Here is a 70474-nt window from a genome sequence, read left to right on the forward strand (position 1 = left end):
GAAGATGTGAGAACCTTAGTTAGGATCCCCAGAATGCATGGAAAGGCCAAACACAGTTAGTGTCTGAATTTGCAATCCCGGAACCCCTCTGGGAATAATGGGAGGGGGTACAGACAGGAAAGTCCCTGGAAGCTCATAGGATGGTCATCCTGGAAAACACAGTGCTGGAGAGATGGCTCAGTGGTTAAGCGCACTGACTGCTCTTCCAGAGGACCCAGGTTCTATTCCCAGCACCCACTTGGCAGCTCACAACTGTCTGTAACTCCAGTTCCAGGGGACCCAACCCCCATGGCAAAACACCAATGCACATAAGGTAAAAAATCTAAAAAAAATATCACTTGACAGGACACCCACTTCCCACATCTCTGACAGCTGCCTGCCCCCTGGCCCTGGCCCTGGCCCTGGCAGACTCAGCCTCTTCCCCCTCCTCCACACCACCACAAAGGCCACACTCTGCCAGCTCCACTTCAGCATCTCTGGTGACACTCTTTTCCTATCACCCTTTATCAGGCACTTTCCTGCGCTCCTTCCCCACGTGGGTCCCCAGTCTTCTGGAGTTTTCACGGTGGCTCCCTGGAAAGAACTTGTCAAGATGGAAGCCTACGTGAGCATCTAGCTGAGGGAGAACCAAGGACGAGGAGCAGTGGGGTTCCTGTCTCGATGGGTGAGCAGATAGAGAAATCTGTTAGAGATGCATTGCTTTCTCTGTGTGCGTGTGTATGGATACATACGGGCATCTGTCTCAGTTAGGGTTTCAATTGCCATGATAAAACACCACAACCAAAAGCGACTTGAAGAGGCAAGGGTTTATTTCATCTTCGAATTCTCAGGTCACAGTTCATCCTCGAGGGAAGTCAGGACAGGAACCTGAAGGTAGGAACCGAAGAAGAAACCATGAAGGAACACTGCTCAACAGCTTGCTGCCCATGACTTTTTCAGCCCGATTTCTTATACAACCCAGGACCACTTGCCCGAGTGTGGCACTGCCCACATCAATCATCAACCAAGAAAATGCCCTCCAGATTTGCCTACAGGCCAATCCTATGGTGGTATTTTCTTAATTAAGATTCCTTCTTCTCAGATGACCTTAGCTTGTATTGAGTTGACATAAAAACTAGCCAGCACAGAATCTGAGTTCCTCCACTAATCATCTCTGTATGAATGAGTTGATGAATGCTCAATTAGTGACTTGATATCCCCCCATATTCCTTATCAATTTTTATCTATACCAGCACATCTTAGGTTGTAAAGTCCTAAGGGTTGGGAATGAGATCTGTGAGAGATGAACAGTCTGAAGAGGATGTTCCCCAACCTCCCCAGTGGTGAAGACATTCAAGTGTAAGTCCAGTAAGCACTTGGGATCATGGAAGGGGTTTCTACACTGTGTGTGACATGGAACTATATGACCACAGTAGTTCCTTGAGTCCCAGTGAATCTCAATCTAGACTTGCGGTTCCTGGCCAGCCAGGTCTGTGATTGGAGGTAGGTGGGTGTAGGCCACCCGGAGATGAGCACATCAGTGTCCCTAACTTGAATAAAGAACCTGCCAAACGAGGTCCATCTTGCTGCGTCTGCTAGTGTGGCCTATTTTCTAGCTACAAATAGCAAGCATTACCTGTTTTAAACATCTGGCATTACCTGCCTGCTTAGTCACCTTTTCTCTGGCTTCAAACAACTAGCTGTGGGGCCCCACCTCCTGTCCACCTCCCATCCATCTGTGATCCATTCCCTCCCCCCTTCCTTCCTGGAGGGATCTAGACACACCAGATCCACAAGTCCTGATGTCTTTAAAAGGATCTGCCTGGGGAATAAGGTTCATCTGAGTACTGTGACAGACACCTTGATTGTAGTGGGAAGTCCCACGGCCAGTCTGCGGCAGCTGGCATCATGAAGGCCTGTGTCTCCCTGCTGGTGGCCATGCTCTGTGGCCTGGGCTGGGCTGGTAAGTCATTCTCTGGCGGGCACGGGTGTAGAGGAACTCAGATTCTGTGCTGGCTAGTAGGCTGGGTTGCTTAAAGGCCCGAGGGCTGGGGCACTTGACAGAGGTTAAATGCTGTTCTAACCCACTGGACCACTTTGACCTGTCCTTGGTCGAGGTTACAGGATCTGTATCTCTGAGGTTGGCTGGTGATGTGAGGAAATGCAGAGCTGAGGCCTTGGGGGATCAGAGCTACCATCACTAGAATAACCAGACGCCACACTTGGCTAAGCTTTTATTTTAAGAGGGAAGGAGGTTGCTGAGTTGGGATTGCCTGGTTACCCTTCGACACTCCCTCCTCTGTTGCCTGGCCATAGGTGGGCGTTAGGAGGTGGGTGGGCTCGGGAGGTGCCTCAGAGGTGAACCCTGTCCCGTTTGGGACTACACACATGGTTAGAGGAATGGGTTTTGTCCCAGGTTAGGGGAGCTGACTAGTCGAGAGAAGGGATGTGGCCTGCACTCTCGGGGAGTGCCGGGAAAGGAGGCAGGTGCTGGAAAAGGAAAGGGACGCTTTCCTGTTAATAACTGTGCAAAAAGCTGCTGCTGCTGCTTCTGTGTTAATTAGTGATTAGTGGGTGGTAGGAGGAGGGCAAGGGAGAGGGCTGAGTGGAGGGGTGTGGGCAGCATCCTCCTCTGCCCCAGGAGAGTCAGAGTTCCTGCAGTTCCGCCCTCCCAGGGTGCTCCTGCCTTGGACTGTTGAAAGGCTCAAATGAGGTAGAGCAGGAGGACCAAGCCAGGGCTCGGCCCATTGGAACTTGTCAGGGTTTTAACACGACTGTTTCTAGGAGGAGCTGACTGCTGGTGTCATTCCCCATCAGGGTGTGTACAGGGAGAAGACCCTAAGTGTGATTTCTAAACAGGAAAGCCGTTGAGGAAAAAGCTGTTCCCATGGCTCTCCACACTGCATGCACCTCTTTGAGGACTCTGCTCTGTCTGGGTCCTGGGGCTGGAAAGGAAGAGGAGGAGAGGGAAGGGTAGGTAGGCATGGGACCTTACCTCAGGTCTGCTCATTGAAGGAACGGAGAAGGGCGTGTGGGACTAACCAGTGTGGCAGGGTGGTCAGAGGGCTTGGGATATGCCAGCCCCAGGAGAGGACTGCACAGGAGGCATCTGGTCCTCGGAGGAGGTCCCTGAGGGCCTGGCTGTAGTGGTTTCAGAGGTGGAGGCAAGCCTGGGCTACTGGGGTGAAAGCGTTGGTTAGCCTCTGCTGTGAGGTGGATGGGAAGTGAGGTAGAGTGCAGATACACCAGAAGGTAGCAGAGAATCTCTGCTGCTGTGTTGTTTTTAACATCTCAATCTTTTGATTTTACCAGTAAAGACTCAGGAGTCAGTTGAGTTTCAAGAGTCTTGTTTGAGATGGCGTAGGAGAAAAAGGAAGGCTTCTGGGACATCAGTGGAGGAGGAAGGTCAGCTGGGTGCTTTCTCTGCCTCTCCGAGCTAGCAGGCTTTCACCCCAGCATCTGGCTCCCGGGTCTTTACTGGTAAAATCGAATGATTGAGATGTTGTTAAAAACAACACTCCTGTTAGTTCTATCCTAGCGTCCAGCATCTTTAGACTTGGACACCCAAGGATGAGCCACACCAGGAGTCGTGGTCAGGTGCAGGCCGTGATCTATCAGCCAGGTGCCTCCCAAGGCCTTGGCTGTTTCCAGTGAACAGAGGCAGGAAGCTGGTCTTGGAGATGAAGGTTTTGGTTCACTGGGTTTCCATGGAAATAACATCTGGGCTTCCCTGAGAGACAAATGTGTGAGGGTGCTTCAGCTGTCCAAGGGCCCGAGGGCTGACATACAGGGATCCTGTGTCCATCCAGGCTTGGTCCCAGCCTTTCCTGACGGCCAGCAGAGAAAGAGTGTGAAGGTTGTGGTGTGCTGAGGTCTGAAAGGATGCAGAGAAATGTGGCTTTTCACGGGGGAAGGAACCAGAGTTCTGAAGGCGGAGGGGTAGGAAAATCTGAGCCTGAGAGGAGAGGCAGAAGTGAAGAAAAGCAGAGGAGAGGGAGAGATGGGGCGGAGGCGCGAGGGGCAGAGGCTGCTGGGGTAGGGATGAGGGCCCTGGCCTGGTGAGCGAGGCCTATACAAAGGCTCTGTGTCAAAGGGAGACACTGGGTGGGGGCCCGGAGTCAGAATGAGGAGTCATCTAGTGTCGCCAGGACAGCACAGGGAGGTTCCTGTAATGAAAACTCCCACCCGCGCCTGCCACCCCCATGTCCCAAGGTTACCTTGAGGCAAAACAAACTCATGGAGGAATGTGAGACCTGCTGGCATCAGGTTCTTACTGGGGACAAAGCTCCGAGGCAGAGATGACAAATCCACGCAGCATGGGCCAGTGGGAGTCCTCTCCTGAACTCCATGGCCAGCTATTCACTCATCCTTCTCAATCCCTGCCAGTCCTCAAACAGAGCGAATTCCATCCTTGGACTCTGCCTCGGTGGCCCATTAAGAGCAAGGGCCCACTTGCTTACATTCTCTCCCTCTGGACTCTGGGTGTTCTGCCAGGCTGGTGAGGCAAGCAGCTGACCCAGCCTTCCTCCTGCACTGAACACTTTTTCTTAAGACCTTAGCGTTTAGGTGCCAAGCGAGGCGACTTAAGATTCATGAAGGGTTCCCTGTGTGCTTGGATGGGAAAGTGGCCTTGGGCTTGGCCTCCTTTAGGACAATCTACCGGACCAAGGCCCTGTCTTCCTGGATATGTTGGAGGCCCAGCACACGATATGCAATGGCCTCAGGACCTGGTTTAACCCTGACCTGACACCCTCTCTGATGCAAAGGATAGACTTATGATGACGAATGATGTCAGCTGGTAAACCACCCCGAAGCACGTGTGCTAACAACCCAGCTCACAGCATGGCCCAGCTGAACTGGGGGAGGGAGTCAGACAATGTAGTTTACGGACAGGTTCCCTAACTGGGGATGATTGCTGAAGCTAGTCTGGATATTTGCCATCTCCAATATGGACATGGAATGTGGCCATTGTTTATTTACATAACAAAGACCGAAATGGTTCTATTCTGTGTCACACACCACAGGAAGCGCTTTGCCAAGGTTAACTCATTTACTTCTTCTTCTTCTTTTTTTTTTCCCCCCCGGAGCTGAGGACTGAACCCAGGACCTTGTGCTTGCTAGGCAAGTGCTCTAACGCTGAGCTAAATCCCCAACCCCAACTCATTTACTTCTTATGCATATTCTATGAGATAGACTCTAATTTTTTCCTATTTCTTTTTTTTGTTGTTGTTGTTTGTTTTTTGTTTTTTGAGACAGGGTTTCTCTGTGTAGTCCTGGCTGTCTTGGAACTCGCTTTGTAGACCAGGCTGGCCTCGAACTCACTGAGGTCCTCCTGTCTCTGCCTCCCAAGTGCTAGGATTAAAGGTGTGTTCCACCCCTGCCCAGCTAATTTTTTTCCTACTTCTACAGATAAGGGACCAGAGGCACAGAAAGTAAAATAACTTGCCCAAGATCACTCAGCTGAATACCATTATAACCAAGATTCCAGCTCAGGCAGCTGGGTACCAGAGTCCAGCTTCTCCTGCTGTGTACCCCTCATTAGGCATGATGTAATCCCAACCCCAAGTCTAACCTGAAACAAAACTCAGATCTGGTGCTGGTACATGCTCAGCTCTAAATTGAGTTTAATCTTACTCCATTCCTTACCCAAATAGCAATACAAAATTGTTACATTATCGATCAGCTTAGCACAAACTCCTCACTGTCGCTCTATATTCAAGGCCAATACCAGCCCTGGTCTAAGTTAGGTTTGTATTTCCTCATTGGCCCAATCCAGATGCTCATGGCAGTTCTGACTCTTGTGGTTGTTTTTTTGTTTGGTTGGTTTGGTTTGATTTGTTTTTGTTTTGGTGGTGTTTTTTTTTTTTATTTTTTTGTGGTGTTTTTGTTTTTGAGACAAGATTTCTCTGTGTAACAGCCCTAGCTGTCCTAGAAGTCACTCTGTAGACCAAGCTGGGCTCGAACTCAAAGATCTGCCTGCCTTTACCTCCTGAGGGCCAGCCTGTTCTACAGAGTGAGTTTTAGGACAGCCGGGGCTACACAGAGAAGCCCTGCCTAAAAAAAAAAAAAAAAAGTTCTGGTCATATGCCCCTTGTGACCAAAAGCTTGCTTCTGTAAACGGTTTGTCTGGAGCGAGGGATGTGGTCTGTGGTTGCATAACAGAATCCTGTCCCAAAGCCCAGTTCTCACCCACATCGGCCTCATTCCCCACCCAAGCACAGAATGCATTCCAGAGGCTGGAAGGAGCAGAGCTGTGACATGGGGAAATCGGGTGCAGAAGAGAGGGTGAAGGAGGGAGAACGAAGAACAGAGGGGGAGGGGCAGAGAGGGGTGGCGTAGGGAGTGGGGGACGCACCACTGCAGCAGCGGGCTCTTCCTCTACAGGACAGGCCCACGACCTCTTTCTTCAGCCTGTTGGCAGTTTAAAATCTGAGACATTTTCACCCCCCAATGAAGGTTTCTTTTGGCAGTCTGGAGGCTTTGGCTACATCTCTTGTGGCTGGGAAGCGGCTGTGGACTCCAGCCAGGCTATCCCTGTTGAGTTTGTGACAATCTTTTTATTTCTCACACGGCGGCGCGTCTTTGCTTGTTTCCATCACTGGGCCCTCCAACAGGCACCTGAGTCTGAGCTCCTGGTTGGTGCTCTGAGCCCAGGTCCTCCTGGTTGGTGCTCTGAGCCTAGATCCTCCTGGTTGGTGCTCTGAGCCCAGGTCCTCCTGGTTGGTGCTCTGAGTCCAGGTCCTCCTGGTTGGTGCTCTGAGCCCAGGTCCTCCTGGTTGGTGCTCCGAGCCTAGGTCCTGCCAGGCAGGCTAAGAGTGGGGAAGGCCTATACTGAGTTGGGAGGCATGCTTGTCCTGTAGGCAGCAATGACCTGCCTTGTCCTTCCCTGGGACCTCTTGTATGGACAATCTCGGTAAAGCCTGGGATCCCTGAAGCGCTGAACTGGCGGTCTTGACCCTCATAGGAAACCTGGAGTCGTGTGCATCTCGCTGCAATGAGAAATTTAACCGGGATGCTGTCTGCCAGTGTGATCGCAGATGTCCCCAGCATGACGACTGCTGTGATGACTATGGACGTCTGTGCAATGGTGAGGCACCTTGTGGGATGAAGGCTTGGAAGACACGGCAGGCCAGGCTGTGGACAAGTCCGGACCAGTGTCCAGAAGTCCAGAGCAAGGCCAGTGAGGGAGGAGAGGGTTCCAGGTCTCAGTAGGAGAGTGTGGAGGGCAGAGACAAGGGTCGTCGCTAGTCTCAGGTCTTCTAGGAAGTTCCTAAATTAAAGTAGGGCAGATGCTATTGACCTGAGGATCCAAGGGAACAATCAGGATTAACAATATCTTGAGCAGGGCTGGAGAGATGGCTCAGAGGTTAAGAGCACTGGCTGCTCTTCCAGAGGTCCTGAGTTCAAGTCCCAGCAACCACATGGTGGCTCACAACCACCTGCATTGAGATCTGGTGCCCTCTTCTGGCCTGCAGGCATACATGCAGGCAGAACATTGTACACATAATACATAAATAAATCTTAAAAGAGAAAGCAATATCTTGAAAGTTTAAGTAACAAAATGATACTTTAGTACATATGATATTGTTTATTCTTAGTCACACTGGAAAGAACACACGTAAATGGTAGGCAGTACTCAGCAGCACTCACAACCTGAGTGACATGGGGAGGACTGTACGGCCACTGTGACTGTCATAGCACAGACCATGCCTCTCCAGGGAGGGAACTGAGCAGTCCCTGCTTTACACTGGCCTTCCCATGCAGGACTGGTGGCGCACACCTTTAATCCCAGCACTCTAGGAGGCAGAGACAGGCGGATCTCTGTGAGTTCCAGGCCAGCCTGGTCTACAGAGTAAGTTCCAGGACTGCCAGGGATGCATAGTGAGAACCTGTCTCAAAATAACAACAAAACAAAACAAACAACAAGGCATGCCTTTCCCCAAACGGCCATTTGTTTTTCCACAGGCACAGACATAAATGCATTTCCCCCTCTGTACCAGGGATCGGGCCACAGGTCTATATGAGGCAGGTACTCCTCCACTGAGCTGTATTCTCAGCTCATTTTCTGCTTTTTTATTTTGAGACAGGATATAACTAAGTTCCCAAGGTCAGCTCTGAGCTCACTACGTAACACAAGTTGTCCTTGAACTTGTGATCCTCCTACTTTAGCCTAGCCAAGTAGCTAGGACAGCAGGCCCTTATTTATGCCCAGGCCCAGCAAAGGGAATATTTGACGAATCATTTTGTAAATATTTATTATTATTTGTGTGTGTGTGTGTGTGTGTGTGTGTGTGTGTGTGTAGCTAAGGAGACCAGAAGGTGTTGGCTCCCGTCACTGATATGGACGTCTCAAAGCCACTTGACGCTGGGAACCCACCTTCCCCGGAAGGTGCAACTGCTCTTAACTGTCGGGCCATCTCTCCAGCCCTTGAAAAATCATTTTCTAACGGGCTCCTCCTTTAGTTTGTTGTTTCGCATCCAAGAAGAGTAAGGAAAGGCTGATAAGGGGCCAGCACCGTAAATAAATGTGCACTTATTAATTTGAGAAATTAGTAAGGTGAGAACGACTCTAGAAATCGGGAGGGGTTCCACGGATCAGGGATACGACCATGTTGCCTTGTTGCCTTATTGGTGACCTTTTATGAGACATAGATTGGAACTGAGGTCATTTTTATTGAGACTGGTAAGTCTGAGCACATGGCAGGCCCAACCAGTGAGAAGTTCACATACCTTATGCGTGGTTCTTTGGCCCGACAGGAAAGGTAATCTGTGTTCATGGTCCAATCAAGGGAGTGGTCACATGTCTCATGATCCACAATGGGCCCCACCTTTCCTTCCTTCCAGGAGCTAATAATGCCTGTCTCAAGGCTAGCACGTTTCCCATGCTTCCCTTCTGCCCATCGCCTCTGCAGCCCACCTGTCCTCTTGGCTGCCGCCGCCGATGGCTTCTTTTCCCAGCCCAGTTGCTGCTGCCTTTTGATCTGGGTTCAGCTCAGCCCCTCTCCTAAAAGTAGAAAAGGAAATGCTCAGGAGAGGCATCTTGTTGGGTTTAATGTCACAGCCCCAGGATGGGTAGGTGTCTCCCCGTAGCTCATGAAGCCCGATGTTATAACTGGAGGAGAAGGGGTATTGGCTCCAGTCACAGCAAACCTCCCACGCAGCTAAAACTTGGTGTTTACTCTAGACACGGCATCCATCGTCCCTTTGAGATCCTTACAATCATTCCTTCCTCTGCTTGGGACTCCTTTACACCTGCGAGACTTTTATGTGACTCTGGGCCCACGGCTATAAAAAGCAGGTATACATATCGAACATTTACTGTTACAGCCATATATGACGGTGCAGGCCTGTAACCCCTAGCACCTGGGGAGTAGAAACAGAAGGCCTAGGAGTTCAAGGCCATCCTCAGCTACCTAGTGAGTTCAGAGCCAGCCTGGGCTACCTGAGGGCCTGTCTCACACAACATTAAAACAAAGGACACTGCAGTTCGTAACAGACCACAGTTCTTCACCAGAGCAGACCTGTGCTGGCGGTGATTGTTGGCCTTGGGTGGTGTGACCACATGTGCAGTGCATACTGTATGTTCAGAACCAAAGATGCAGAGAGGTCACGTGACACACGATTGCTGCCATAACACCTCAGATTCATTACATGTTTGATTTTTGGGGTTTAATTTTTGGCCATTGCCTGCTCAGAAACATTTTACTGTTGGCAAATTCTTCATGACCCCACATTCAGCTATATGACCCTGTATGAGGCTGTGACCCACCGTTAAGCTGGGTTAGGCCAGCAGGGGAAATGTCTACCTCTGGCTTGGGGAGAGATTGTGGTAGAGTCAGCTAGAGTTCATAGACACCTGTGAATTCACAAAGTGCGGTGCAAACTCTTTGAAATGGACGCGCCTGGGACAGTGGCTTCCGGAGCTGGAGTGAGTAGCTGTGGTGATCAAGTAGTTTCCTCCACACGCTGGAGCTGGCATGGGCCTAGAGTGGCTAGCTGCTTCATGAACCTTTAACCTGAGCATCTAAGACAGCGAGAGAGTGAATAGCTGCCAGTTAGGGAGTCAAACCGCCCATCCCCCGCTGCTTTACAGGAAAACATCGGACTGCCGGCTTGCAGTAAGAACTAGAACATATCCCTACCATTACCAGTGATTTTGAGCAGATTTTTACAGTGCTTCAACAATACTTAACACCTGCCCAGCCCACCCCCAGGGAGAGGTGGGTCTCCCCTCAACTCTCTTAATAGGAACAGGATGTTCTGAACGGAGAGCCTTGTCATTTGGAGAATGCTGAAATGCTCTATTCATATGTGGTAACTCAAATTGGTTTTCAGTCCAGAAGGGACTCCCCCGCCTCTTCCTCCTCTTTTTACATACTTTTCTTTTTAGTTCTTTTGAGCACAGTGAGCACCAAATGACAAAATGGTAAGAAATTTGTCACGGGGAGGCGGGGGGTGGGGGGGCGCAGGGGGAGAATATTTTTGTTTTTCCTAAGTTTTCAGTAATCAGACCCTGGAAATACCTTCCATTTTCAGCCCTCAGCATTCAGCGTCAGAGGTTTGTCCACATACCCTTTCCATATACATGCTTGCCTCGAGTTGGGAACCCGGAACCAGGGCCGAAGCTGGAGGGAACTCCTGGGATGGCTGGTAACTTTATTTTCCTACATTACAGCTGAAGAAGGCCCCCCAGAGCCCAAGGCATTCCTGGATCCAGAGGATGAGATCCCAGCCAGCTGTAAGCCTGAACCCCAGATAGGACAGCAGGGGTGTCAAGGGGAGAGGGTGCCACATCAGAGGCAAGGACCCAGCCCTAAGCTGGAAGAACGAGGCTGGATCTGCCCAGGGGAGATGCTGCTGTGATCCATGCCGCCAAGGGGGAGGGGTGGCCAGGAAAGCGTCTGAGGCCTGGGGAGGGAAGTGGAAGAGGTTTTATTTTTAGAGTGGGGAGATTATAAAAACAAGAGGCAGAGAGCAGAGCCCTGCATCAGAAAGCAAAGGACTTCCTGACTGCAGGGTGTACAGAGGCTTAAGCTCACCCCCCCCCCTCCCCCCCCTCCTCCCCCCCCCCCCCCCCCCCCCCGCCTCCCCCAGGAGACCTTTAGCAGGGAGCCCAGCTGTGGGTGTAGGTAGAAGGTTTGGACCTTAGGCTCCTAACACACCCTCTAGAGGTTGCCAAGAACACACATCCACACACCCCCTCTTCTGTCCTCTTAGACCTGTACTCTGCACCGAACTCCTGCCAGGGCCGCTGCCGGGAAGCCTATGACAGGCACCACCCTTGCCACTGCAATGACCGATGTCAAGAGTTCGGGAACTGCTGTGAAGATTTCGACAGCCTGTGTGGTGACCACGGTCAGTCGGCTCCGTCAGCACAGCCCCAGACGCACAGGAACTCTCTGGAGTTCTCCCAGTGTGGTCCTCGGACCCGCAACGCCAGGGGCATCTGAGAACCCTTAGGAGAAGCGAGCAGTCCTAGGCCTGGGCCCCAGTTCTGCTCAGAAACTCTGGACTGGGCTCTAAACCTTCCAGGGGATTCTGATGCCTGCCTCAGTTCGAGACCTTTCTTAGTGCAAAAGGGCGATATGGACTTTCTGTGCGTACCATGGCAACGGCACACGCTGGCCTTAAGGGTCTTTTACTGTCCTGCCCTCTAACTGCAAAGTATTGGGTGGTGTTCTCCCTCACTGGAACAAATTTCCAGAAGGGGCCAAGAGGTGGATGTCATTGATCTTCAGACACTTGGTAACCTGCCTCCCTCTGCCTCTCAGACCTTCCCCTCTCCCAATTCCTCTTAGAGGGCTTCTCCCATAGCAGCGACGCCATAACCAACGAGGAACTCCAGAGTATCTCTGAGGTGATCTACAGGGTAGATACCAATAAAGCCCAGAAGGAAGACATTGTCCTCAACAGTCAAAACCGTGTCTCCCCGTCAGAGACAGGAAACCGAGTGGATCGTTGCCCCGAGCCGTGAGTGCCCCTCACTAGTTCCAACCCTTCACCCTATCTCTCCTCCACACTCGCTTCCTTTGATGCCTCAGATCTTGCCCCTCAAGTCAAGCAAGCTCAAAGGGAGAAGGGGGAAAAAAATTAATGTCCAGAAACAAAAGAAATCATCTTGAGGGTGGGTGGGTGTACAGCCAGAAGGTTTCTGTGGCTGGCCAGGCTAAGGATAAAGCTGATCTTCCAAGGGGTGACGTGGAAGAAGAAAGACTTCACAGCTGCCTTTCAAAAGCACCTCAAGTTGCCTTTGTTCCTGAACCCTGAGCCCATCTCGTGTGCTGCCCCTGTTCTGCTCCCCTAGAAGATTCTGGGAGAGTTTCTACGGCATGTTCAGGCCTCTTAATGGGTCTCCATCCATTTGCCGCAGGCTCTTTACTTACGTCAACGAGGAGCTCTTCTCTAAGCCCACCTATGCAGCTTTTATCAACCTGCTCAACAATTACCAGCGGGCCACGGGCCACGGGGAACACTTCAGTGCCCAACAGCTGGAGGAGCAGGCTGTCTTCCTCAGGGAGGTCATGAAGACAGCTGTCATGAAGGAGCTCTATGGCTTTCTCCATCACCAAAGTGAGTGAGCCTTCCCAGCTGCACAAAGCTGTGGGGTGAGGTGTGTCTCCAGGAGAGGTCTCTGGTGGTGGCAGCGGCAGCAGCGGTGGTGTCGGAGCAGGTAATGGAGCTGGGGGCACTGTATGGAAGCCAGTAACAGCCAGAAAGGGTCAAAGACAAGGCTAGAAGGAAGCTTCAGAGATTGGGGACCCCAGCAGGAGCTGAGGGACCTTCTGCCTGGCTTGCTTGCTTAGATCACCCATCTTTTGACTGAATGTCAGTCATCTTGTGAGTTTCCTACCTTCTGAAGGGAATGAGCCCTCTACCCCATCTCTACCCCCACTCTGGGCACTTTTTAGTCATCTCATGGATCCTAGAGTCACGTCAGAAGCTGTACATTTGAGCAAGTGGAGTTCTCCACACCTCCTTCTCCTGGGCAGCAACAGAGACTCAGCAGAGCCCAAGGAGTACCATTCTGTTAGGAAGTGGTCTGGGTGGACCACCTTCAGACACAGATCCATGCAAATCAGACCAAAAAAGGTTTTGGCTTTGGGACTTCTTGGCTCTGGGTTCTGTTTGTTAGTGTCTTCCAGATTCCTTCCCTGAACGCTGGCAAGCTGGACTCTGTCTCAGAGGCAGATCTGTATAGGTCTCCCTCGATATCCCTGGGGACCGAATCCAGGCAAACCTGCTACTTTCTGTCTGCAACCTTAGACAACAAAAGAGTTACTAACGCTGTTGTTAGAGGTGAACCGCCTGTGGGATTCTCTAAGACACACACGATCCTGTGATGCCCTCTGGTGTCTGCTCCATGGTAAACACACGGCAGACAGGTGGTTCTCAGCCTTCCTAATGCTGCGACCCTTTAGTACAGTTCCTCATGTTGTGGTGACCCCCAACAGTAGAATCATTTTTGTTGCTACTTCATAGCTGTAATTTTGCTACTGTTTTGAATCGTATGTAAATGTTTTTGGAGACAGAGACTTGCCATCGGGGTGGCGACCCACAGTTTGAGAACCAGGGGACGTTATTATAAGCCCTTGGTTTTCAGCAAGAGAACAGACATCTAGCCAGGCTGGAAGACCTAAGTGAGCAAGGAGCCGGAAGTTGCCTTCCAATACCCAGAACAGGCTTCCCAGCACTCATTCCCTCTCCCTCACCCACATCCCACTAGCCTGCTACATTTACAAAAGCCCCAACGGCTCACGCTGCATCTCTCCAGAGTTTGAGAGATCGGAACACAGCCCAAAATAGCTCAGACAGACAGACTTGGTTTGGCACTTGGTTTTGTTACCACTGGTGTGAGTCTGGTGTTAGAGTTGAAGGGCGTCTCCCAAATGTCACGTATTAAAACCGTAATCTCTAGTGCCGTGCGTTAATGCTAGCCAGAGGTGGAAACTTTGGGACGTGACTCTAACTGCGGATTCACGGGGTATCAAGAGTACTCTGTCAGAGAATCTGGCTCTCTTTAGTATGCTTGCTTTGCCTGGCCCTTCTCACATGCCAGCCCTTGATACTCGATTTCCTAGACTCCAGAATGTCAGCTAACTAAACTTGTATTCAGTATAAATTACATGGTTGCAGGGATGTGGTTTTAGCAACACTCGGCAGGCTATGCACATGAGCAGTGCCGTCATGACCTCTCCTGGTCTTTATCTGTGACTTAAGGGCTTTGAAGATTGATGCTTCCAAAGCATCAAAGAAGGACACCCAGCAAGTACTAATAAGGGTAACTATTTGGTCTGTGAAACGGCTCTGTTCATGTCCACTCTGTCTTGTTTTCCAACAGTGTTTTAAGTCCTTGAAAGGAGAGAATATTCCTGGTATCTGTTTTGGATCCTCCACACAATTCTGGAAGTCCTGATTTAAAACTTCAGCTCTGACCTTTTCTTGGGGCTCAGTGGCCTTTTCAACAGCCCCGCTGGGCTATCTGTTATTTACATAACACAGTGTAAAGAGAACTCACTGTTCCTCCTATTCCCAGACCTGCTCCTCTCTAGGTCGGCTCATCCTCTAATCACCAGGACAATCCATCCAGTTCTCATGCAAAAAGCCCAGGAGTTTGGGATGTGTCTGTGTCGGTGTGTTTATGTGTGTATGTGTATCTGTGTGCGTGTGTGTGTGTGTGTGTGTGTGTGTGTGTGTGTGTGTGTGTGTAGATTAGATCTAGACTGGTTTCTGCATGCTGGGCAGTCAGTTTACCACTGAGCTTGCAACCCCAGCCCAGCAGATAGATTTGATTTTTCTGTTTCCCCGACTCTCATTTTCCGGTCCGTAATGTCCATCTCTTCCACTTTCAAAACATATTCCAGATGTGCTTGCCTCTTCCCTTTCTTCTCTGCTGCTACCGGTGAGAGTTACCACCAGCTTACTATAGACAAACCATTAGCTTTAAAACTGGTCCCTCTGCTTTTGCCTGTGTGACCCCCATTAAACCTTTGTTACATACACAGCCAGGGTGGCCCTTTAAACCAAGTTCATGCCACATAATTGCCCCTCACCCCCCAAGACCCCTTCATCTCCATTGTCTTAGTTAGGTTTCCATTGCTGTGACAGAACACCATAACCAAAAACAGCTTGGGAAGGAAAGGGTTTATTTCATCTTGCACTTCAAGTAACAGCTCATCACTGAGCGAAGTCAGAGCAAGAACCTGGAGGCAAGATTTGGCTAAAAAAGCATGGAGGACCACTGCTTACTCACATATTGTGTATACTCTTTTATACACCCCAGGACTACCTGCCCAGGAGTGGCGCTGTCCACAGTGGACTGGGCCTTTCCACATCAATCATCAATTAAGAAAATGCAGCCAGGTGGCGGTGGCCCGCACCTTTAATCCCTGCACTTGGGAGGCAGAGGCAGGTAGATCTCTGTGAGTTCGAGGCCAGCCTGGTCTACAGAGTGAGTTCCAGGAGAGCCAGAGCTACACAGAGAAACCCTGTCTCGAAAAATAAACAAACATACAAATAGAAAACGCCTCACAGGCTTGCCTACATGCCAATCTGACAGAGGCATTTTCTCAGCTGTGGTCCCCTTCTCAGCTGACTCTACAGCTTGTGTGAATTGGCAAAAAAACGAACAGGTCATTATCCACCACAAAGAGACCATTGAGTTGTAACAGGTCCATCTTTAGAGCCACACTGCGTGGGCCCAAGCACAGAGGCTAACAGTGTGTGTCCTCTCGCCTGAGTTTTGTAAATTTTGTCTGACTCGGTTTCCTCGTCTCTGAGTTCAGGTTGCTTAGTGTCATTAATTATGTGAAGATTCAGCATCGCTGTGCAGAAGCATTTGAAACCGTACTGAGAATGCAGCAAATGCTCCCCAGAGCCTCCCTATTCCTCTATTATTACTAATCGGAGTGGGTCTGACCTCCTAGAAGGCTTTGAGTGCTGCCTCCTTCTCAGACTTTCTCCCTCCTGCTCACTGTGCTCTGGAAATGTCTCCTTAGATCCTTGTGTAGAAGTCCTTATCTTTCGGGTGTCTGGTCAGTACCCCTTCCCAAGTTTTTGCCTTGGTTCCTTGAACTCATGACCCTCCCGCCTCTACTTCCTAAGTACTAGGATTACAGGAGTGTGTGAGCACCCATCTGGTGCCACCTTCTTCTCCAGGTCCCGTGTCTCAGTGTGAATTATGCTGATGTAACAAAATATCAGCCTGGGGAAACTTACAACACATAGGAATATATTGGTTTATAGTTCTAGAAACGGTGGAGCAGCATCTCCCAAGAGCCTTAGTGCCGTGACATCCGTGCAGGAATGCAGAGAGTGACAGAGAAAGGCAAAAGAGCTGAGTTTATTTTTGTTGTTGCTTATTTTTAGAAAGGGTCTCTTGTGATCCATGCTAGCCCTGAACTCGTATACTGAGGGTGACCTTCAGCTTCCAAGGGACTACAGGCTTTACTATCACACCCAGCTCTAAATTCATCTTTTTAAACTTTAAAACTTAAAGGAAATCATCCACTCAGTGAGGACCCCCACAGAATGACATTAATTTAGTCACTGGACAGAACCTCATAGCCCAATCACCGTTTTTTTGTTTTTGATTTTGTTTTTCCAAGACAGGATTTCTCTGTGTAGCTTTGGGGCCTATCCTGGAACTTGCTTTGTAGACCAGGCTGGCCTTGAACTCACAGAGATCCGCCTGGCTCTGCCTCCCGAGTGCTAGGATTAAAGGCATATGTCACCACCACCCAGCCCCAATAACTGTTTTTTTGTTTGTTTGTCTGTTTGTTTTTTTAGACAGGGTCTCTCTCTATAACTCTGGCTGTACAGGAACTCACTATATCAACCAGGCTGGCCTCAAACTCACAGAGATCCGCCTGCCTCTGCCTCCCGAGTGCTGGGATTAAAGGTGTGCACCACAGCACCCTGCTTCCTAATTATCTCTGGAGGTCCTACATCTTAATTTTGTTATAGGAGTTATCAAGTTCCTAACAAGCTTTAGAAAGGCCAGATGTGATGGCACACCCCTTTAATCCCAGTACTTGGGAGGCAGAAGTAGGGAGAGCTCTATGAATTCAAGGCCAGTCTGGTTTATATATCACATTCTGGAACAGCCAGGGCTACCTAATGAGACCCTGTCTAAAACCAACAATACCCTAAACCCCAAAACACACGGTACTCCTGGCTCCCACCTCCTCCTCTAGTTGTTATGGGACAGTCTTCATATTTATCTGAGATATCATTTATTATTTCTGTTTATTATTCATGCCTTTCCCTGCAATGCAAACTGTAGAGACAGACTGTCTTTGGTGTGTGTGTGTGTGTGTGTGTGTGTGTGTGTGTGTGTGTACTCCTTGGGCCCTTGACTGTGTAGAATGAGCATCTGGTCACATTTGTTGAACCCCCATCTCTCCTGATGCACCGGAGCATGTACTCTCCCTTGCTTCCCAGGACTTCCTTGCCAAAAAGTCTTTTGTTTTTCTCTCCACAGACCGCTACAGCTCCGAACAAGAGTTCGTGGACGATCTGAGGAACATGTGGTTTGGGCTCTACTCAAGAGGCAGTGAAGAAGGAGATTCCAGCGGCTTTGAACACGTCTTCTCGGGTAGGCTCACTCTGCTTGGCGGAGAAGAGAGGGAGGGACAAAAATGAAGGAGAATGGTTCTGCTTAGGGCCTGGTCAGCCTTGAGCATTGGTGAACAGGCAGACAAGCACCGGGCAGCGAGGGACTCCCGGGTCAGGTACGAAGGGCATCTGAGAAGTCATGCTGAGGGATGACAGTCTCTCTAGAGTGTCTAAGAGGGAAAGGAAACCAGTCCTGGTGCTCCCAGGGTTCCATCTAGTGTGAGCAAGTGTTTGCTGGCATGTCTGCCTCTGAGCAGCCCTCTGCTTCCACGGCTGGGTTAGGGGCTTCCTACAGAGGCTATTGTGTCCCGTCATCCTCAAGGTTCCCACCGAGCCTAGCTTGATCCTGCAGAAACTGTCAGAGAAGTATGCCAGAGCAGAGGATTGTCTCGGAGGAGGAGGAGTCTCCTGAGGTCTTGAGCCAAAAAGAGAGAACAGACATATGAGGGTGTCAGGCAAGGGGCCAAGGAAGCAGCTGAATCGTCTGGAAGTCGGAGTCTGGAGATGGGAGACAGGCTTGGCATGGAATGGTAGAAAGGGGACTGGGGGGGGGGAGGAGGATGGGAAGGCAGCCCAGACCACCCACTTTGGACTCTTTATTACAGGCGAAGTGAAAAAGGGCAAGGTCACTGGCTTCCACAACTGGATCCGCTTCTACCTGCAGGAGAAGGAGGGTCTGCTTGACTATTACAGCCACAACTACGATGGACCTGTGAGTGTCTGGGCTGGAGGGGCCTCGCGGGTGCCCAGACTTCCTCCTCTTCCTCTGGCTTCCAAGCAATTGGACTTGCTTCTCACTCTGGCCCTCTACAGCCACCCAAGAGTGAATATGGATACCATATCCTCATCTGCTAGAGAGCAGATTTCCACCCCAAGTCCCAACAGTGAAGCCTCTAAAACTGCCAGGGACAGGAGACAGAGAGTACCACATCCAGGTGGGAGGCCAAGGCCCGATTCTTAGACCAGAGAACAAAGCATGCGTTCACTCCCTGCCTGAACATCCTTAGAGGGTGGCAGGAATGTCCACCCTGGCTAACTGAGCTAAACTCCATGTTTCATAAGAAACTTTTGCTGCCCTAGTCCAGGAAATGACTTGGGGCAATGAACTGGCTTCTTGCATGTGGAGGGCCATAGGGAACAGCTGTGTCCCTGCACTCTGGGTGGATCACGTGGATGTTGCTCTGACCTCATTGCCACTGGTAGCTTCAGACAGGGGGTCTGACTGGGACTCGGACACTTTGCATGCTAGGCTGTTCCGTCTATCTCTTTAAAGAAGCCAGTGTTTCCAGAAGGCTCCTCAAGGACCCCCATAAATACTAGCTGACTGTGGGCACCGAGTTCTATCACGTGACCTTTGCCGTTCTTTCTTCTGCAGTGGGATTCCTACCCTGATGTCCTAGCCATGCAGTTCAACTGGGATGGCTACTACAAGGAAGTGGGCTCAGCTTTCATTGGCAGCAGCCCTGAGTTTGAGTTCGCTCTCTACTCTCTGTGCTTCATCACCAGACCAGGCAAAAAGTGAGTATGGGGGTGACCAAGGGACTTGAGCAGTAGGGGGGCCTCCAACTATCATCATCTAGGATGGCGTCTTGAGTCCGCCACTCCAGCTGGGAAGGTCGGAGGAATTACTGTTCTGACCTTCGGCAGTGAAGTGGTTCCATCAGACTGGTAGCTGCCGGTCTTCATCCGAGCAGCAGAACCATCTACCTCTCTTCCTTCCTCTTCAAGTGAAGCATCCAGGATCGTAAGCTACCAAGATGTCAGCATTGCAGTTGACCTGGATCCCTGAGCCCCCATTGACTGTTTGGGAGAACCAGAGTCCCAAAGAGAACAGTTGATAATAACTGGCCTCTGTCACTTGAGAATTTGTTTGGGTCCTAATACTTTATTTATTTATTTTTGTGGGAGGGGCTTTGTCTCACTATGTAGCTGGGGTTACAGATCCTCTTGCCTCACAATCTCTTGAGTGCTGCGTTTATGGACACGTTCCAAAGTGCCTGGTCCTATGACTTCCAAAGCAGAAAGCAAACCCCTAATTTCTGAAGCACTCGACTTGAGGCGTTCAGAATACTTCTCTGGGAAGGATGAGGAGCATTGTCCCATAGGCAGAAAGACACCGAGGTCCAGATTTGGAAAGCTTGCTGAACACAGGGAGTTGGGGTAGAGGGTCCGGGATGCAGGCGACTGTCTGGGAGGCTAGAACCCTTCTGCTGGGGATGACTAGGTCTTTCACATCTGGAACAGAGGTGGGTGAAGTGGTGGGCTCTGCTGATTTGATGCACCGTCTTTCCCTACAGGTGCCACTTAAGCCTGGGTGGCTATCCTTTGGCCATCCAGACCTATACCTGGGATAAGACCACCTATGGAAACAGCAAGAAGTACATCGCCACAGCCTACATAGTGTCTTCCACCCAATAGAGCTCACGGCCAGATGGGTTATGAGGGCAGAGGGCCAAGCCGGATCCAGGTGCTATTTGCTCTGTACTGGGGAGAGGAGGGAGGAGTCTGGGAGGAACCCCACAGCCCAGTTTTATGAAAGAGATCTCAAATCTAGAAATGCCCATGTGGGAGAGAAAAAAAAGATACAATTAGAAAAATGTAGAGAATCAGTCAAACTTTTGTCTTTCTGTATCTTAGCAACATGAACTAGGAAATAGAGCCCCTCTCTGTCTGGAAAAGGTAGCAACCTTGGAGAATTCTTTACAGTATAGTGGGACCATGAGCAAGTCCTTGGCCTCACATTTCCCTCTAATGTGAAGGGGAGGGGTCTTCCCCCTTTCCTGCTCGGGGCTTGGGGAGAGGGTGATGAGACAGTATTATGACTGTGATGGTGTCTTCAGCTGTTTGTAGGAAGAACAGGTGGTAGAAATTTGGGATTTCCAAACGGCTGTCACTGCTCACAGCTCTGCAACTGCAACACAGGCCTGTGCTGGGCCCCAAAGAAGCCAGCCTTAGACCCAAGCACGAGAATCTTAGGGAACCAAATCTGTGACAGTGCAGAGTCAGGGCTGGGGGGTAAGTGGGCTCGGGCAGGTGGCCTCCTCCATCCTAGATGTCTGTGTGGCCGCCTCAACATCTGTTTCTAGAAGTTTCCCACTTGCAGATGTTTAGTGCAGTTACAGACATGTGTGTTTTGATCCCACATAGTGCTTTGTTTTGTTTGGAAAGGATCCCCGCACAGGAGGGAGATCGAACGTCAAAGGAAGAAAAGAACCTATAAGTTGGTGTCGCTGACAATCATACTAATGTTTATCCAGCTGCCATACTTTGAGACATTCTAGGCTGGGAGAAGAGGGACCCTGGGTTTCCTATTTCAATCTCTGTGATGTATTCCCCCACTGACCCTCAAGAGCCAGATGTGGCCCCACAGAGCCAGGCTTGTACCACAGCTTAGAGGCATCACGTTTCCAATTAAAGCCACTGGAGAACCCCTGAAATGTGTTTCATCCTTGTATACATTGACTCTGACTGTCAGTCTTCTGGCCTCCTCCCTGGAGCAGGCATGGAGGTCTTTGCAGCCTGGCTCACAGAATGCGGAATCTGTGTGAAGCCCGAGGCTCAGCAAGACTCTGTGACCAGGAGGAAGACAGACTTCTTCCCGGTACCCCTGTGACACAAATAAAGAGCATCACTCGTGGGGTGTGAGGGAGGAATGGAGACTGGTGACCTCAGCCCCTGTACCAGTCCTCTTGATCTCACACACACGGGGAGCAGAAGGACGCTGGGAAACAGCTTCTGTGACTACAGAGGCTGAAGGAAGAGGAGATGCCCGAGTGACTTCTCACAGATTATTTAGGCCACAATTTGAGGAAGGTATCAGGCAGGACTGACTGCTGTGAGGTACAGTGCCTAGATGAATGCAGCAGGGCTAGGTCCTGCCCTCCTCAGGAGTGTTCCTGGTCCAGTGAGCAGGAGGGTTAGAAGGACACAATGGTCAAGGTGCAGAGACTGAAGTCAGGTTGCACGTGTCTAGCTACGGTCTGACCACATGGGCAAATTTCTTATTCAGAGTAGTGTCTTCAACAGTAACACGAGGAAGCTACCAATTATCAATGTGAAATTAGCAATGTAAAAATAACATGCAATTCTTCTCAGCATTCTTTTCCTTCCTTCCTTCCTTCCTTCCTTCCTTCCTTCCTTCCTTCCTTCCTTCCTTCCTTCCTTCATTTGTTTGTTTTTTTAGGACAGGGTGTCTGTAGCCCTGGCTGTCCTAGAAGTAGCTATGTAGACCAGGCTAGCCTTGAACTCACAGAGATCTGCCGTCCTCTGCCTCCCCAGTGCTGAAATTAAAGGTGTATGCCACCACACTTTTTGAAAATTTTATTTTATATGAGTATTTTTTCCTGCATGTATGCCTGCTTGGTGCCTGTGGAGGCCAGAGGAGGGTGTTGGATTCCGTGGAATAGGAGTTACAGGTGGTTGTGAACTTCACCCTCACGCAGTCCTGGGAATGAAACCCAGGTCATCTTCAAAAGCAGCAAGCACTCTTAATCACTGAGCCATCCCTCTATTCCCTATGGAAGCATCTGTAAGAAGCAGAGGGTTGTATTATTCTTATTTTTGTCCCTTCCCGCTGGCTTGATTTTAGACGAGACTGCTGAGCTTGAGATTGTACAGTGAGTGAAAGCTGTGTGTTCCCTAGGGAGCAGGGATTTAGTAGGACCCTCTGTCTGACACCAGTTGCCATACCAGTCCTGGATTGTTTACGTTTGGTCTTATATAAGAGAGAAGTAGCAAGGCTGGAGAGCTGGCTTAGCAGTCAAGAACATTTGCTGCTCTTGCAGAGGGCTGGGTTCAGTTCCCAGCACCCATACCAGATGACTCACAGCCACCTGTAACTCCAGTTCCAAGGGGATCTGATACCCTCTTCTGGCCTCCACAGGCACCAGGCACTCATGTGGTACACATAGATACGTTGCAGGTACTGACACAGACGTTGGAAAATAAATAAACAAATCTTTAAAAAAATAAGAGGGAAGTATCTCCTGTCGTGTTTAAGTTACTCTGACTCCAGGTTTTCTTTCACATACAGACGAATGGTATACAGAGTCCCAAGGCTCCATGTTGTCTTTGTGAAGGTGTTCAGGAGCCGGCTACGGTGGTCCATCCATACAGCCCTAGTACTCGGGAGATCAGAGTCAGTGAGTGAACGCCATGTACGTGCATCAGTGAGGTGGGAAGATCATGAGTTTAAGATTTGTCTGGCTATAGATTAAGTTTCAGGCAAGCTGGGGCTACATAGTGCTCTGAAAAACAAACAAAAACAAAATAAACAAACCCAACCAACAAACCAAGAAGTTAGAAGTTACTTAGTTAATAACACTTTCTCCCCCCCCCCCCACAGGGTTTCTCTGTGTAGCTTTGCACTTTTCCTGGATCTCGCTCTGTAGACCAGGCTGGCCTCAAACTCACAAAGATCCGCCTGCCTCTGCCTCCTGAGTGCTGGGATTAAAGGCGTGTGCCACCACCGCCCAGCTACCCTTTCTTAAGACTCCAAATGGTTGTCAGAGTCCCTTCCACACCTAACTGTTTGAAAGCGCTCAGTTATTGGGACATGACATTAACAGCATCTGCAATAGTCCTTGCAACATTTCACTTTTGCAGTAATAAATATGTGCTTATTTCCACCGACCATTACGACTTCAACATAAAAAGCACATAAAGAGATTGTTTCTTTGAGAATAACTACTTAGAGATGAACAATAAATTCAATTGAGGTGACTCGAGTTTATTCACAGAAAAATATAAATCAAAGAAAGGCACAGTTTGCCAGTTTTAGAGACGCCTATTTAAAGACAATTGTCAATGGGAACAGAGAGGCATGGCATCTAAAGAGAAGCTAGTCATGTCTGAGCTCACGGGGCTGTCATAAGAGGGACAATGGCGCTTCAAAATCAGGAAGCAATGACCATGGAGATCATTCAGTTACAATTAGTGTTTCTCCTTTTGATTGTATTCAGCACACACATGGAGGGGTGTTGTTATTTTATTTCATTTTTCTTACTCTTTTGGGGCCCGCCACCCAACTCCCAAATAAATACACTGAAACTTATTCTTACTTACAAAGGCCTGGCCTTAGCTTGGCTTGTTTCTAGCCAGCTTTGCTAACTTAAATTATCCTGTCTACCGCTTTGCCTCTGGGCTTTACCTTTCTTTATTCTATATCTCTTTCTTTCCTTCTTACTCTATGGCTGGCTGGGTGGCTGTGTGGCTGGGTGGCTGGCTCCTGGTATCCTCCTCTCCTTCTCCTTTTCTCATTCCTCCCCTTCTCTTCTCTTCTATTTATTCTCTCTGCCTGCCAGCCCCACCTGTCCTTTCTCCTGCTTTGCTATTGACCATTCAGTTCTTTATTAGACCATCAGGTGTTTAGACAGGCAAAGTAACACAGCTTTACAGAGTTAAACAAATGCAACATAAAAGAATATAACACATCTTTGCATCATTAAACAAATGTTCCAGAGCATAAGCAAGTGTAACATATCTTAAGCTAATATTCCACAACGGGGTAGGGGGAGAAGGAGGGGCGATTCACTACCCAAGGGTACTATGGAGTTTTACTGGAGCAACTGATTGGCCCTGTTCTGTTGTCTACTTTTAGTCAACTCTGCCCAGAATTAATTAAAAAAAAAAGTAGTTGCTTTTCTAAGAACAGCAATACTTATTTCAAATATTAAAATATAAAAATACATTAACATTATTTTAAATTATTTAATTTTTAATTAATTTATTTCAAAATCTTTTAATTTTTTTATTTTTTATTTTTTATTGGTGAGTGCTTTGCCTGCATGTATGCCTTCATGCCAGAAGAGGGCACCAGATCTCATTATAGAAGGTTGTGAGCCACCATGTGGTTGCTGGGAATTGAACACAGGACCTCTGGAAGAGAAGTCAGTGCTCTTAACCACTGAACCATCTCTCCAGGCCCCCTATTTTTTTTTTTTTACAAGCGTAAATATTTATTTGTAACAAAGGAGTTTCTTTACAGTGTTGAAAATCTACAACTTCTTTTTTTTTATTTTAAACAGTAAAATATTTTCTCTGTAGAAAATAGTATAAATGATAACATTTCCCAATAAGCCCTTTTAAGCCAAATGATAGCTGAATTATACATATAAATATTGATTAGATTCTGGGATACATAAGAGACCTATCTTCATCTGTTCAAAGAGCTAGGTTTTACTTAATTGAAAATCTACAACTTCTTGTTAAATTCACATTTGCATTTTACCTTTTTAAACAAACATTTATAATCATTATTTTATACAGATATAGATATGTAAAAACAACATCGAGTTCAGTAGTCCTTCAGCAAGCCCCCCTATGTTTTACAAATATTTTTATTTCAGTTTTATGTGTATGGGTGTTTGCTTGCATGTATGTCTGTGTATGATGTGTGTTCCTGATGCCCTGGGTGTTGGTTCTCCAGGCATCGGAGTTGCAGACAGTTGTGAGCCACCTATGGGAATCAAATTCAGGTTCTCTGGAAGGGCAGCCAGTGCTCTTAACTGCTGAGCCATCTCTCTAGCCCTATTTTTATTTTTTAGGCTGAGTATCACCACATGTCTCTGGTTGACCTGGAACTTGCTATGTAGACTTTGAACTCACAGAGATCCACCTGCTTCTGCCTCCTGAATGCTAAGGTTAAAGGTGTACCCTATCATTCCAGGCACATTAAGATTTTTTTTTTTAAAGCTAGTTTTCCCTGCAATGACTCCTGCTGGTTGTGGTGTTGTGTACACAGTAGAATGTGCTGAAGAGGCTGAGGCAGGAGAATTATGAGTTCAAGGCCAGCCTTGGTCACACTTTGCTAAAAGCCAGTTTATCTCTACAATACCATCAACACAATCTTTAATGCTCTATTTTTAGAAATATTTATTTTTGTGTCTGAGTGCTTGCCTACATGTATGTATGTACACCACGTGCATGCCTGGTGCTGATGGAGGACAGAAGAGGGCATCAGATCCTCTGGAACTGGAGTTACAGACAGTTGTGAGCTGCCATGTGGGTGCTGGGAACTCAAGTCCTCTGCAAGAGCAGACAACATTCTTAACCATGGAGTCATCTCTCCAGCCTCTTGTTACTTTTAAATGAATTTAAAATAAACAGTCGCACAGTAGGAGGAAGGTTCTAATGATATGACCTTGTGAGAGAAGATCTAGGGCGGTGTTTCATTGACTGCTGCCTGGGTTACTGGCTCTCAGCTTGAATTGCACAGCTGTATCCCATGCTTTGGAAACATCTGATGCTGAGGCTGGATTTCCGATTAATTATGTCAAACCTCTAGGATAAAATTCATAAATCAGCCTGTGTGGGACATCACACACACACACGCCTCCTTGAACGATTTGTGAATAACTAACTGATATTAATTTGGGACAATAAAGTTGATCCAACTTGAAAAACTGGTTTGTGTTTGTGGACTTTAAAATGTTTGTTTCACCGTGCAATTTTAGAGTTGTTGCAGCAGGAAACGTTCACTCACAAGGGAAGCTGAAGCAAGCGTTACAGGTTCCAAAGGCTTTCTTTTAGATAAGCCAGGGTCTATCTAAAGACGGACACAAGCCTGAGATCCACAGGGACTCTAAGAAAACAGGCTACTAGCAAAAAGTACAAGACAAGCAGCCAAATGCAAGCCTTAGCGGGAAAACAGCAGGCTGACCAATGCAGACGGTTCTTAGAAATAACAGTAACTTTCTCCAATCATCTCCATACAGAGGCTACAAACGTCTCGGTAGCCGAAAGCAAGGCAGCCTTCAGAGACACAGTCGGGGGCAATTAAAGGCCTTATTGTTTGGGAGGTCTGAATACGTTAGTACGGGTGCACTTTTCGGGTTCTCACGCTCAACTAACTTAAGAGTCACCCCGTTCCCGAAGTTAGCGGAGGTAGAGCGGCGGGGGCTCGCGAACCGAACCTCCTGCGCACGCGCGGGCGGCGCGCGGGGCCCTGTGGGAAGGCTCCGGCCTCCGGCGGCGGCGGCGGCGGCGTGTGACGCCGCGCGTCTCCCTGGCTGCGGTGAGGGCGGTGACGGCCGGGGTGGGTGAGCACGCGTTACCGTTGCCGCCGGCGGCAGGGGCGCTCGGGGTGCGGGGCGGGAGCGCGGGGCCCGGCTGGGTCTGCCCGGGCGGCGGCGGCGGCGGTGGTGCAGCGGGGCTCTCCGCGCGCCGCCCAGGCCTGCGCGCTCGGCCTGCCCGGGAGCGGGCTCTCCGTCCCGGCTCGGGCCGTCTGCGGTGGTGGGCAGCTCGGAGCCCCCGTCCGGAGAGGGCCGCGGACCGGCCAGGGCGTGCAGGGTTTGCTTGGATACCGGGTGTGAAGGTGTTTCCCCAGACGCTGCGAGTCTGGTTGCCCGCGGGACGGCTCCCGTCTAGTCAGCTCGGGCTGCTGCAGGACCCGCGGGGCGGGTGGGTGGCGGAAGAAGAGCTCTCGACCCTACAGCGTTTCAGGTTCCTTTTATATGTTTGGTTTATTTTATTTTTGGTTTTCTCTGTAGCCCTGGCTGTCCTGCGATTCACTTTGTGGTAGACCAGGCTGGCCTCGAACCGGCTGCCTCTGTCTCCTGAGTGTTGGGATTAAAGGCGTGCAGCATCACCGCACGGCTTGTTTTGGTTTGTAATGGTTTGTCTCAAGCAAAGCATTGTACTAGTTTTGTTTATGAATGAAATGCATGCTCGTAGCCAAATATGGACACTGCTTGACGCTTAAACTATGTTGTTGAGGCTGAGACAGAAGATCCATTTGCACCTAAAACAGTCTTTTTTCAGTGGAAAACAAAAATGTTATAAAACACCCCTCACCCCCATAGTTTCTCCACCTTAAGGTACCTAGTCTTACCACTTTATCCCTTTTCATTTATTTATTTTTATTTGCAGTCTTCAGGTTAGTACGCAACATCTTTCTCACATGTTGGGCAAATGCTATATCCTAACCCTTTAACAATAGTTCTTAGACAGGGTCTGTTAAGTTGTCCTATTGACCTTAATTTGTGATGCACCCTCTACCTCCCGAAGACGAGCTAGACTCAAGCAATGGCCGACTGCGCCCAGCTGTATTTTTCATGTGCCTTCAATGGAGCGAGTCTTAACATTATTAAAAACAAAGTTTCCCTAGTCCCATATGACATAGTTATCTAACTCATTTCTACCCTTAAGAAAATCTTATGCTGGGCGGTGGTGGCGCACGCCTTTAATCCCAGCACTCAGGAGGCAGAGGCAGGTGGATCTCTGAGTTCAAGGCCAGCCTGGGCTACAGAGTGAGTTCCAGGACAGGCTCCAAAGCTACACAGAGAAAAAAAAAAACCTAATGTAATGCCCTTTCTTTTCTGTGCGCTCATGTGGCATTTGGCACTGTTAACCTTTCCCACTTAACAAACTAATGTTCTCGGGTCTTTGGTGACAGTGCTCTCATATCCTCCCAGCTCCCTAGGTCCTGATGCCTAGTTTTCCTGATGTTGACATCTCTTCCTGTTCCCTAAGTATTACTGTTCTTCAGGCTCTGCCCAGCTTCCTGTTCCTCAGTATTCTATTAGTTACGGTGGCTAAGCATGTTCAAACACATGATGAATGTCTACCTTTGTGAATGCTGGTGTCACCAGGCGGCGGTGATACACGCCTTTAATCCCAGCACTGGAGAGGCAGAGGCAGGTGGATCTCTGTGACTTTGAGGCCAGCCTGGTCTACAAATCGAGTTCCAGGACAGCCAGAACTGTTACACAGAGAAACTCTTGAAAAACAAAAACAAACAAAATTAGTGCTGGCGTCACCCACATTTATCTCTAGTCTGTTATCTACCTACTAGATGTCTTCTGGTGGCCCCTAAGCACTCACATTCAACATATTCCTAACTGAAATCATTCTACTATTCATTTGTTCCTTCTCACATAAGCCTTTTCTTTTAAAGCTGCATTCCTTTTTCAAAAATGTTATTTATTTTTCCTGTATGTGCATTTGACGTGATGGTGCATGCGTGTGCCACGGTGCCCATGTCAAGAGAACAGCTTTGTGTGTCAGTTTTCCCTCCGCACCTTTATGCGGGCACCAGGGATTGGACTTAAGTTGTCAGGCTTGAGTGGCAAGCACTCAGTCACTGAGTCACCTTGCCAGTCCCTCAGATTTCATTTCTTGACTCAAAACGACATTACCAGTTTCTACCAAGCAGAAACCTAGAGCATCATTTAAATCTCTGTACTTCCCAACGTCTCAACCTAAGCAGCCATTGTGTTATTTTTATTTTACCCATCAATACCTTTATGTGGCTTTTTGAATGTGTGTAACACCCCGTGGCCTGGCATTTCAGGATCTGTCCCATGTCTGCTGCTAACCTCTTCATTCTCTCGGAGTTCTCTCTGCTGCCCATTTCTTCCTCTTACTCATTTGACTGGCCTGCTTTTTGAAGCCCAGCTGAGGTTTGAACACTTAGTTGACTCTACTGTTTACCCTCTGATTTACGTTTATTTGTGCCACGCCATCATAATAATGAACAGCTGACACCTGGCAGTGTCCTATGTCACTGCATTTAGAAGAGTAGGCATGTTAAATTCTCTGTGGGGCCTTGCTAAGCACTTTAGGCTGACCTTGAACCTTTGATAGTTTTGCCTCAGTCTTCTGAGGGTTAGCCTCACAGGCATGCACCACTACACCAGGTTTAAATGCAGTTTTCTAAAGTACCTGTAAGTTCCAGTGGGTTTAGGGGGATGCGTCCCCACTGTAAATTTAAGTCCCTGCCCTTCCAGTTCTTATCAGAGGTGTGTTCTCAAAACTTTGCAGGTCAGAATGGCTTCGACAAGTAAAGCAATTGAATTACAGCTCCAAGTGAAACAGAACGCAGAGGAATTGCAGGATTTCATGAGGGATTTAGAGCACTGGGAAAATGACATTAAACAGAAGGACATGGAACTAAGAAGACAAGGCGGTGTTCCTGAAGAGGTAAAGGAAGGTTTCTGGTACGATAATGTATTATTAGTGTGTGTACAGTGTATGTGCGTGCACACGGACCAGCATGCCGGGGGCACAGAAGTCAGAGGACAGCTCCCGGGAATTGGTCCTCTCCGTGGGATCCTGGAATCAAACTGGAGTCATCAAGCTAGCAACAAGCACTTTGACCTGCCGAGCGTGTGACTGATCCAGAAAGTTAAAAGTATGACCTTGTAAAATGTGTTGTGAAAAGCCTGAAATTGCCTGTAATCCACTCAGTAGGTGGAGGCAGAAGGCGCAAGAGTTCAAGGTCCTCCGTGGCTATATAGAGAGTTTGAGTCTAGCCTGGGCTACATGAGGTCTTGTTAACAAAAACATGAAAATGCTGAGATTGGGGTGGTTTACGTTACCATTAACGTTTTCAGAGACTCAGCTTCTCACTGTTTGAATAATGTGTTAACTATTATAAGATATTCTAAGTCTTAGTGGATATTTATTGAAAGGATGGTCATGTGATAGTACTTTTTTTTTTTTTTGAGACAGGATTTCTTTGTTTCCCTGGCTGTCCTGGAACTCACTCTGTAGACCAGGCTGGCCTTGAACTCACAGAGATCCGCCTGCCTCTACTGAGTGCTGGGATTAAAGGCGTGTGCCACCATACCTAGCTAGGTTGAGCTATTTGTATTAAGCCAGTGTGTTAAATCTGGCTAGGTTTTCATGTTATATGTAGCAGTTGGAGGCATGCCACGTTGCCTTTAACTTCTGCTCATTTACCATGCTAACTGAAAATCAGGGAGCTTTTGAAGTTTGAATTGAGAGTTGTAAATTTAAAGGCATAATTTGGATTTCATGTTAATACTTTTGTGATTGAACAATCTGCAACACTCATCAAATCATGAGTTGAGCTTATAATCACTGCTTTTTTTCCCGTGTGTGTGTGTGTGTGTGTGTGTGTGTGTGTGTGTCTGTGTGTGTGTCTGTGTGTGTGTCTGTGTCTGTGGTTTGGGGGGGCAGGGGTGTATGCATGCCCATGTGGTGCATGTAGAGAGGTCTTCCTCTATTCTCGGCACCTTGTATTTGGAGACATTTGTGTATGGACCCTGACATACCTGTGCCTGTGGCGGCTAGGCTGACTGGCCTGAGTGAGAGCTCCTGGGATCTGCTTGGCTCTGATTCCCACTGGGATCACAGGACTGTGTGGCCACGCCTCTTTTACCTGGGTGCTGGGGATTCAGACTCAGATCCTTTTGCTTGCATAGCAAGTATTCTTATCCACTGAGCCATTTCTTCAGTCCCCATAATCAAAACTATAAAATAGAGCACTTGGAAATTAAATTGAAAACAATTTCTTATTTGAAAATATCATTTAGTGCCAGGCAGTGGTGGCACATGCCTTTAATCCCAGCACTCAGGAGGCAGAGGCAGGTGGATCTCTGAGTTCAAGGCCAGCCTGCTCTACAGAGTGAGTTACAGGACAACCAGGACTACACAGAGAAACCCTGCCTTAAAAAAACAAAAAGGGGGAAAAAAGGAAAAAGAAAATACCATTTAGTGATAATTTCTTACATCGTTAGTACACAAAAGTAGCAAAGTGTCAAGCTGCTCAAAGCTTGTTTTTTTACTTTTCTCTTTCTCCTGTCTAGAATTTACCCCCTATTCGAAATGGAAATTTTAGGAAAAAGAAGAAAGGCAAAACTAAAAATTCTTCCAAAAAAACCAAAGAGGAAAACACAAAAAACAGAATAAAATCTTTTGATTATGATGCCTGGGCAAAACTTGATGTGGTAAGTTTATCTGGTTATGTACTTCTTAGTAATTAGATAAACATTTCTTGGTGTAGCTACTGGTCACAGGTTCTGTAAAAATTAATAGTGTCTGTATCACCTATGTTTTTCTCTTTTGTGATGGGGAAGGTGTTCGTTCATACGTAGTTCAGGCTAGCTTTGAACTTGTGATTCTCTTGCCTCAGCCTCAGGAGTGCCTCGTCACATCATAGGCAGGTCTATACCACCATGTCAGCTGAAAGTAGAGGTCCTAATTTGCTTCTCCATTACTGTCATAAAACACTGACCAAAAGCTATTCAAGGAGGAAAAGGCTTATTGCATCTTCTAGGTTAGCGTGCATCGTCAAAGGAGGTTGGAGGCAGGAGCTGGAGCAGAGAGGAATGCTGCTCACTGACTCACTCCATAGCTTGCTCAGCCTGCTTTCTCTCATCTAGTCTCCATAGACAACTGCATGTGTGTGGCACACACACACACACACACACACACACACACACACACACAGTGCTAAAATAAATAAATCTTTAAAAAAGTAGTATTATGAATGATGTGATGTACACACCTGTGTCCAGCACTTGGGAGGCAAAGCAGGTAGATTGTCGGTTCGAATCTAGTTTGAGGTAAATAGCATATATCATATAGTATTTATTCATTTGAAGAAAGTGGAGATATGTCCTAGAGTACAATAATGAAATTAATACATGACCTCACAGTCTAAAGGTGACTTTCCTGTACTATGAAGCTCTATTTCCATTTCTTCCTTCTCACATGTGTAGAGACAGTAACTGCTATTAATTTTATGGTTATTATCTTTGTATTTCTGTTCCACATATTTACTAAAGTACATTGCACATAAATTCCCAATCTTAAGTGAATAGCTTCCTAATTTTACTTTTTTTTTTCTCTCTTTTTTTTCTCATTTAAAATAAAGATAACTTAGCACTTGGGAGGCAGAGGCTAATTTTACTTTTTTTTTTTTTTTTTTTTTGAGACAGGGTTTCTCTGTGTACTTTTGGTGCCTATCCTGGATCTTACTCTGTAGCCCAGGCTGGCCTCAAACTCACAGAGATCCACCTGGCTCTGCCTCCGAGTGCTGGGATTAAAGGCGTGCGCCACCATCGCCCATAATTTTACGTTTTTATACACATAGAAACACCATATCCTTTTCCGGTTGTAAAGCATTTCAGTATCCCAGAAGCCTCCCTGTCACCTGACAGAGGACCCTCAAACGCGCAGCTCAGCTGATGTCTCATACCGTAGATTTGTTCTGTGTTCTAGAGTTTATGTAAATGAAGTATACAGTATACGTGTGTGCTCGTGTTAGATTTCTTGTGTTAGCTTTATTGTTGGTCTGTGTCAGTACAGTGTGGCAGTACTTTTGTTGTTGTTCATTCTGTTGTGTGGATTCATTGCAGTGTGTGTCCATTCTCCTGTTGATGTACACATGGGCCTCCAGTTTGGAGCTATTATGGATAAACCTGCTGTGAGTAGGTTTAAGGACATACGCACCAAGAGGGGACTTGCTGGTCATAGTTCTGTTGGTGAAATTATTAAGGCCACTCCACGTAGTTAAAAGAGAGGTTTATTTAGTGGCGTAACTTACAAATAAAGGGATAGGTAGGTTGCAGGGTCTGGGAAAGACACAGCGCAGTCCAGTGGTGTTCTCTGGAGAACTCTGCTCGGTCTACCTCCAGCTTTCAGAGTCCAAGAACTAAGAGAGATGGCGCATCTTCAGGGTCCTCTCTCGGCCCCGCCTTGTAGGCGTGACAGTTACCGAATGTCAATGGGGGTTGGAACTTTCAGATCAAGGTTGGAATGGCTACCCACTACATACATACTCAAGAGTTGTGTGTGTGTGTGTGTGTGTGTGTGTGTGTGTGTGTGTGTGTGCACTCGCACAAGAGTTGGGGAGGGGAAGAGGGAGAGGGAGAGAGTGGAGAGGGTGAGGGTTTTGCTATGTAGCTATTGCTGGTCTGGAACTCATTACATAAATGTGGAAAAGAAAAAAAACCTTGCTTTGTTACTGGGTGCTTGTAACAGTAGTGTATAAATTTATAAATTGTCAAGCCATTCATAATACCGCCTTGCTATTTGTGATATGTAGATTCTTTTGGCTGAGTTTACTTTATGAATTCAAAGTCATATATAATAGATATTATATATTTTGAGGGACAATGTCTTAGAGATGTAACCCAGGCCAGTCTAGGCTTAAAACTCAGTAATCCTGCCTCAGCTCCTGAGTACTGGGGTTAGAGGTGTGAGCTACTATACCATGCTTCGTCTAAGTCAGATTCTATTTATTTATTTATTTGTGTGCATGTTTATGGGCATGCACATGCCATCATGCATATGGAGGTCAGAGGAGAGCTTGTGATTCTTCTCTTTCTACCACGTAGGTCCTAGGGATTGAACTCAGGTCATCAGGCTTGGTGGCAGGCACCTTTACTCACTGAACCATCTCACTGTCCCCTAGAGTTGATTCTTTTTTTTTTCTCTGTATATCCCTGAATGTCCTGGAACTCTGTGGGCCAGGCTAGCCTCAAACTCAAGAGATCCTGCTTCTGTCTCCTGAGTGCTGGTATAAAGGTGTGTGCCACCACACCTGGCTCAGAGTTGATTCTTTTTGTGAAAATTCATTTTAATTTTAGTATGTGTAGGTATATGTGTCTGCGCACATGAGTACAGGTGCCTTTGGAGACCAGAGGTGTCAGATCTCTTGAAACTGGAGTTATAGGTGGTTGTGAGCTGTCTGGTGTGGGTGCTGGGAACTGAACCCAGGTCCTGTGCAAGTGCTCTTAGCTGCTGAGCATCTCCAGCCCCCTTTCATAACATTTACTTACTTACTTACTTATTCATTCATTCATTCATTCATTCATTCATTCATTCATTCATTTATTCATTTATTATGTAGACAGTATTCTGCTTGCATGTATCCCTGCAGGCCAGAAGAGGGCACCAGATCTCATTATAGATGGTTGTGAGCCACCATGTGGTTGCTGGGAATTGAATTCTGGACCTCTGGAAGAGCAGCCAGTGCTCTTAACCACTGAGCCATCTCTCCGGCACCCTGATTGTAATCTTAACTGTAGGAGATTATTTGGCTTTCATTTATGTTTATGTAAGTCCCTAGATCTTAGCAATTTAAGTTCTTAATTTCCACATAATTATGAGCGCTGCTCTCCTTCTGATTTCAGGACAGTATTCTTGATGAACTTGACAAAGAAGACAGTACCCACGATTCTGTGTCCCAGGAGTCGGAGTCAGAAGACGACGACGGTGTGCGTGTGGATTCCCAGAAGGCTCTAGTTCTAAAAGAAAAGGTACTTTTAGGCTTTGGATTCCTTAGAGAGGAACGCTGTGTATAAGATTATACAAATTCTAAAATTCTTAGCATGGTTTTGGGGATCTTGGCATTTTAAGTTGTTATTGGCTATATCCTTGTTGGGTGGCATCGAGTGTGTATAGAGCCAGGAGCATATTCTTTAGAGCCAGATTAATTACCTGGTTTTAATCTGTGACAAGTCCTTTCAACTTCTTGTAGCTCATGTTCTTAGCTGTACAATAGAACAGAAGTGTTGCTAATCCTCAGTGGTTGATGTATTCAGTGAGTTGATTCCAAGTGCTTGGACAGCATCTGGGTTTATTTATGCTCTCAGTGGTAGACAGAAGTAGCTTGGGATGAGTGTGTGATTATTGGAATAAATATTACCTTCCACTTCTCCACATCACAGGCCATCTTTGGTTACTTTTGTAATGTTCACTATCTCTCATTTCTCCTTTGGAGAGGAGGGTTTTAATAAAAATACTTTAACACAGGCTTAAGCAGGGAAATTAAGAGAAGGGGGTTGTTTAGAAGGAAAGACAATCCAGAGTGTGGGTGTGGGCCAACAGGCAGATGTAAGGTTGGATGGGTTTTGGCAGTCCAGACTGTGGGTGTGGACCAACAGGCAGATGTAAGGTTGGATGGGTTTTGACAGTCTAGAGCGTGAATTTGGGCCAACAGGTAGATGTAAGGTTGGATGGGTTTTGGCAGTCCAGAGCATGGATGTGGGCCAACAGTCAGAAGTAAGGTTGGATGGGTTTTGAAGGTGCCTTTGAAGGATTGCTAAGAAACTTAAATGAGATGACAAGGTGGTTCCAGAGGGCACCTGACAGAAGTACTGTTGATGAGGTAGAATCTGGACCACAGGGATGCAGGAGGTAGGACATTTCCACTGTAAACAGAGCAGTTGTTGCTAACTCTGTAGTCGTTCCCTAACTACTAGTAGATTCTCAAGAGTGTCTAGGGAAGGAATCAGGCCCTACCCAAGGCCGTACACATTCAGGTTCTAAGTGTGGGCCATTGCTATTTTAAATAAGAGAGTATTATTTTTATGTTAGCAACCTTCACAGCAAATGTTAATTGTCCTAGAATTTTTGCTTCTCAGCTAGTGTGAGGCTTTAATCAGAGACACTGGGGTGAAAGGTTCCTTTTCCTTCCCATGTCTCAATAATTTTCCCTGTCTTCCTGTCCTGCCTCAGTTTACCCCTGTGAGACTTGGATTCCTTAATCTTCAAGGCTTCTGATACTGAATCATGGAGCTTCCCTATCAGAGGATCAGAAGTCTCAACCCATGTTCCCTAAGTGGGGCTTGAGCGAACTTGGGCTGTAGCTTGGTGGATTGTCATTTGAAGAGAGGTGTCATTACTTGAGATATCAAACTATATATAAGTAATAAAGCATGTAGAGAATTGCTGTTCCTAAGGTTAGGACTAAAACTAGCAGGGCCTGTTATCATGAGAACTGAGGTGTTAGTAAATCTTTAAAGCGCAATAGCAGAATCTGGAAGAGATTTAATTAGGGTGTGCAAATCTTAGAGGACATATTGTCTCAGTTGTCAGGACACACTCCTTTAGTAATAGCATAGGCTCTCTTCAGGTTATTAAGAGCCATTGGGTTTTGTGGTACATCTGTTTTTATCATCTTAAGTTTTAAGTGTGAGAGCGCATGGACTGTAAAAAGAACATATTGGTAGTTACATATCAGTACTATAGCAAAACATAAGAACGGTTTTAAGAAGTGGAATAAATGAAAAGGAAAATAGCTTGAGATTCTAATCACTGATGCATATCAGCAGTGACTAGCAGAGAAACAGTAAAACAAAGCAAAGCATAAAGTAAGGCTGTAACCACAGATGAACTGGAAATGGAGCGTAACTGTGTGTTGTTGCTAGGGTTGCTGTAAGTGTCCTACCTGCCATGTTAGCAGCCCACACTTAGGCCTGAATTACTGTCTGTCCCTTCGGAAAGTCTAGTCAAGTTGTTTGTTCGGATCATTACCAGTCATTGTACTTCTTGGCTCTGCTTCTTGCTAGGGATTGAAGACCATACAGGCGGCCAGACATCAACCGTTAAGGTCACCTGGCTCTCTAGTCTCCTTTTATCACTTGAGGCATCTTTTGGCTTAGGTCAAGGTCTTGTGAACATGACTTCACTTTGAAACATCGAGGGCAGTTTTCTTGATGTTGACCCTCTTTGTAGAGTGAACTGCTTAGAGTCCAACTCCAAATCCCGTGACCTCTCTGACCAAGAGGACAGGTGACCTAGGGAGCTTTAGGACACTTAGAGGCATCCTGTTGTCCCCTGGTCCCCTAGAACGGAGCCCACCTGGGAGCAGAGTCCAGAAGCAGATGTGTTTATAGCCCCTTGTGGGTCCCAGTGGCTTTGAAGGCTCCGATTCTCTCCCGGGTTAGATGGCAGTGTTTGTCACGTTTCCATGAGCTGGCACTGTCAGGGGGCGTGTGACACCGACTGTTTCCACCCCTGCCAGAGCTCCTGGACTGAACCCGTTTGCTTGATTCTCTTTTCTTTCAGGGCAATAAATACTTCAAACAAGGAAAATACGATGAAGCCATTGACTGCTACACGAAAGGCATGGATGCCGACCCGTATAACCCTGTGTTGCCGACAAACAGAGCCTCCGCTTACTTCCGATTGAAAAAGTGAGGACTTGGTACATGTGTGTGAGTGGTCCTGCGGGTGTGGAGGCTGGGCTCCGTTTTGTTTTTCCCTTTGGTTTGTTTGTTTCTTTTTCTTTTTTCTTTTCTTTTCTTTTTTGAGACAAGGCCTCGTTCTGTAACCTGGAACTCACAGTGTAGACCAGAGACTCACCTGTCTCTGCCTCCTGATTGTTTGGATTAAAGGCCAGCACCACCACACCCAGCCTGGAGATTGGTTTTCCAAAGAGTTTTGTAATAAACTCAAGGGAGATCGAGAACACTGCCTTTCTTTTACTCTGCAAATTCTTATAGGTTACTCCCAGTGGAGTAATTTATTCAATCCATTGTAACATTTGGATTTTAGACTGTGTTCAAAGTTGGTATGCTAAGGACTTCCTCCTGTGAAATTCAAGTAATGATGTTCTTAATTCATTAAAAAAAATTGGTTGCTCTGGCTGAGGGTTACTTGGCTAGCATGTTTGAGGCCCCTAGGTTCAGTTCACTGTTTGGGGGGGGCGGGGAGGAAACAAGAGAGAGACAGAGAGAGAGAAGAGAAGAAAAGAAAAAAATGAAAAGTTTTTAGCAGTTAATTTCTTTGTATTTGAAAAACCATGTATTTACTATTTAGTCTGCAGACCTTTCTTTGGTAAACTTAAATTGTATTCCAGTATTTGCTTATCTTTAGATTCTGACTCTTAAGTACATAATGTTGGGGAATGTATATGCACATAGCTGACCTATCATGGGAGTTTTTAAAAGACAAATATTAAGAAGAAAGACATTCTTACTGCTTTAGTTATTTGGAAATAGAAATTACATTGCTTTCTGAGTTTTTCATTTTACTTTTTGTTTTGTTTAGCTTTTTTCTAGACAGGGTTTCTCTGTAGCCCTGGCTGTCCTGGAACTCCCTCTGTAGACCAGGCTGGCCTCGAACTCAAAGACCTGCCCTCTGCCTCCAGAGCGCTGTGCGCTATCATGACTGGCTTGACATTTGTCTTCTGGCAGTTTTGTAGCTTGTCTTTTCTTTCCTTATAGACTCTTGAAATCCCACAAAAAAACAGAAATTGCCTGGCGTGGTGGCATATGCCTTTAATCCCAGCATTCGGGAGGCAGAGGTAGGCAGATCTTTGTGAGTTTGGGAATTCAAGTCGAGCCTAGTCTACAAGTTGAGTTCTAGGCCAGGCCATCCAGGGTTACACAACGAGACCCTGTCTCAAAACAAACAAACAAACAAAAAGAATTACTGCTTTTATGGACTGGGTGTGTAGCATATATACAAGGTCCTGGGTTTTATTTCCAGTACTGGGATGGGGTGAGGGGAGATTATTTTTAAGTTTAATTAAATAAAAGAAAATGGGAAATATTCCTGTAATTGTGAAGTAAATCTCCTCTTAGGAATTTCCAAAATGAATTTTGAATGAATTTTTGTTTATTTAATAAATAAGTTTTTGTTTATTAAATGATTTTTATAACTTCATTATTTTAATGTTTTTTTGAATTGCAGATTTGCTGTTGCTGAGTCTGACTGTAATTTGGCAATCGCCTTAAGCAGGAGTTACACCAAAGCTTACGCCAGACGAGGTGCTGCTCGGTTTGCTCTGCAGAAGTTAGAGGAGGCCAGAAAAGGTATTTGTCTTTTCAAGTGGTCACCTGAGCATTTCTTCATTCAGTTAACACATAGTATACAAAGAATTCTAAGTGAGTATAGTGCCCTTTCTACGTAACATTTTGAACAAAGCTTCTCTTTTCGTCAATTAAAAAAATTTTTGTTTTACATTTAAAAAAAAAAATGCAGGTGTGTTTGGCTGTGTGCATGCCAACAGCGTGTGAGTGGAAGCCAGAGAACAGCTTGAGGGAGTCAGTTCTCTCCTGCATGGTGTGGAAGGGTGCCAGGGATCAGACTCCAGCTGTCAGGCTTGCTGAGCCGTCTCTCCAGTCTTTTTGGAGACTGAGAGACACCGTCTCGTGTGGGAAGAAGAGCGCGTTGTTGGCCGGGATCAGACTTGGTTTCCCATGCTGGCACAATTGAGCACTGCACAGCACGTGTGGCTTGTGTCTTTTCCCCTTCAGTTCTCATCTGCAGAGTAGACACCACGTCATCTTGTTGGCTGTTGTGAGGCAGGACAGAGCAAAGTGTTCTTATTTATTAGTAAATTCTGTCTTGTTGTTCCATAACGAGCCCTGTGTAATAATTACAAAGTGTGAGTAAAGCTGACGTTGAGTGGGTTTTGCTCTGTGTGGTTTGGTGGTTTGGTGGTTTGGTGGTGGACACTTTATGATGACGTAGCCACCTGGGAGCCGGTGAAGATGGTTTTGTCGGCCTGAGAGAGAAGGAAACATGCTTAGTAGCCTAACCGTTGTTGTTAGTTCATTTTACTGTAGACTGATCGCTTCTGTGTCACATGCAGCAAATGACTATGGTTTTGTACAGGTTATAAAACTATCCTCCTTTTCAAAAGTCTCTATCTTCTGTTTTATTAGATTATGAAAAAGTATTAGAACTGGAACCAGATAACTTTGAAGCAACAAATGAACTCAGGAAAATTGATCAGGTAAATTATAAACATCTAAGTGCATTAGGTTTGACTTTTATATCATGAAGATGAAACTTTTTGCTAGAGTTTGTATAACTGTAGATTTAAAAACAAGCACGTTTATTTATTTTTGTGTGTATGAGCATTTTGTCTAGTGCATGTGTGCACCACGTGCTTGCCTGGTGCCTGTGGTGGGCAGAAGAGCATCGGATCTCCTAGAACTAGAGTTACAGGTGTTTGTGAGTTGCCGTGTAGGTAGAACAGGCAGTGCTCTTAACTGCTGAGCTTTTTCATCAGCCTCCCACCCCCAATAGATTTATTTCTCAGGATTTCAACATGTAGCCCAGGCTAACTTCAAACTTGAGGCAAGCTTCAGCCTCCCAGGTGCTGGAATTACACACACATTTTAGAATTTTATTTCATGTACTATGCAGTTTAACCAAACTGGTAAAGCAGAGGTGCTGGAGAGCTACAACTCCTAACTAGAGGTACTGTAGAGATATGACCCCTAAACTGGTAAGACAGAGGTACTGTAGATTATGACCCCTAACTAGAGGTACTGTAGAGATATGACCCCTAACTAGTAAGCTTTTTTATAAGTTGGCTAACTCACTTAGGAATAATGATTTTTAATAATTTTTTTCCTTGAATTCTATTTAAAATGCCATCAAATCATTTCATTATATGTAAATTGTATTGCTATATAAAATAAAGTATGGTTTAAAGAAAAAAGTCGGCTGAGATTTCTAGAACTCTTGTCTCTTTTCCCCCCAAATGACAGTTTTTAAATTTTTTCTTTTTTTAAAAATGTTTTTTATTGAAAATAGTTAAAAATAATTTTAAAGATTTATTTCATTTTCAATTATATGTGCACATGTGTGTCCAGAAGAGGGCACTAGATCCCTTGGAGCTGGAGTTATAGGGGGTTGTCAGCCACTGATGTGGGTGCTGGGAACCAAACCTGGGTCCTCTGCAAAAACAGCAATTACTTTTAACCAGCCCAGTTTTTAAATTATTTCACTGATAATTTCTGTGTGCTCTTATTTCTGTGATAAATGTTTGTGTATTGTGTGATTTTCCGCTGTGTGAGCTGTATGTTAGTAAAAAGAGTAACTTTTTAACAGTAAGAGAATGAGTCATGGTGGCTCACTCCACTAATCCTAACTTTTGGGACGAGAGAGACGGAGAGCCCAGATTTGAGGCCAGCGTGTGCTACGTGATGATCTGAGGCCAGTCTGAGACCAGGTCTCACAGGAAGAAAAAACAGTGGTTATCATTTAAATGTGAAGTCGGAGGTCTGATGACAGAGAGCAGCTGCGTGCTCCTGTTACTTTGCCTTTGAATTAAAGCTGTAGTTGTTTTGCAGTGTTGGCACATTGTGGAAAATGTGACGATCATTGAGGAAATCTGGTTTTAAATATTATTTACTGCACATAAAATTGGTGATATCCTCTTCGTTATAGTTGCAAAGTGTATTTTCTTATATATTAGGTCAAGTGATAACTGAATGATAAATTTGAGAAATGTGGTGATGTGATCTCAGTTATTTTATGTTTGAAAAACAGCAGCTAGAATAGGGCCTAGACTATGTGGAAATTGGGCTAATATTTGTAGTTAAGTAAATGACCAATTATATTTGCTGGAAACGGCTTATTTTAACCGAAATAGGCAGCGTATTAAATTTGTCTTACATATTTACACATATATTGCTTTTATTTTAGTAAATAGAAAGTGAATCAGAATAGAAAGCATTCCAGTTTTCTGAGTGTAGCAGACATTTTACTGTATTGAAGTAGTTTGCATTTTGAGTCTAATACAGATGCATCTGCATTACTTGTTTTATTTTAGTTGAGTGATGTGTCTCCTAGGCTTTATCATCCAGAGAAAACTCACGTCCCAAGGAAGCTGCTGCGGTGACTAAACCAGCTGAGGGGGAGAGGCAACAGATTGAGGAACAGCAGAACAAGCAGAAGGCCATTTCAGAGAAAGATCTGGTAATCAGTGGGATTCTGATGTGTGATGAGTTTGTGCAGCAAAATGTTTACTCCAGTTTCCTGTGTGTCGGTTGGTTCAGTTTCTGTCTCTAACATTAAAAAATTTTTTTGGACCAGGAAGTTGAAATTAAGTACACTAAAACTTCTGGTGCCTACTAATTCAAAATTTGAGTCATTGATGACATACATAAGAATAATGTGCAAAATCATTATAAGTGCATTTAGTTTTAGGGAACAAACTACATTTATTTATATGTAAATAATTACAGATTTAATATAGAACTAAGTTACAGTTCATTCTTTTTTTTTTTTTTTTTAAAGATTTATTTATTTATTATGTATACAGTGTTCTGTCTGCACATATCCCTGAAAGCCAGAAGAGGGCACCAGATCTCATTACAGATGGTTGTAAGCCACCATGTGGTTGCTGGGAATTGAACTCAGGACCTTTGGAAGAGCAAGCAGTGCTCTTCACCTCTGAGCCATCTCTCCAGCCCTACAGTTCATTCTTAATGTGCTTATAATTTATACAAAATTTTCTGATTGAAATTTATTTTCAGTTGAGAAGATTTAATGCATTTTTTAGGGAGTGTGGGAGCCCACAAAAGCTTCCTAGTGAGATCTGAGCTTGCTTTACCCAGCAGGGCTGCATTAGGGGATGGCTTGACCAAGTACATGGTCACCAGGTGTCTGGGATGGTCTGCACTTGGCTGTGCTGAGGTGAGGTCTTTTGTTCCACCCCTTGGCATTCCTTTAAAAGCCCTTTAGCAGAGACAGAAGGAGCTGGTGAGTTTTGACCCAGGCCCTTCCTAGCTATCCTGTGTTTCTTAACTGTCTCTCTCCTCTATATTTCTATCTAAATATTTCTCACTTCTCCTTCTTCAAGAGTACCCTGGGGGAAAAAGTGGGAACTGGTTTCCCTCAAGGGAGGAAGTGATCTTATTATATTTTAGTTAAAATTTAATAGCCAGGTGTGGTGGCACACACCTTTAATCACAGCACTCTGGAGGCTGGGATTGGATCTCTGAGGGCAACCTGGTTTACTGAGTGAGTTCAGGATAGCCAGGGCTACACAGAGAAACCCTGTCTTGGAAAAAATAAAGAAGAAAATAAAATTAATTTAACATTTAAAGATATCTTTTTATTTTATTTTTTGCATATGTTTATAAACACCATAAAGTATATATTTGTTTACATGTATATGTATGTGCACCACATACAGTGATGCTCTCAGAAGAAGAAATTGTAGCCCCTCTATCTGGAGTCACAGATAGCTGTGAGTCATGTGGGTGCTGGCAGCCACACCCAGATCCTTTACAAGAGCAGCCAGTTTAACTGCTGAGCGTCTCTCCAGCCCCTAATTAATGGATTTATAGCCTCTTGTGGGTCCATAGAGAATTTCTAAAAAGTACTTATGGAATCATTGGTTGTAATTTATTTGAATGATTATAAATAGAAGCTCTATTTCAATACAGTTTAACTTATATTAGGGCTGGGGAGATGACTCACTGGTTAAAAGCACTGGCTGCATTTCTAGATGACCTGGGTTTGATTCCCAGCACACATAGCATGGCTGGCAACCATTTGTAATTCCAGTTTCGGGGAATCTGACACCCCTTTCTGGCCTTCTTGGGCATCAAGCATACACATGATGCATAGACAAGCGTGCAGCAAAATACCTGTACACATAAAATAAAAATAAGTCTCAAAAATTAAAGATCTATCTTGTATTTAGAATATTAATGTTACTTAAGAGTGGGCTGTGTAATTATAGTACTGTCTTCTTTCCCAACAACTGACTTTGGAGCTGGATATGTAAGTTCTCATCTGTAGTCTCAGCTCTTGGGAGGTGGAGGGTCAGAAGTTCAAGGCTATCTTCATCTACCTAGTGAGTTTAGAGATGGTCTAGTGATGTGAGACCTTGTCTCACAAACCCCACCCCCTTGGGGGTTGCATTTACGACTCTTTTGTGGTCCCCCCCCCTCCTCCTCCTCTAGTTAGTCCTTGCTGCTTTCTTATCCTTTTTTCCTTCCTCTTCCCTCTCCTCCTCTTCTCTTCTTTCTTGTTTTCAGTGCTGGGAATCAAAACCAGGGCCTTGCACATGAGAGCAAGCGCTCTGTCTTTGAGTGTACCCCAGCCCATTTCTGATCAGTTTCTAATGTAAGTAAAGGCTTAGTGTAACGTTTGGGCCTTTACTAGTTAATTAGCAGAATAGTGATGAAGTTGTAGAGTCATACAGTAGTATTTCTGTGCTGAAAGGAGAACAGTGTCATTTAAAAAATCCATGTTAATAGATTCTAAATGTCTCATGAACTAGATTTTTATTTATGTTTGTATTTTTAAAGTGTGTGTGTGTGTGTGTGTGTGTGTGTGTGTGTGTGTGTACATATGTATGTGAAGAGGTATGATTGTGTGAAGGCCAGAGATGATCTTTCTCTGTTACTCTTTATCTTATTATTCCTGAGACATGGTCTTTTCTGAACTTGGAGCTTAAATTGGCTAGACGGCCTGGGTAGGCAAGGCCCTGAGCTCCTTGTCCACCTCCCACAGGAGGGATTGCAAGCTTGTGCCATCACCCCTGGCTTCTCTGTGGGTTCAGGTCCTCATGCACACCCAGCAAGCCTTCACTCACTGGGCTGTCTCCTGTCTCTAGATTATCAACAGTGAGAATATAATGTAATTTAATATTGGTATTTGGTATGTTCTTTTAATATTTGAATTTTTCAATGTGTTGTGATTTTCATCTCTCTCTCCAAAATAATAGGGGAACGGATTTTTCAAAGAGGGAAAATATGAGAGAGCAATTGAGTGCTACACCAGAGGAATAGCCGCGGATGGTACCAATGCCCTGCTTCCCGCTAACAGAGCCATGGCCTACCTGAAGATGGAGAAGTAAGTATTACTTAGATTCTGCTTTCAGCATGAAAATTTATTATAGAGTGCGTTTTTAATTAACCAAATAATAAAGTTTGGTTGATTGAGTATTTTTGCCATCTGTCTTTGATTCTTTTCTTCCCCCTCCTTTCTTTCCAGTTTCTTCTTTCTTCTTGGTGCTAGGGTTAGCATCCGGGACCCCTCATATGCTAGAGAAGTGCTCTATTGCTGAGCCAAGCCACTGCTGATTGATTGATTCTTAAGCTTTACATTAACGTTAAATATAGAGTCAAGGGGGGGTTGGAGAGATGGCTCAGTGGTTAAGAGCACAGACTGCTCTTCCAGAGGACCTGGGTTCAAGTCCCAGTAACCACATGGCAGCTCACAACTGTCTGTAACTCAAGATCTGACATCCTCACACAGTCACACATGCAGTAAAACACCAATGCAAATAAAATAAAAATAAAAATAAATTAAATCCAAAACTTTCTAAAAAAAATATATATAGAGTCAAGGAATGTGTGTACATGTGGCATAGTAAATATCATGTGAGTTTTATTATCTTTACATTGTTAATAGACAGACATTGTACAATTTATAAGTATACCGTTGTGTATTATTTTAAAAATTATTTTTATTACATTTATCTGTCTATCGATCTATCGTGTGCTTGCATGCCTGCCTGCGTGTGTACATGCTTGTGTGTGCATGTGCCACGGCATGTGGCGTGGAGGTCAGAGGACCACTGTGAGAGCTGGTGATTCATTCTTTCTGCCATGTGGATTCCAGGTAATAGATTCAGGTCCTCAGGCTTGGCAACACGCACTTTTACCCACCGAACCATCTCATCAGGCCCAGGGTTCGGTTTTCTGTAAGCTACATGTTTTCCAGTTAGTCATTTTTTTGTGTGTTCAATAGGTATGAAGAAGCTGAAAGAGACTGTACACAAGCCATCTTACTGGACGGCTCCTATTCCAAGGCTTTTGCCAGGAGAGGAACTGCAAGAACACATCTGGGAAAGTTGAATGAGGCCAAGCAAGGTAAGACTGTAAAAACTCACACACTCACCCTGATAAGACTCCTAGACGCAGAAGCAAAGATTTCTGTAGCTTCCCACAGTTCAAGGAAACTGCACTTCACAAAGCACACTGGAGATCGAGGTGAGTTTGAAAACTGCACCTTCCATAGTGTGCTTGATTATTTATAACCTACTCTGGTCAGTCACCGCCTGAAAGGAAGGAAAATGTGAATTGTAGATGAACTGGAGAAGTGAGAAGTAGTCAGGATGAGGAAGGGGATCAGCAGCCGGCACTGAGGAACATGAAGGCTATAGTGATTCTCTTTGTTTTCTTATGTTTGAGGCAGGGTCTTTGATACAGCCCTGTGGGCTGTCCTGGAGCCAGGTGTCCTCCTGCCTCTGTCTGCCGAGTGCTGGGATCAAAGGCGTGTGCCTCCACACACTGCTGTCCTTTCTCAATCTTCTATGCGGTCCTCTTCTCCTTCCCTGTGATCTTGTCCTGAGGGTCCTTTTCTCTCTTGAGAACACTGACTTGTCTGTTGCTTGTGTCTCTTTGGTTGCCTTTGCCCTTTGTTCCTTTGTCTTCAGATTGTTCTATTCACTTTTTGTTTCCTTTGAAGTCTGTGCTGGCAATTTATCTCAACTTGACACAAGCCAGAGTCATTTGGGGAGAGGAAGCCCCAGTTGAGAAAACGCCCCCACCACATTGGCCAGTAGGCAGGCCTCGGGTACATTTTCTTGATTGTTAATGGATGCATCAGGGCCCAGCTTACTGTGGGCAGTACCACCCCTGTGGGCCTGAAGGTCCTGGTTTTATAAGAAAGCAAGTTGAGCAAGCTATGGGGAGCAAGCTGGTAAGCAGCACCCCTCCATGGCCTCTGCATCACTGCCTGCCTCCAGGATCTACCTGTTGGAGTTCCTGCCCTGACTTCCATCAGTGATGGAGTGTGACCTGAGAATTTTAAGCTGAAATAAACCCTTTCTTTCCCAATTTGCATTTGATCGTGGTGTTCTATAACAGCAATAGAAACCCCAAGACAGAGTCCTGGGGATTAAATCCAGGCCCTGTGCTAGTGTTTCTTGCAACTCTTTTTTTTGGGGGGAGTGGGTTGGGAGTGTTTGAGACAGGGTTTCTCTGTCTAACAGTGCTGGATGCCCTGGAACTCACTCTGTAGATCAGGCTGCCCTCAAACTCACAGAGATCTGCCCACCTCTGCTGCTCAAGTGCTAGGGTTAAAAATGTATGCCACCACCAGTCAGCTCTTCCAACTTTGTGATGTCACTATTTACAGAATAAATTTTCAGGCTTTTTCTTTTCTGATATGTACATTTAAATTGGCATTGCTTTCCAAGCCAGGCTTTAGCTGCAGCCCATTGCTTTTTGTTTTATTAAGTTGTGGTAAGATTGCACAACACTAAATTTGGTATTTTTACCATTTGAGGTGTATATTTTCAGTAAAAGTACATTGTCAGTGTTGTGCAACCTTCTGTCCGCTTCATTCCAAACTTTGTGTGTCAGATACTAATGTTCACCTCACTCTTCCCTTAGCTAGACCCTGGTAATCACTCTTTTTCTGTGTCGTTAACCTGTTTCACCATTATTACTGCTTTTTTGAGACAAGGTCTTACTGTATAGCCAGATTGGACTTGAACTCTTAAGCCTCCCGAGTGCTGGGATTACAGGCATGTGCCACCACACTGGACCACATTTGATCATGTTCGATATGCCACATAGGTGGACTCACGACCATATTGTTATGTCTGGCCTGTTTAACCTAGCATGTTTTTTAAGTTATATGTGCTGAAGCATCGTCAGAATTTCATTCTTCTTTTTAAAGTATTTTAAATTTCTTTTTTTATACTTTATTGTATTGAACATGTGCATATACATGCATGCATGTCACAGACACACATGTGAGGGTCAGAGGCCAGCTTGCAGAGGGTTAATTCTTTCCTTCCACCATGTAGGCCTGAGGTAGAACTCAGATCAGCCAGGCTTGTGGCAAGGTCTTCACCTGCTAAGCAATCTTACTGGACTTTTTCAGTGTTTGAGAGAGAGAGGGTCTTGCTGTGTTAGCCCTGGCTGGCCTAGCATTCACTATGTAGACCAGGATAGGTGTGAACTCATACCAATCCTTCTGCCTCTGCCTCCCAAGGACTGGGATTACAGGCCTGTGCTGCCACACTTGGCTTCATTGCCTTGTAAATACTGAGTAATGTTCTAGGGTATGGTGTTCTCTTAGTGGAGTTACCCCATCATTAAGTGTGAACTGTGGCTAAATTCAGTACTCTCTTTGTATCATCTGTAAATCAGGGTTCTAGTAAGCGTTCCATGAAAATCCACATGAAATAGCTAGAACACCTTAACAAGAACTTGAACAAACACTTGTTCTTACTATTGCTGGACTGTTTCTTAGTGCCTGCAATAGAGCTAACTAGTAAAAGTGAGACTTCTGTTGGTGTGGTGGCATGCTTATAATCCCAGCACTTGGGTAGTAGAGGCAGGATGATTAGGGATTCAGGTAATCTTTGACTGTATAGCTGGTTCAAGGACAACTTGGGCTATGCAAGAGCCTGTTGCAAAAAGCCAAAATAAATAAATATGTGAATAAATATAATAAAGGGATTATTAACTAAAGATGTCATGTTTTGTATGTCATAAAAGTAATTTCACTATTTCGTTGTGTTTTAAACTGTTCATTAGACTTTGAAACTGTGTTACTTCTGGAACCTGGAAATACACAGGCAATCACCGAACTTTCCAAAATTAAAAAGGTACCGTATTTCTTCACCAAAATATCATTATACCTTCTGATACATAAATTTGTTAGCTACATAATTAGCTTAAGGATATTTTGATAGCTATTACAAATTTATTTTCAAGGAATTAATTGAGAAAGGACATTGGGATGATGTCTTTCTTGACTCCACACAAAGACACAACGTGATAAAACCTGTAGATAATCCGCCTCATCGTGGGTCACCTGTAAGTAAAGTACTTTCATTTCTCTCTGCCCTTAAATGTCATTGTTACGTTATTAGAATTGGAAACAAACTTTGAACTAGTAAATTTAAAAGATATTGAAAACTTTTGATGTACCTATTTAATACTCTTTTAACAAATGCTTCATAGAACTTATTGACAAAATTAGGGAGAATTCTTTCTAGAGTACCTTACGTTTCATTTATACATTTTTACGTATTTTTTTCTTATATAAAGGAATTTGAGTCAGTTTTATATTTTGTTATCGGCTCAACTTTGTCCTCCATCTCTGAAATTTTGTTTGGTATTGACCATTGATGATGCTTTCTGATATGTTTTTAATCGATTGATTCTTCCATGTCTGAAATTTCTGTTTGGATCCTTGCTGAGTTTTTCCTTTACTGATTATTTCACTCACTTTGGTAACTTCTTGTCCATGTCCTGAATTGATTTCCTTACTTTATTTGGGTCCATTATATGGCCATTGGTCCTTTTGAGGGTAGAACTCAAGTTTCTCTGGCATTTCAGGTGCATCATCATCTTTGTTTTTCTTATCTAGGAAGTGTCATCTTGGTGGGGTTATGCCATAGTGGAATGCTCTCACGGTTTTTGGTATTTCTTTTATGGTGTTTGGGTGTCATTTGGGATGTATGTGTACTGTGGATTTTAGTTTTCCCCACTTGCTTTTGTCTGTCCTAATGGATTGTCTTTGCCTGGAGTTACATTCAGGAGGAAGCTGACATACTTGGTTTTCACTGTGCTGAGAGTCAGAGAGGGCACTAGGGTGTTGTTGGAGAAAACGTAGTTCATGGCATTCTTGTGTCAGAGTTGAGGGTCTCAGCATTTAAGCAGTGAATGAGGGGAAATGGGAACGCAGAGAGGAGGGGGTAGAGAATGGGGGGGAGTATTGGAGGTGTGGAAAAGAGTAGAGAAAATACTGTCTGTTAGGGTTAGAGAACGGAAGGACAGACATACTGCTTTTTCCAGTGAGACACACGTTACAGAATAACTGACAGTATAAAACGGTAAATACTAAAAAAAGGCAAAATTAAAAAATAAAACAAATGTTAAAAAAAGAAAGAAAACACCAGTAAGATGGCCCAGTGGCTGGAGCACTTGTTGGCTCTCTGGGATTCACAGTGGGAGGAGAGAACTGACTTGTACGTTGTCTTCTGACCTCCACACAACCCTTCCCAGTAGATAAATGTAATAAAAGATTAATGTAAACAAAGATGGGCAGTCAGGGGCCAGGGAGATGGCTAGGCAGGGAAAGCAGTAGCTGGGCAGGCCTGTTGACTTGGGTTCAGTCCCTGGAATCCACGTGCACAGCTGGACTGGGGATGCACATCTGTGGTCCCAGCACTCTGACACAGTGTCCAGAAGCTCCTGGGCAGCTGCTCTGGAGAACACCGAATAGCAGCAGAAGCAGGAGCAGCTTGGCCTGTCAGGTTCTCCCTTGGTCAGTTGTGAATGCTACTAACCTGGAAGACAGTTTAGGATTACCCTACCAACCTTTTAAATGTGGTTTGGCAGATGTGTGTCCTGGCCTGGGTCTATCCAGCTGTCATGCACTTGTGCGTGTACTTAAGGTTCCCTATGCCGTGCTGGCTTCTGTGTGCCCCTGGGCTGCTTCCCTCCGCCCACAGACACCCTTAGGACGGTCCCGGGTAGCGTGGAAACTGGTGTGCACACAGGGTCCAGTACTGGCTGTCCTCAAACCCTTCCCAGGCGACCGGTCTGTTCCATGCCTCCTCCCTCCTCCCCATGTCTGCCCTGCAGCCTTTTTCCTACTTTACCGTTCCTGCTCGTGACAGCCTGAGCTTTCACCTTGGAACTGCTGTTATGTACATCCCTTGCTTCCCATTTCGGTGCCCGGGAGAGGCAAATAGCTTTTTATTGTTTGTATTCCCAGACATACTATGTTCCTAAATCTGTCTAGCCAGCAAATTGAATTTACTTTTAACTGGAATATTAGCTGTAAGAACTCAGCAGTCTTTTTAGGCTTGTGACCTTAGGATGGGAACACTTTTAATATATTGATTTAAAGAATCGATTTTAATTGTTTTAGAAAGCACTCAAGAAGATTTTTATTGAAGAAACTGGCAAGTTGATAGAGAGCGTGGATGCGTCAGACGGCAGTGCCGCCGCTCCGCAGAGTGCTGGAGCAAGTGCACCCGCGGCCGTGGGCCCCGAGAGCAAGAAGAATCCAAGCCAGGGGGACGCCTCGCCCGCAGGTGATACTCCAAGAGCCAAAGTGTTGAAAATAGAAGAGATCAGTGACACTCCGGCCCTACAGTGAGTAGCTCCAGTTACGGTGGTCTCTAATACAGTAATTCGTACAGAAAGACTTCTCATCCGCTCTCCCCACTGTTGTGTGAGAGGTGACTCTCTGCATGCTCTAGTTAGCTTTTCCGTCTGCACTGTGAGGTTTTGCTTAGGGAACAGTCCTCCCTTTACCAGAGGGAATTACAGGTGATTTAGAGGAGAACAAAGTATCTTGATTCTTTGTGTGTGTGTGTGTGTGTGTGTGTGTGTGTGTGTGTGTGTGTGTGTGTGTAGTTTATTGAGACAGGGTCTGTGTAGCTCTGGTTGTCCTGGAACTCACTCTGTAGACAGGGCTGGCCTCGAACTCACAGAGATCCACTTGCCTCTGCCTCATGAGTACTGGGATTAAAAGCGTGTACCACCACTGCCTGACTTGATTCTTGATCAAATTGATTTTGCTTATTTTCTTCTGTAGAACTTCAGTATATATTTATTTTACTGTTGAGAGAGAGAGAGAGAGAGAGAGAGAGAGAGAGAACATGAGAATGAATATTTGATACAAGTGAGCATGATAAAAAAAAATGAAGAGTTGATCTTTGAGTTTGAGGCCAGCCTGGTCTACAGAGCAAGTTCCAGGACAGCCAGGGCTACACAGAAAGATCCTGTCTCGAAAAACCCAAAAAAGAAGAGTTTAAATGTTACCGTTGTTACATCCATCAATACTGAAGACTATTGAATACTCTTTAAATATAGTTTAGAACTGAGACTGTATCAGGGAGGAGGGGCCTCAGCCATAGAGGCAGGGACAGAGTGGCTGTGGGAGCCGGGTGAGTTAGAACACAGTGTAATGATGTCTGTATGCAAATGCCTTAGTGAAGCGGTCCCGTTTGTATTCTAACTTAAAATTAATTCCACACCGTTTCCTTACTGATGGCGGTAGAGAAGACACAAACCCAGTGGGTCGGCTTGGGCTACTCTTAGTCTTACATCCCCACTCAGTAAACACATGAAGTTTGTCTGTTTTACATGTTGAACTTTAGTAGTAGTTGTATTTAAGGTGGTGTCTGGATTATTCAGAAATGCTGACTAGGTGGCTTTGCAGTGAAGTATTTCTTCCTCTTTTGAAATATCTTAAAGCTGTGTTAGTTCAGACTTCTGAAAGGCTGAGTTGTACTAGATAAAGATGATGCTCTCAAAGAGTGGCCTAGCTCATCACCCAGCAGGTGACTGCAGCCATGCATAGCCAGAAAGTGAAGGTTTGTTTGCAAGGACGGACACAGACACACAGACACACACAGACACACACACACAGACACAGACACACACACACACACACACACACTGAAAGAATTGAACACTGTCAGAATGCAGATAGCAATATTAGCATAGTCAGAAGTTGGAAATTCCCCATTGCTCTTGCCTTGATTGGATTTTGGCTGTTTCTTCTTTAACTGGTTGCCTAATGCTCTAAAATACTCCAGACCACAGGTTGATTTGAAGCAGGACGTGGGCCAGTCTTTCAGTGAGAAGATCTCTGCGAAGGTAGAGCAGACACCGGATCAGTTTGCCACGGCTGTCCTGCCTCCAGTTCCCGCCAACTCCTTCCAGCTGGAGTCTGACTTCAGGCAGCTGAGAAGTTCCCCAGATACGTTGTATCAGTATTTAAAGGTAAGCTGAGGGAGCCAACGGTGCTCCTGGGCAGGGCAGAGACTTTCTTCTGGTTGCTATAGCAATGCTACATTTGCCTTTTGTGTAATGAAACTGCAGAAAATGCTTCTTCCTTGCCTGGTGTGCATTGTCCTGGACAGACTCCTGGACATGCAGTAATCAGGGAAGTGAACTGTGTGTGAAATCCCAGGGCCTACAGTGCCTTCAAGTCTGATTCACATTTTATAGCCTAAGCTTTAATATTCATCTTCCAAGGGGGTGGGGACTAAATCCTCGAGTGTCTTCTGTGTGCCAGGCATTGCTTGCAGTACTGGGCATTTATATTCTTGAAAGTGAGCTTTTGTTTGCCTCAAGAAAAGAAGTTAAATAACATGAATTCAGCAAATCATAGATTTGTAGTCTTCAAGTGTAGTAACACTGCCTTACACTTTTATAGTGAACAGTTACTTCAAGTAATACCTCAATCAAGTCTGCCTTTATCTCTACTTAAAATTGTAGTTTGGGAATGCTCTTAAGGGGAGGGGGGTGCATCTCTTCTTTTCATGGATTTTTCTAATTAAATTATAAATTTTCAATTATGTACGTGTGTGTGTGTGTGTGTGTGTGTGTGTGTGTGTGTGTGTGTCAGAACCCCTGGAGCTGGAGTCATAGGCAGCTGTAAGATGCCATGGGGGTGCTGGGAATTGAACCTAGTTCCTCTGCATGAGCAGGAAGCACTCGTAACTGTGAGCATCTCTCCAGCTAAGAGCTGTGACTATCTTATGTCCCTGTTACTTCCATCCTTCTTTCAGAGTTGTGTCTAAATAAAACCTCACTATTTCTCATTAAATATTAGTGTTTAGTAATTATTCATAATATTTTACCTGAGCAGTTATTATATAATACATGTAATATGAATGTTGTCATAATTCAACTTTCTCTTATTTTTCCAAGAAAATCGAACCATCTTTGTATCCGAAGTTGTTTCAGAAAAACCTAGATCCAGATGTATTCAATCAAATCATGAAAATTTTACATGACTTTTACATTGAGTAAGTTGAATTTTGTAGTTGTATTCTCACTTTGTAATGTTATATCCAGTGATTTGGAAAGTTCATTCTCTTTGATCTTAATATTTTGTACATAACAGCATTAGGTTCCTAGTAAGACTTACTGTTAGCAGAAATGAACAGATGACCAGAACAAACCATGAAGTAGGAACTGTGTAAATGCGGAAAGACCTCTGTTTAGAGAAAAGTCGTATATGAAGTACCCTCTGTGAGAGACAGCAATACTCCATGCTGTGCTCCCGTTTATGATACTGGAATGTCTTCAGTCGGGGGAAAGTGAAGAACTTGTTGTTACTAGAAAAAATATGGCTGTCTATAACTAATCATTTGTGTTTTATGTTTGGACTATTTCAGGAAAGAAAAGCCCTCTCTCATCTTTGAAATCTTACAGAGACTTTCTCAGTTGAAAAGGTTTGACATGGCAGTAATGTTCATGTCCGGACCCGAGAGGAAGAGTAAGTTCTGAGAAAGCAAGCTTTCCTGCCCCTCCTCATCCTCCTCTGCCGATTGGTTACTATGTGCAAGATACACACCATCACCTCTGAATTACTTATAATTAAGTTCATTGATGTGCAGTTGGATTACATGCAGTTGAAGTTACATTGTAGTTGTTGGCAGTATTTTCAAGTGTAGACACTATTATTCTCTAAGAGAAGGCAGCCAAGGTGTGGGGAGCTTAAAGGTGTTTACCAAGGTTAGAGTTAGGAAACCATACTGGAGCTTCGAGCCCAGGCTGTCCAGTTGTGGTGTGGGCCCTTCTTGGAATGTACAGAGAATGAATTCCGCCATTGTGGAGCATGCAGAGGCTCTGGCCACAGAACTGGGTACTGGGCATGTCTCATCTCTTCTGAGAGCTCCTTCCTTGAGTAATTTCAGCTGAGTTCTAAGTGCAGAAGTTAGTTAGACAAAGGGGTGGGGTACAGAAGCCTCCAGTTGAGGGATCAGTATATGCTGGGGGTTTGGACAGTCACCCCAGTAGCATCCAGAGCATTTCCAGTGCAGTGCAGCTGTTCGGTTATTCAGAGTTTGGGGGTCTATTTTTAGGCAAAAGGTGAATCATTCAATTAAAAGAATGCTTTTTTTTTTTAAGACAGGGTTTTTCTGTATAGCCCTGGCTGACCTGGAACTAGCTCTGTAGACCAGGCTGGCCTCCAACTCACAGAGATCTGTCTGCCTCCTGAGTGCTGGGATTAAAAGCGGGTACCACCAAGATTTCTTTTAAAAAAATTATTTAATATTTAAAATATAAAATTTAAAAAATATTTAAAAATTAATATATATATATACACACACATACACACACACACACACACACACACACACACACACACACACACCATAAGTATGCCTGGTGCTGGGGAGGTCAGAGCTAGAGTTATAGGCAGTTTTGAGCTACCTTGTAGGCATTGGAAATCGAACCTATGTCCTCTGCAAGAGCAGCAAGTCCCTTTAACCTGTGAGTCATCTCTGCTGGCCTTGTTTTTGTTTTTTTGAGACATGGTGTTACGGTGTAGCTCTGGCTGGCCTAGAACTTACCAAGTAGATTAGGCTGACTTCCAACTTGAAGCAGCCCTCATGAGTGCTGAGTGCTAAGATTACAGGCATGTGCCGCCATGCATAGCTAGGAATGCTAAGTTTTTTAGTTTTAAAAATTAGCAAAAGCTGGAAGTGCTGGTGCTCGCCTTTAATCCCAGCACTTGGGAGGCAGAGGCAGGTGGACAAGCCTGGTCTACATAGCGAGTTCCAGGACAGCCAGGGCTATACAGAGAGACCCTGTCTGGAAAAAGTCAGCACAGTCTTCAGTGTGCCATTTCAGATGCTCCCTGCACTAAGCACTCGGGAGCTCCTCTTGGGCCCTTGTTTCTAGTCGTGACACACAGGGGTTCTCAGTCAGCACGCTAGGCACACTCAGCGGGATGTGGTGGTACATGCACTGTGGTCTCTGCCCTCTGGAGGCTGAGGTAGGCTTTTGAGTTTGAGGCCAGCCTAGACTACAACAGGGAAAACCCTTTTGTTTTGTTTTGTTTTTAAAAACAAAACATCAAAGAGCAGCAAGAGAAAGAGACTCTTACGTCGGGAAGTATACAGGCAGGGATTCAAAGGTAATTAGGGCTGGAGAGATGGCGGCTCAGTGGTTAAGGGCACTTGGTGCTCTTGAGGACTTGGGTGCAGTTCCCAGCACCCACATGGCGGCCCATAATTATCTGCACTCCAGTTAATGGGCCATGCTGCCCTCTTCTGACCAGGCACGCGTGGTGCACATATGTACATGCAGGCAAAACACTCATACACATAAGATGAATCTTAAAAAAAAGGAATCTAACTCAAAAGTTTCTCTTTTATCTTTTGAAAAGAATTTTAAATAATTTAAAAGTATTTTCATGTTAGTGTAAGAATGTGTTTACTGTGTGTTGATACTTGTATGAATGTGTGTTGTCTGAGGGCAGCCTCTGGTGTCAGCCCTTGTCTTCCATCTTGCTCGAGGCAAGGTCTCTTGTTTGCTACTGCATACACTAGGCCACCAGCCCTTGAGCTCAGTGATTCTCCTGCCTCTGCCGTCTACAGTATCCAGCATCATGCAGGGTCTGGGGATCTGGTCCTCAGGCATCTCTGGCAAGTGCTTTATCTCCTCAGACTCCGTTTTATCCTTTTTTTTTTTCCTGAATAGGAAACAGAACTCACCTAGGTATAGACAGTGATTCTGGATTCATGTGAAGAGAAAGTATGTCAAGACCAGCTGGCCTTATAGCTTCATGCAGCCTAGTAAATAGTGATGTAAATTCACTAAAGGGCATGAATCATGGAGTCAGAGATCATGCATCGTTGGCTTAGGTCTTTATTGTTATTTTTCCTCTGTTTTGAGACAGGTTTTCATGCATCTCAGGCTAGCCTTCAATTTATTTGTAGCCAAGGATGACCTTGAACTTCTGATCCTCCTGTCACTATCTGGGAGTGTTGGAGTTGGCTCACTGTTCTAGGTGTCGAACCCAGGGCTTCATGAATGGGAGGCACTCTGCCAGCTGAAACACATCCCAACCCTCTGCTTTAGCTCATCAAAACCATTTCTCAAATTCCTAATCAGTATTGCTGTTATCACTATTCTGACTTCATTTTCTGACGTTTTTAAAAATCACGACAATAGCTTTGCATTTTAAAAGTCATCATCAGTGTGCACAGGTCTGCATTCGTGTATAGGTCAGAAGACAGCGTTTGGGCGTAGGTTCCTTCTTTCCATCTTGATGTGGGTGCTGGGGATTGAACTCAGGTCATCAGGCTTGCGTGGCGGCAGGTACTTCACCTGCTGAGCCTGCTTGCCGAACTCTTTCCCTCAGGGCCTTGTGTCTCCAGTCTTGACCACCTCCTCCCGTGTCTTCATGGCTTCACTCAGCGGTCACTTTATTGCTGTCGACTCTGGTTAGAGTAACTTCCTGCTTCCCACGTTCGTCCCCTTCCCTGTCTTCTCTCCCTGCTTTGGTTTTCTTTCTAATACATGGTTATGGCACTTTTACGTATATGCGTTTATTTCCTTTTCTCAGACAGAATGAAAGCTCCATGAGAGCAGGAATTCTGCCTTCATCCCTGGCCTCAGTGCTGGTGCATAGCACATGAGTGTCTTTCCCTCCAGTAGCCTAAGTCCAGGGTGTGCTCTGAGGACTGAGGACGGGAGCCGGCCCTTCAAGTCACCCTCCAGCAGGGCCCACTGTCTGCTGAGTGAGACGGGAGCGTGTGGAGCCATTCTGCTGTGACAGCATTCAGAAACGTTAGCTCCAGGGACCTGCTTTGTTGCCATTGTCGGGGACAGTTTGGTCCAGTCTAGTGCTGAGAAGCATGAGCTGTCAGTGTTTGCCAAGTGCTGAGTGTGGACGGCTTAGACTGACGTCACCTAGGGTGTAAGGGAAATGTGTATGGTAGCAGGATACATACTAGCTTTTTAAGTACACAAACTAGAATTCATGAAAAATGTTAATTATTGCTTTTATTTGAGAGGTCAAATTAATCTCTTGAATTTATGTTTTACATGGTTTTTTAAAATGAGAATGATATACAATCTATTTTCTTTTTTAGTCACAAATGTATTATTCAATCACTTGGAAAAATCAGAATTGAAGGAGGATTCTGTTGAAGAACTCAAGAAAAGATATGGTGGCTGATCACGGTGGCTGAGGTGGTCTTGGTCTTTGTCTTTGTCTTTGATGTGTACATTATTTTTCTCACTGAAATCAAGTGTTTTGTTTGACTTTTTAAGAAAATGAAATTGTACCTGAGAGGACTCTTGTCTCGATGGTGTTAATTCATGTAAAGTGTACTAGTGAGAAATGCTTCAAATAAAGTAAGTTTTTATGAAAATAAAAAATGTAAGTAATGAGATATATTTGTAAGGGTCAATATTTTGTTTTATAAATAATTTTAAATGTTATATTTCGTTACATTCCTCAGTGTCTCATAATTGTAACGTTTTTATATTTTCATGAATTTTTGTAACCACACACAAACCTACTTCATTACTACTTGAATAAAGTGATTTCTGTGGAGAGGGTATTGAATAGAAACCAGAATTGTCTCCCTCCCTCCCTCCCTCCCTCTACATCTAAGTGAAAAAAAGACAGTTTTATCAATGACGGGGCCAGGACAGGGTCCTCAGCTCCTCGGAGGCTCCTGTTGGTGATGCTCACAGCTTACTAGACTTGGCAGTTACAGTCCAGCTATGGCTGTGGAATCCGATTCTGTTGCTTAGGTGAGTATTGGTGGTGAGGCCTGGAGCAGGCCTTTGCGTTCTGTAACTGATTACCAGTTTTCTCATTGTGATTTTTGTTTTCTAATTTAAGTTTTTGCTCTGTTCTCTTTCACAACATCCTGCTTCTCCCATCGTTCCTTTAGCTTTGATTCTCTTCCATCCCCCCTTCCCTGCCCCTTCCATTACCTCATTTGTTAATAATTTCTACACTTACCCTCCATGGTTCTTAACTCTGGTTCACTGCACATTGGTTTTGCCATTTTCTGTGGCTTTAATTGACCTTTTATTGCACGTTTTTATTTACAGAAAGCAAAACATTTCAGTGTTCATTTTAGCATTCTTTTTGGCACCAAAACAAAACAAAAAACTCTTGACAGGCAGATTTCAAGATGAATCAGACTCCTCCTGGGAGTCTGATTTATCAGACATTTCTGGGCTGGGGACATGGAGAGATTTGGGTGGACATGCAGCAGTACCACAGATGGGAAGTAAACAAGGTCCAGATTCACCTCAGCAGGAACCTCTGCACGTGCAGGGGAGCGTGGGGAGGAGGAGGGCAGTCTCTGCTCCAAGGGAGGTGGTGGGAGTCTGGGATAGAGGCAAGGATATGGGAGAGAGAGAGCCCTTTCCTAAGTTACAGAGAGGTAGTCTTGTTTTTAATCCTCTTACCATGTAGAAGGAAGACAATACAAAAACTACCATTCCCTGACCGCTCACTGGTCCGTTCCCAAAGCTGGAGAGGCATGTGGGGAGTGCTGCTTCTCACGGACATGTGTAAATATGTGAGTGGGTGTCTGAAGACAGCAGTGTCCACGCAGAGGCCCAACTCCATGTGTGAAAAGGACGGGGAGCCATATACCACCTCATGACCCCCCTGCCTCAGTGATTTCTCACTGAGACATAGTGAAATTACAGAGACAAAAACAGGGTAGAAGGGGATGGGGTGCCCAGGGAGCAGGGAGGACAAGGGGGATGGGGGGGGCAAGCAACAGTTACAAATGGCTCCTTGTAGCAGGAATCTTAGAAGGTCTCATTAATAAAAACAAACCTGGAGCCAGGTATTGGGGTGAACACTGAAAGATCAGAGAAGCAGAACAAGCCACAGCTACCTCACCTGGCCAGTTCCTCAGCTGATCCTGGTTCCTCAGACTGGAAGCCTCTGTGTCCTCATCCGAATGGGTCTCAGCTGAACTGCTGCTCAAAAGCCTAAAAGCTTAACCAGGCTCTAGTTCCTTGTCCTCATTCCTTATATACCTTTCTGCTTCCTGCCATCACTTCCTGGGATTAAAGGCTCTTGTTACCATGCCTGGCTGTTTCCAGTGTGGCCTTGAACTCACAGAGATCCAGGTGGATCTCTGCCTCTGGAATGCTAGGATTAAAGGTGTGTATGCCACCATTTTCTGGCCTCTATGTCTAGTGGCTGTTCTGTTCTCTGACTCCAGATAAGTTTATTAGGGTGCACAATATTTTGGGGAACATAATACCACCACAGCTCCTGTAATCAAAACATTGCACCTGCCTGCCACTCCCACCACGCACCTGGCTCATGACGGACCAACGTCAGGCCCCTCCACCACGCTGGTGGCGGAGTTCTTCAAAGAGGCAAACCTTCTTGTCTTAGTTACTTTTCTGTGGCTGTGATAAAACACCTCCACCAAGCATCTTACCGAGGAGGAATTTATTTGGGCTTACAGTTCCAGAGGGTTAGAGTATACATGGCAGGGAACTGTGGTAGGAACAGCAAGCTGAGAGCTCACATGTGGTACCACAAGCAGGAAGCCATGAGAATAAACCAAATGATGTGTGTCTTTGAAATCCCAAAGCCTGTCCCTAGTGACACAACTTTTTCAGCAAGGCCACACCTCCTAGACGTACTCAAACAGCACCACTTACCAGGGACCAAGAGTACAAACATGAGAGCCTATGGGGAGCATTATCGCTCCTTCAAGCCACCAGATGCAGCCATGCGGTAGCTGAGCAGGGAGGGCTTGTACCTGCTGACAAGCCTTTGGGACTAAGGCCACTGGTGCCCTATGAGATGCACAGGCCTCATTTCTCAGTCAACTGTGTTTCCTGAGTTGCACATGGTACCTTATGTGCTTGCCCCAGGTTGGGCTGAGACAGACCGGGACCCGTCTGTCCTTGAACACTCAACAGATGTTAAACCACCATTGAAATGTAAAAAAAAAATCACTGCTGGTTTAAGCTCTTATTTGTGTTGGTAAGCACTCCTTACATTCGTCTTCCTATAAACAAGCACCCGCACTGGGCATGGGGTCCTTTGACTGTCTAGTGAGCAGTTCTAGCACCCCTGTGCAGCCTGAACTGCCTTGTGCAAAAGGACTGTAAGTCGCCTGACTCCCCTGGTGCCAGCGCTGGCCATCTGGAATGCTCCATGCATCCCTTGACACAACTATGCAAGAGAGTGCAACGCGCTGATTGCCCCGGCTCCTGAAGGCTCAGCCTCTGCCAAGGCTGTTAGAAACAGCGTGGTCCAGGGGTTCGGCCATCACCAGCCTAGATAACACTCTCACCTTGTCCAGCGAGGGAGCCCTTCCCCTGGGGGAGGGGCTGCTGCATCAGGTGTCTCGGCTGTGACTTGTCTCAGCACTCCTTCTTGGCGGGCGGGGTGGCGTAGGCACTCAGCGCTGTCTGGGGACTCTCCTGTACCATCTCCCTTGGTGTCACATCAGGTCTAGTAAAGACTACTCTCGAGTGGCCTTTCTTTGTCTACTTTGGGCGTGAGGGCTGAGCTGGTAACAAGAAGCAGACGAAACAGCAGAGGATGGTTGCCATGGAGACGGTGGCAGCAGGCACTGACAGGACACGTGCCAGCCTTGGCACTGGTCTCAGGTAGCAGCTTGATGGCTGGGAAAGCTCAGGCCCTGGGCCATGACTTGACAGCTGGGGGTCCTGCAGGGGCCGCTGTGAACCTAACAGCACAGATATCTAACACGCTGCCTCACAACTTGGCAGCTGAAAATGGTACAGAGCTTCCCTGTAACGACCCAGCTCTGGGACGTGACGCTGCCCAGCTCAGGAGCCTCAGATCGGGCTCTCCAGCACAAAGGACTGTTGTTTAACTGCTGAAGATGCGGTGGGACATCGTCCTTGGAGGCCTGTGGCCATGTGCCATGTGGCAGCAGAAGCAGGTGCCCTCAGAAGCCTCAGTACTAGAAATACCCCCGGGCTCAAATCCATACGTGGCACCTGTGTGCTGCTGCTGCCTCATACTACTCTGATTCTGTTGCAGAATATTATTTTAAGGTGTGTTACTTTTGTTTAGGTTGCATTTGTTTAACTCTGTGAAGCTGTGTTACTGTGCCTGTCTAAAACACCTGATGGTCTAACAAAGAGCTGAACGGCCAGTAGTGAGGCAGGAGAGAGAAATAGGTGGGGCTGGCAAGCAGAGAGGATAAATAGAAGGAGAAATCTGGGAGAAGAAGGTGGAAAGGAGCAGCCAGAGAAGGAGGAGGACTCTAGGGGCCAGCCACCCAGCCACCCAGCAAGCCATGGAGTAAGAGTAAGACTTACAGTAGTAAGAGAAAAGGAACAGCCCAGGAGCAAAAGAGAAAAAAAAAAAAAAAAAAAAAAAAAACAAGAACATGATTCTTCCCAGGAATTCCTTCTGTCCATTGGGTTCCTGTTCACTGTGGTAGAGGATGCCTGACTGACCCTAACCACACCCATCATCCAGTTCCTGAACACCCCCTAGATGCCTCAGATCCTGCCAGCTCTACCCTTGTTCTCCTGTGCTGTCTCCACAGAGGCATGTACTCGTAAGCCTTGGCAGTGGCCATTAGCAACTGAACAGCATTTGTAGACTTTAAGAGAGGTCAGGAAGGGAGAAGAGAGCAAACAGAAGATGGAAGATGACAAGAGAGGGCAGACTGAGGAGCCAGAGAAGAGAATCTACAGCAGAGAAGAGAATCTACAGCCCTTCTTGCCGGAAGAACTCCTCGAGACTGAGTGCTGGATCACTGGTTACCAGTACCCAAGCATTCCAGCCCCTGAATCCTGCTTAGGGGTGATAGTACTGTCGGGCCAAGGGTCCTGGTGCTGCAGGCTCTCGTGGGGGCTGTTATAGAGGGCACTGCTTCTTACTACATCTGCTTGCCCACTGCTGTCAAACATTAATAGAGGTAACAAGTGCTAGAAGTCCGGATTTGAAGAGTTTCTTGTCTACCTACAGTTTCTCTCCAAGTAGAGCAAAAAGGGTTTCCAGCCACTGGTCGGTGGGAGGACCTCAGTACTTGACGTTCTGGATCCGGTGGCCACATCTGTTCAAGGCAATACCTAGGAGGCAAGACTGGCAAGATGGCTCCGTGGGTAAAGGTGCTTGCCAAGCCTGATGACCTGAGTTCAATCCCCAGAGCCTACGTGGTGGGAGGAGAGGGCTGACTCTCACAGGACAACCTCTGACCTCCACATGTGCACTACACACACACACAGAGAGAGAGAGAGAGAGAGAGAGAGAGAGAGAGAGACAGAGACAGAGACAGAGACAGAGACAGAGACAGAGACAGAGACAGAGAGAGAAACATAAAATAAAAAAATCATAGATCTTGGTCTTGCTGGCCAGGTCCTTGTATCACCAGGTACTTGCCCAAGGGCATTATGTTGATTATGTTCTTTGAGGTGGGAAGCTCCACCTGCTGTTGGTTGTACCGTTCCCTGGCTGGGCTCCTGGACCGTGGACACAGAGAAAGAGGACTCAAGGAGCAGATGCATTGTCTTTCCGTTTCTTGACTTGGGATGTCACGTGACCAGCTACTTCAAGCTCCTCCTGCTTTAACTTCCTCTCCATGATGGACTACCCCTTGAACTGTGAGGAAAGCTACTTTCTTTCAGGACTGGTAAACTGTCGGGGCCTAGACTGGACTGGAGACTGTCCAGAGGCCCTCGTGATGGGCTGTTGGCATCTTGCCCTGGCCTAGCCAGAGTCATGCGGTGCAAGGCTGGCTGTGGACGGATGCTAGAGCCTGGAGGGTGGGGGCAGTAGTCTGGGAACTGGTACTTGATGTTTTCTTCAAATAAATGTGGTTAAATGTTCCAGATACTGAGGTGTGAAATGCTTCGGTTGCCTTCCCACAATGCACCTTGCTAAGGAGAACCTTGGGATATTCTAAGTTCCCTGTAATTCTACTGTCTAATACTCCTTACTCACATACATTTTGCTTCCCCATGTGAGGAGTGTAAAAAGAACTGTCTTTAACAGACTTGCTGGCCTGGATCATCAGCCCTTCAGCTCTCCTGGCCCCAGCTTTCGACTCTTTCCTTTTGCTATCTCTTTCTCTTTTTATCCCTGCCTCCCACTTAGGACTGTGTTCAGAGCCCCGATATGGCTGGTCCAGGTCAGTGAACATGGAGGAGCCCTCGTTCATTTTGGTGTGAGGGTCACACTCAGGTTGTGGGCCAGACTGGATAGCTCTATGTCAACCTGACACAAGCTATTGTCAGCAGAAAGGAGGGAGCCTCAATTGAGAAAATGCCTCCATGAGACCCAGCTGCAAGGCATTTTCTTAATTAGCGATCAATGGTGGGGGGCTCAGTCTACTGCATGTAGGTGGTGCCATCCCTGGGCTGGCGGTTCTAGATTTTATAAGAAAGCAGGCTGAGCAAGTCATGGGGGAGCAAGCCAGTAAGCAGCACCCCTCTAGGGTCTCTGCATCAGCTCCTGCCTCCAGGTTCCAGCCCTGTCTGAGTTTATGTCCTGGCTTCTTTCAATGACTGACTATCATGTGGAAATGTAAGCCAAATAAACCCTTTCCTCTCCAGCTTGCTTTTGGTCAGAGTGTTTCATCACAGAAAGAAACCTCATAGTGTTTCATTGCAGCAATAGAAACCCCAACTAAGACACGTTGGTACCAGCATAGTGGGGTATTGCTGTGACAGAGCTGACTATGTTCTGGGGAGGATTGTGGAAGGACTTTGGAACTCTGGACTAAAAAAGCCACTGAGTGTTGAGAGCTCTGTGGATGTTCTGTAGAAGCTTAGAAGATAAGAATGTAGAGCAGTGCAGAGGATAGAGGCCTGACTCATGAAGTTTCAGAGGGAAGTAAAGACTGTACCATTTTTTTTTTCTGTGAATGGATGCTGGTCAGCTGGACCCAAGAAATTCTCCATGATTGACAAGAGACCAGCATTACTAAGGTGAAATCTTCTGGGAAGTATTTCCAGACAATCAGCACACAGAAGCTGTGTTCCAGAGGTAGCCAAGGTCCTACCTCATGCTGGCCGCGAGACTTAGTAGTGCAAGAGTCACCCAGGTGGTGCTGAAGGCAAGAAGGGGTCATGGAGAGCAGCTGAGGCTTGGCACCATGAGAGACCAGGAGAGACCATTGGTGAAGGTGAAGCCTCAGTTGAAGACCCAGGGTTGAAGGGGTCATGCAGAGAAATTGAGTCTTGGCACCCTGAAGAGAGCCTACGAGAGGCTGCTGGTGAAAGTGTAGCCCAGCTGCAGCAGAAGAGCCCAGCATTTTGGAGATACCAGTACCGTGGGATGACCTCCAAGGACAGCAGCAACAGTGGAGTGGAGCCTAGAAGACAAGCTGCGTGTGCTGCAGAGGGCAGAGCTGGAGAAGAGACCCAAGCCCTTTGGAGGAGTCCAGGAGATCGTGAGTGAATCTCAGATACCGGGTGTTGAATTATTTACACTGTTGGAGTTTGGTTTTTGCTTTGTTCAGATTGTGACTGTGCCCTGGCTCTTCCCTCTTGAAGTGAGGATGTATTGAATTTATTTTTTATTTTATAGGAGCCCACAGTTGAGAGACTCAATTTTAAAAGAGATTTTAGGTTTTAAAAGAGACTTTGAATTTTAAAAAGACTGTGGGACTTTGTAAGTTTTGAAAGTTTTATAGTGTGATGTCGATGTTAAAACCTAACTTTGGGGGATGAATAAGAAAGGAAAAGTTGTGGCTTAACAGTGATCGTGTATCAAGTGGACAAGGGGTCAGTTGTCCTGGCTGGTTTTTATGTCATCCGAGAGGAGGGATTTCATGAAGCCATCTCTACAAGGACAGTCCACAGAATGGGAGAAACTCTCCCAACCTGTACCTTCCAAAGGGGATCAATACTAGAATCTATAATTAGATCTGTAATCAAAACTCCAACCAAAAAAATCGTCCAGCAAATAAAAAAGCTAAAAAATTAAACAGCTCTCAAAACAAGGCATACACTTAGCTAGCAAACATTTGAAAAAGCATTCAACATGCTTAGCCGTTATAGAAATTTCAAATTCAAACTACTTTGAGATTCCATGTCATCCCAGTCCAAATGTCTAGCATCAAGAAAACACGTGACAATAAATGCTGGGAGAAAGAGCCCCCTGTTCACTGCTGGTAGAGGGTAAACGGGTGCCACCACTGTGGAGGTCAGCAAGGTGATTCTTCAAGAAGCTAGCAGCAGTGATTCAGCTACTTCACTCCTTAGAATACACTCGAAGGACTAACTCTCATACCACGAGAGACTGCACATTCACGTTCGCTGCCGCTCTGTTCACCGTAGCCAAGATATGGAGCCAGATTAGATGTTCACCAGTAGGTGGATAGATACAGAAAACGTGGTACACATGCACAATGGGGATTTTATTCCTCTGAAGTTGTGAAATTCACGGTGACTGTACAGAGCTGTATGTAGTTCACTTTTAAGTGAAATAAGCCAGACTCAGAAAGACAAATCCTGTGTGTTTTCTCTCATCTACTGAACCTAGACTTAAATGAACACACATAAAAGTCAGGAAGGGGCTGTGGGAAGGGGAAAGAGGATTGCAGGAAGGGAGAAGGTGCGGACAAGAGAGTGTAGGGACAGTTATGTCATAAAGTGGAGGGAGAGCTGTCAGGAGGGTGGAGAGGGACCAGCAGAAGTGGAGGGAAGGACATGATGAGAAGCAGCAGGGGCAGACGGGAACAGTGGAACTAATGATACATGATACATCTGTGTGAAAACCCATTTCTTTATATTCCAACTAAAAGGTAATTTAAAAATCAGTGAGAACAGTTAAAAATAAGCGCCCCCCCCCAAGGCCTGTGGTTAATTTTAATAAATGTTCATTTGCTATGTATGTGCTTATCACGATCTAATTGTGTGTCCTTGGGTCCATATATTGAAAACCAAGTACTTAAGTGATGCTCTCGTGAGGAAGGTGCTTTGTGGCAGTGCCTGGTAACAGCTTCTGTACCCGACATTGTCTCTCCACTGACGCAGTAAGCCAAATCAACCAAATTAAAAATAAAAGACCAGGTTTATTGGGCAAACTGTTCTGGGTGACCTTTCCAACCCTCAGAGATGGGGGTAGGGGGTGGGGGACCGGAGAAATCTCGTGGCCGCTCACAAGAAAGCGGCTTAAATACCCTGTAGGTGTGGTCTTTTACAGCTCTGGGGGAGGAGCCACCGCTTGGGGGCTTCTGAGAGGGGCGGGGTTTGGAATGGGGAGGAGTCGGGTCGAGGCAGAGCTTCCAACTGAACATCTGGGTCACCAGGGTTCGGGATTAGGATTCGGGTCCTCATGTAGAGGAGCGGCTTTACCCCTGATCTGTGAATTCAGAGAGAAGGCAGGCCCTCACCTGACACCACTTTACCCTGAGCTTGGCCTTCCCTGTCTCCAGAATGTGAGAAATTTCCGTCCTTTTTTTTGTTTTGTTTTGTTTTTTTCCAGACAGGGTTTCTCTGTGTAGCTTTGCGCCTTCCTCGGTAGCCCAGGCTGGCCTCGAACTCACAGAGATCCACCTGCCTCTGCCTCCCGAGTGCTGGGATTAAAGTCGTGCGCCACCACCGCCCGGCTGTTTTTGTTTTTGTTTTTGTTTTTTTTTAATTTCCGTTGTTCTTAAGTCACTCAGTTTACTGTGTCTGTTAGAGCAGCCTGCTCTGATAAAGATAATTCTAGAAAACTATATTGATAGTAGCCAACACAGGGATGCATCTCTGCAGGAGATTACGTTAACAGTCAGGGGTCCTCCAGGAGGCTGTCGACAGATGAGTGTGGAGGTGGCTTCTGGAAACACACAGAAGAGGTAGTCCGGTGTGAGCAGGCAAGGGCAGCGAGGATCTGGGTGGGTGGGTGGAGGGGTCCCCTCTCTCTTGCGTGATCAGTCCTAAGGTGGGATGGACGTCACCTTATGCACATATAAGGCTCAGGGCTGTCCAGGCAGGAGACATCTCCGGGAGAGAATTGTACTAGAGTGGTCATTTGGTTTGTCTCCTGGAGGATTAAAAAAAATTATTATAGCTATGTGTGCATGAACATAATGTGTGTGTGTGTGTAGGGGGCTGGTGAACGTGCCACAGTGCGGGTGTGGAGGTCAGAGGATAACTTTATGGAAAATTTAACTCCTTCCATCTTTATGTGGATTCTAGGGGTGGAACTCAGGTGGCCAGGCTTGCCTGGGAAGTGTTTTTACTGAGTTGCCTTACCAGTTCCGGGTGGAGGATCTTTTTTAAGTTCTTGCACGGGAGGACTGCAAAGCCTGGTATATTCAGTTGAGGCAGGACCCAGCCCGTCACCCCTGCCTCAAAGGTGAGCAAGGTGTCTGACCATAGGTAATGGGATGAGAAAGCCAGCTTATGTACCAGGGATAGATCCTGATCCCACTGCCAGGGTTCTCTGTAGCTGGAGTTATCTCCAGTCCCGCTGGGGCCAGCAGCCACTCAGACTCAAATAAACACACAGATACTTATATTACTTATAAACTGTATGGCCATGGCAGGCTTCTTGCTATCTGTTCTTACATCTTAAATTAACCCGTTTCTATTAATCTATAAGTTGCCACATGGCTTGTGGCTTACTAGTACTTTACATCTTCTCATGGCAGCGGCTGACAGCATCTCCTTACTCAGCCTTCCACCTCCCAGAATTCTCCTCTCTCCTTATCCCGCCTACACTATACTTCTTGCCTGGCTACTAGCCAATCAGCATTTTATTTATCAATCAATCAGAGCAACACATTCACAGCATTCCCAGCAGTACCCTCAAACAGATCCAGCTACACAACTGTCTCCCAGGATCTTGTATTTTACATGAGGGTACTTCAGCATTTCAGCTTCCTGTTTCAGAAATAGCAAACTGGCTTGGAGTGGGGATTAAGAGAGAAGACGTTTGTGCAGTTAAGATAGATAAAGGTCAGTATTTAGGCCTGTGGGTTTACGGTCTCTGGCAGTGCCGGTGGAGGTGTGCTTAAGTTCTAGGACTGTTTTAGTCTGCTGATTGCTGTCTGCTCTGCTAACTGGCATTTTAAATCACTCAAGACACAGAACATACTAATGAGCGATCACCCCGAGGCTGAGGGAAAATGTTATTTTATGAAATTTGTGCCAACCCTTGGGTTGAGGAGGAAGATAAAATCAGGGGGAAAAATGAGATTAATGAAGGTTGGGTAAGGCTGTAAGAAAAATGGAAGACCGAGGAGAGATGTCATCAATAATAAAAGGTTCTCAGCTGCTACTGAAATATATTTGATGTGTCTCTAAGTCCTGGCCTGGTTGCCCTTTGGAACGGAGTCTTGCCTCTCTGCCTCAGCATGGAGCCGGAGCTGCCCAGGCAGAGCTGTAGAGGACTCTCCGTACTTACTGACCAGAAAGAAATGCTTACCTCAGCTGCCACCGTGCTTTGAATTCTAAATTAATTGGCTCTTTAAAAAAAAAGTAGATTAAAACAAAACAACCCCCCAATCCTCACCATTCCGTAGCCAGATGTAGATGTCTCTGTTGCTACTGCGATCTTGTAGAACACAATCACAATACCCTGAACTACAGTGGGAAGCTTGTCCCAGAGAATCAGGCCACAGTGGGAGATGGCAACCACATGCTCTGTGCTGGAGAGTGCAAACAGACAAACAAACAAACAAATCCTCAGACCGGGCACTGTATCTTATTAGCCTCTTGGCAGCTGTTGAGGGAGGCATTTGCAACAGCTGTCATGTGCACAGGAAACATCTGGAAAAGTTAAACTGTTGCTTGAATCGAGTAACTTTAGTTTCTGTTTCTGTGTTTTGCAAACCTCCTTCAGGCGGCTCATAGACTCTTAAGAACACCGACTTTGCTGAGTGTAGTGGGCGGTGCTGTGGATTGAATACTTTCCTTCACCTCAGATCTGTATGTTGAAACCCAAAAGCCCCAACGTGGCCTTTGGAGACGGGGCCTTTGGGAGGTAACCTGTCACGAGACGGGACTGATGACGTTAAGTGTTCTTATGGGAGGACAGGAGACATCTTCCTCTCTGCTCTCATTCTCGTGCTCACTGTCTCCTCTACACTGTGGGGATGCAGTGAGAAGGTTGACTGTAACCAGGGGGACCTTCACCAGGCACAGGGTCCGCAGCATCTGTAACTAGAGGGACCATTACCAGGCATGGGGGCCATGGCATCTGTAACCAGAGGGACCTTCACCAGGCACAGGGTCTGCAGCATCCTGATCGTTCTCAGCCCCTAGAATAGGAAGAAATGTTCACTTCTTAAGCCACTTATTTGTTTATTTATTTATTTTTAAAAAGATTTATTTATTTATTATGTGTACAGTGTTCTGTCTGCATGTATGCCTGCAGGTCAGAAGAGGACACCAGATCTCATTGTAGGTGGTTGTGAGCCACCATGTGGTTGCTGGGAGTTGAACTCAGGACTTCTGGAAGAGCAGCCAGTGCTTTTAACCTCTGAGCCACCTCTCCAGCCCCCTTGTTTATTTATTTTAAAGCAAACCTAAGCTAAGGCAAGTAAGAACTAGGATGAATCTGCTCTCTGGGTAGTTAGAAAGTCATAGAAAAGGTGCCTTCCATAGGGCAATGCTTAGCTGTGATCTGGAGTTAGGTATTGGCGAAACAAACGAACAGCGAGGGAATGGAAATGCTGCAGAATGAGAATGAGGTCTCCAGATGGAGAGCCTTTGAACTTACTGGAAGCCCTTGTCTGAACATTAAAGACCTTTCTCATCATTAAGGGATATTAGTTCAATTCTCTTTTACAAAATCATGTTCAGGGAGCTGCCCCTCTCAAACGTGTTTTGAATGCCGAGTGAGTAAGAAGGAATAGGATTCACATTTCCGTTTCTCCGTGGAACTCTCTTTCGTGGGTCACAGCACTTCAAACGGGCTTAATGATGACATTATA

General features: G+C 45.9%; 2 protein-coding genes across 4 annotated transcripts; both read left to right on the forward strand.

Moving 5' to 3' along the window:
- Positions 1-1887: 1887 nt before the first annotated feature.
- Endou (endonuclease, poly(U) specific) lies at positions 1888-21044 on the forward strand. Its single transcript, XM_059247990.1, has 10 exons — positions 1888-1942; positions 6944-7066; positions 10523-10717; positions 11197-11334; positions 11778-11949; positions 12350-12549; positions 17459-17572; positions 18198-18304; positions 18968-19110; positions 19890-21044. Exons 1-10 carry the CDS (start codon positions 1888-1890, stop codon positions 20008-20010), a joined length of 1368 nt encoding a protein of 455 aa, XP_059103973.1. The 3' UTR covers positions 20011-21044.
- A 5489-nt stretch (positions 21045-26533) lies between these two features.
- Rpap3 (RNA polymerase II associated protein 3) lies at positions 26534-58012 on the forward strand. Of its 3 annotated transcripts, XM_059247766.1 has the most exons (17): positions 26760-26991; positions 29353-29511; positions 31143-31283; positions 34476-34601; positions 37135-37262; positions 38764-38885; positions 39741-39811; positions 41662-41787; positions 44552-44679; positions 45580-45701; positions 48384-48454; positions 48564-48665; positions 50731-50957; positions 52409-52595; positions 53529-53626; positions 53999-54099; positions 57710-58012. In XM_059247766.1, exons 2-17 carry the CDS (start codon positions 29359-29361, stop codon positions 57793-57795), a joined length of 1989 nt encoding a protein of 662 aa, XP_059103749.1. In that variant the 5' UTR covers positions 26760-26991; positions 29353-29358; the 3' UTR covers positions 57796-58012. The 3 variants fall into 3 exon arrangements, with proteins under 3 accessions (XP_059103746.1, XP_059103747.1, XP_059103749.1); XM_059247763.1 differs by lacking the exons at positions 26760-26991; positions 53529-53626; positions 53999-54099; positions 57710-58012 and adding an exon at positions 26534-26605 and having other exon boundaries at positions 52409-52620; XM_059247764.1 differs by lacking the exons at positions 26760-26991; positions 53529-53626; positions 53999-54099; positions 57710-58012 and adding an exon at positions 26547-26626 and having other exon boundaries at positions 52409-52620.
- The last annotated feature ends 12462 nt before the right edge of the window (positions 58013-70474 follow it).

The sequence above is a fragment of the Peromyscus eremicus genome, chromosome 20 (assembly GCF_949786415.1).
Source record: "Peromyscus eremicus chromosome 20, PerEre_H2_v1, whole genome shotgun sequence".
NCBI lineage: Eukaryota > Metazoa > Chordata > Mammalia > Rodentia > Cricetidae > Peromyscus > Peromyscus eremicus.

Excerpts from the sequence above, each read along its gene's own strand:
- Endou (XM_059247990.1), top strand. The coding sequence starts at position 1,888 with ATGAAGGCCTGTGTCTCCCTGCTGGTGGCCATGCTCTGTGGCCTGGGC. Across the intron at positions 1,943-6,943 it reads CTGTGGCCTGGGCTGGGCTG|GAAACCTGGAGTCGTGTGCA; the intron begins GTAAGTCATTCT and ends TGACCCTCATAG. Across the intron at positions 19,111-19,889 it reads ATCACCAGACCAGGCAAAAA|GTGCCACTTAAGCCTGGGTG; the intron begins GTGAGTATGGGG and ends CTTTCCCTACAG.
- Rpap3 (XM_059247766.1), top strand. The coding sequence starts at position 29,359 with ATGGCTTCGACAAGTAAAGCAATTGAATTACAGCTCCAAGTGAAACAG. Across the intron at positions 29,512-31,142 it reads AAGGCGGTGTTCCTGAAGAG|AATTTACCCCCTATTCGAAA; the intron begins GTAAAGGAAGGT and ends TCTCCTGTCTAG. Across the intron at positions 34,602-37,134 it reads CTCTAGTTCTAAAAGAAAAG|GGCAATAAATACTTCAAACA; the intron begins GTACTTTTAGGC and ends CTTTTCTTTCAG.